Source organism: Perca flavescens, chromosome 2, assembly GCF_004354835.1.
Source record: "Perca flavescens isolate YP-PL-M2 chromosome 2, PFLA_1.0, whole genome shotgun sequence".
In the NCBI taxonomy this organism is placed as follows: Eukaryota; Metazoa; Chordata; class Actinopteri; order Perciformes; family Percidae; genus Perca; species Perca flavescens.
In genome coordinates, this window is record NC_041332.1 from 35,400,797 (window position 1) to 35,458,012 (window position 57,216).

A 57,216-nucleotide genomic window follows, 5' to 3' on the forward strand; every position below is an offset into this window, starting at 1 on the left:
TTGATTTAGGGAGCAGTGTACTGGGTTAAAAAACAACAACAAAAACACTAAGAGCCTGCAACCTGTACCTTGTCATGTGTTCCAGTTCATGTTTCGACACTAAAAAGCAGTACAGAAAAAAAGATATACAACAGCAAAATGATCAGGAACTACTGTACAATATGTGCAAGAAAAAAGAAAATATTCTGCACTCTCCGACCAGCCTCTGTCATACATACCATGGTTGATTACATGGTAGGGCTGGGCGATATGGACCAAAAGTCATATCCCGATATATTTTGGCTGAATATCGATATACGATATATATCCCGATATTTCTTTTCCACAAAGTGAGAGCAGTTCAGTCAAAGTCAAAGCCAAATATGACATGTCACAAGTAGTTTCATAGAAACCGACTATTTCAGTGAACAGTTGCAAAATCAAATGAATAAATAATAAACAGGTTATATATATCTATACAAAATATCTTCACACTTAGATTTTTGATAAATAATTATCAGTAATTTGGATATAATGACTAAGTGGGTAAAGGCAAATAATAGAACAGTTACAACAGTTTGATAAGTTCAGAAAATGACATCACTTTACTGTAATGCAGCCTTTAAAACCAGGAAAAGACACTTATGGTCATATCACGATATTACGATATCCAAAATCTAAGACGATATCTAGTCTCATATCACGATATCGATATAATATCGATATATCGCCCAGCCTTATTACATGGTCTATAATTGTTGTCTATAATTTTCTGGATTTTTTTTCTCATAGTTGAAGTGTACCTATGATGAAAATTACAGGCCTCTCTCATCTTTTTAAGTGGGAGAACTTGCACAATTGGTGGCTGACTAAATACTTTTTTGCCCCACTGTATGTGAGTAGATTATTAATAATTTATTGCACAGTGTTCTGTTCTGTCCTCTTTACCCTAATTCCTCCTCCCCCCGAGTGAGGAGTTGTAGAGTATGATGGCATGAGGGACAAAGGAGTTCTTGAGTCTGTTGGTCCTACACTTGGGAAGGAGCAGCCTTCCACTGAACAGGCTCCTCTGGTTGCTGATGACGGTGTGCAGGGGGTGGCTGGCATTGTCAGTAATGTTCAGCAGTTTTTCCAGTGTCCTCCTCTATGCCACCGTCACCGGTGAATCCAGCTTCATGCCGACCACAGAGCCGGCCCGCCTGATCACTTTATCCAGTCTGGTGGTGTCCTTCTTGGATATGCTGCCCCCCCCAGCACACCACAGTGTAGAAGAGGACAGTTTGCTGCAGATATTGAAAGACCGCAGTCTCCTCAGGAAGTACAACCTGCTTTGTGTCTTTCTGTACAGGTGGCTGTTGTGTGTTGTCCAGTCCAGTTTATTATCCAGCCACAGCCTGAGGTATTTGTAGGATTGCACAGCCTCCACCTCAGCTCCCTCCAGCTGGATTGGTCGCAATCTTGGTCTGGACCTCCCAAAGTCAATGACCAGCTCCTTCGTCTTAGAGGTGTTGAGCTGTAGGCAGTTAGTGTGACAATAGAGAGCAAAATCCCCCACCAGACTCCGATACTCCTCCTCTCTGTCACCCCTGATACACCCAACGATGGCTGTGTCATCGGCGTACTTCTGAATGTGACACAGCTCCGAGTTGTAACAGAAGTCCGAGGTGTACAGGGTGAAGAGAAGAGGAGCCAGCACTGTGCCCTGGGGGGCTCCAGTGCTGCTGACCACAGTGTCAAAGTTTAACATACAAGTTCAGATTTTTGATTATTCTACAAACTCTCACATTTTACACCATATTTACCTTCATAGGAATTCGACGGAGACGAAGAGCCTGGGGAGATGGGGTCCGGGACCGATATGATGGAACTGAAGCACCTGCATCACCTTCCTAAGAACTGGGGGCTCAGTCGGTGGCGATCCTGGAAGGAGATAAGTCCATGGCTGTGTACAAGTGAGAGTGGTTTCTTTGAAGGTTGTGGCAGGGTGCAATCATTTTGAAAGCTTCATGGTCTGTACCACCAATCCAAGAAAAACGCAAGGGAGCTTGAGAATGCTGCTGTAGAGCTCAACATGCAGATTCTAAAAATCGGCAAAGTCTTCACCATAAGGTGTGTGGCAAGCAGTTTCTGGACTGCTAAAGCTGTGGTGAAGGATTTTCCTGTGTTGGCACAGCACTTTAGAATGGCCAGCGAAGATGGCTCGTGTAACGGTGTGGAGAGGGGCCAAGTATGGTGGGCCGGTTTCCTCTCAGATTTGGCATTAATGAAAGATGGAAGGAGGGACTCTCCTTGAGACTACAGAGAAGGGACACATCTCTGGTGGATGCCAGCAGACGTGTTCACCAAACCATGGACGACTGTCTGCCATGAAAGAAGATGCAGGTAAAACGGAATCCAAGATTAACGCAGGCATAACAAGTGGTCAGTTCAAAGACGTTGTTCTCAGGGAAACGCAGCCTAAGATCAACAAGCCCCAGTTTTATCAGTCCATGCTTGATAATCTCAGAAAACGTCTTCCTGACAGTGAATTTATTGCCATGCTCAAGCCTTTAGATCAGCACTTCTGGCCTGCAGAGAGGTTAGACCTAATGCTATTTGGAGTGCTTGAAGTGGGGAAATTCGTAAAACTCTTCGGTGAATCCTCTACCGAGGCTATTGAGGAATTCCGAGATTGGAAGCTTCAAGGTTCTCAGGGGAAGACTCTTAACAAACTTATTGTTGCACGCCGCACTGTACTCCCGACCTCAGCGGAGTGTGAGAGGGGTTTCTCGGCTTGCAATGACACAGACGATAATACTAGGAACAGACTACGTGCCCTGAGCCTCTCTGCCTTGTTGTTCATAGACTTGGAGAGACATAGAGAGAATGGACCTCCTATTGAGAAATTTAACCCTGTGCAGTTTGTCCAGTCATGGATTAAGAGTGGACACCGGACATCAGCATCATGGATTCCTGGACGCAGGCCCCAGCCAGCTGAGAGCAGGGCAGTTTGGTCTGTTTTGTCTCCGTAAAGCCCAACACAGATGGATTTATTTCCATGGTTCAACACACGAGACAACTGAACACCCAGGTGTTGTTATCACTATGTGTACATTATAAGACTAGAACATAGTTTGGCATTGACATTAATTTCTGCCAGTTAGTGCATTTTGCCTGTATGTACAGTCATGTGAAAAAATTAGGACACCCATACTAAAAAGAGGAATAAAAATAATCATCTTTGCAAATTGTTCTTAATGCCTTAATTAAATAAATGAGGAAAAATCCAATCTTTACACCAATTTTGTTTGTGAATGAATAATGTATCGTAAATAAATAAATGTTCTTCCTTAAAATACAGGGGGCATAAGTAAGCACACTCCAATGTTAAATTCCCATAGAGGCAGGCAGATTTTGATTTTTAAAGTTATTTTATGGATCCAGGATACTATGCATTCTGATGAAGTTCCCTTGGCCTTTGGAATTAAAATAGCCCCACATCATCACATAGCCTTCACCATACCTAGAGATTGGCATGGGGTACTTTCCATAAGATCATCTCTCAATGCAAATTAAACCAGCTATTAGGCTAACAAATAAAACCATATGCCCCCTGTATTTTAAGGAAGAACATTTATTTATTTACGAAACATTATAAATTCACAAACAAAATTGGTGTCCTTAAAGGTTGGATTTTTCCTCATTTTTTCAATTAAGGCATTAAGATCAATTTCCAAAAGATGATTTTTTTATTCCTCTTTTTAGTCAACTTTAGGATGGGTGTCTATATGTCGGTTAGCAGCTCTCTTATTGGGTGAATTGTTCTGGATTTGAGCATCAGAAACCAAACTGAATTCCCTTACTCTTGCACTGTATTTGGGTGGCAGCAGAAGTCTCAGTGGCAGATAACTCATATATCAAAAAAAAAAAAAAAATGTTTTAGGTGAACTGGCTCTTTAAATGTATTGCCTATCTTACTGTAAAAATATTTGGTAACGTAAAGGAAGCTTCAGCACAAACAATGTTTTCCAGCAGTTTCAAAAACTCAAATAATTCAAGTCATAGGCTTTATTTTTACTCATGACACAAGCTGATAAATTACACATAAAGCCAGCTAAGAGGTGTTTAAAAGAAGACATGTATGCACGGATGTCTCTCCAAAGGCTAAACTCCCAGAAAATACACAAACGTATTGCCCTGCTGTGGCCCACTGTGTGTTAAAGAGGAGAGGGTTGGTGTGTAAGTGTAAATAAGGATGGCGTGACTCACTGAGTTTGGGGTGAATTTGGTCTATTAATTAATTCAGGAATTGCCTCATCAAAGTCTGAGAGAGGGACTTAGGCAACAGCATCCACACAGAGCAAAGCCACCAAACTTTCTGCCAGTTAGTGCATTTTCCCTGTGTTAAGTTAAAGACTACGAGTGCCGACAGCGGCGAAGGCCCTATTGAAACTGAAGGAATTATTCTATTATTCTATTATTATTTTCCCGTCAAATGAATTGGCTTTTTGAGGGGCTTAATATATTCAAAAACTCACCAAATTTGGCAGTCGCATCAAGTCTGGTGAAAATTTACGTATTTTAAGGGTTTCGGGAATAGGCGCACAAAAATGGCTCGCTAGCGCCCCCTAGAAAGTTAAGAAAATTGAGCCCCTGCAGTGCGTTTAACGTAGACTTAGACGTAGACGTAGAGCCATACCCTAAAGCCAACAGGAAGTCCGCCATTTTGAATTAAATGTTCGAAATTGGTGCAATTTTGGCCATTTCCACATGTCGTACTTTAACGAACTCCTCCTAGAGATTTCATCCGATCAACTTCAAACTCGGTCTGTGCCATCTTAAGATGTTAAAGATGAAAAGTTGTTAAAAGAAAAACTTTTCGTCATAGGGCGTGACCGTGGCGAGGCAGCCATTTTGTGAGTTTTGCCGCCGAAACAGGAAGTGGGTGTAACTCGAGTGTACGTTGTCCGATTACCTCGAAACTTTGCAGGATTCATAAGAGTCCAACCCTGAGGACAAATAAAGGCCGATATTTACTTAAAGTCATAGCGCCCCCTGGTGGCAACAGGAAGTAGGCCTAAAAGTCAAGGTGCTATACTTTAACAAACTCCTCCAAGAGATTTCATCCGATGGACTTCAAACCATCCCAACACCTTAACGATGAAAAGTTTTTAAAAGAAAAACTTTTCGTCAGACGGTGTGGGCGTGGCGTGGCGGCCATTTTGAGTGTTTAGCGATGAACAAAGAAGTTGTTGTAACTTCAGTGTACGTTGTCGTATCTGCCCGAAATTTCTCACGATGGACAAGGGTCCAGGCCTGAGGACACCTACAGGCCAAAATTGACTTTTGGTCATAGCGCCCCCCCCTGGCCACAAGAAATGCGCCTTATATGACAAACATCATCCGATTTACATGAAACTTAGAATGTGTAACATGTGATATTGAGCCGCCTCCTATAATATGACCATGCCCACTTACTCAGGCCACGCCCCCTTTCATAACATTTGAACCGTTTAAGGTAGAGTCTCGTGTGATGTGTCATTGAACTCAGCAGAGACTTCGTTTTTAATTGGTCATGGTTTGACCCGCCCCCTATGCTTAAGCCCCGCCCCCTTTAATAAATGCTGACGCATCTAAGGTAGTCTTGTGTGAGGTATCATTGAACTCAGCAGAGACTTCCTTCTTCATTGGTGATGGTTTGACCCGCCCCCTATGCATTAGCCACGCCCCTTTTCACAGCTAATGAACCGTATGACGTAGAGTCATTGGTGACTATTTATGGCGTCTGTTCAAATGTACGGTCGCAAGGAGCGGAGTCCGCCAGTAACCCTGACGCTCGCCAAGGCGCGAGGGCCCGTCCATCGCTGCTCGCAGCTTTAATTCATTTTGAAATTGAGAATAACACTCAGACTAAATTGTGTAGTCTATTTATTTGTATTGTGAAATTGAAATGAAATATGGACTATTACAATCAATAATATGTTGAAATTAATTAAAAGGAATCCATTTCTGTAAAAAAAAAATATCTGTCTGTTGTGTGCGTGTGTCAAGTTATAGCCTAGGCCTACTGTGCGCATATACTGCGCAAAAGCGCCACTCGCGCCTAGCTAGGTTATTTAATTGTATAGCCTTGTTAGGCTATGTGCGGGGTGTGGCAACTTTTTTTTATGAGATAGAGAAGACCCACTTAAAGACAAAAAGATAATTCGAACACTGAGTTACGGCTAGGTTTGTTACGTACGCTAATAATGTTTCTTTTCATTACGGTTGCCCGTTCAGAAGTCAGAGACGATGTAAGTTTGTACTCTTTCTATTTAGCTATTGTTCCAGCAGATGAATCTATTCCTGAGTTGTTTCAGTCTGCAGTGAGTCCTGAATGTTAACCGTTTGACCCTGTGATGTGAAGCTGATCTAGTTTATCTGGATTTTGCGAGCTTGCTAACTTTCCACTACATTGCACATTTTATTTCAGTACTAGTGCAGTGCCCGTTTGGGCCATTACTTTGCCTGTGGTATTGCTACTTGTAGAATTCATCAAAACCAAATTGTACCCCAAAATCACTTACAGAAGGACCCCAAACCACTTAAAGGGGTGATAGAATGCAAAACCGATTTTACCATGTCATAGTTGAATAACGACAGTTTGGTGGGTAAATAGGACATAGCCTACATAGAAGCTCAAAATCCCATTGACACCCCTTTACTAAGAAAATCTCATATTTTGAAACTGCCGCTGAAAACGGGCGAATCTCAACAAAGCTGGAAGTTGACGTCAACCTCCCAGGACCTGTACCTTTGTCACGCCCATGGGTGTATTAAGAGAACGGTCACGCCCCAACATTTACATAGGCTACACAACTGACCTGAGATCAGAAATCTAGGTCACGCAGATCTCTGCTATTCCATTACAAAATTCCCTTCTGAAACTTTGGGAGGTTGATGGGTGTGGGTCTATATTGCTATGTGAAACTGTTCTATTGATTTTTCTTTTCTTAAAGACACCTTGTTGCATCAACATCTGTTGTAACACCCTTTATATGTCTGCAGAAAACTTAAAATAAAATAGTTACTGCAGTACAAATTCAAAATACTGGAGAGAGTCGTCTCCCCCGCCCCCTCCTGCCTAGACTCGAAGTTCACGTTGGTTGCCAGGCTGAGACCGGAGCATCCACAACAATGTTAGACAGCGGAGTAACTAACGTTAGATCCTGGCTATATTGACAGCCATAAAAGCCCGTGCTCACGCAGAGCTCTGTACCCAACTGACAGCCCACTTTTTCGGCTTAGAATTATAGTAGGAACCGCTAAAAACCCGACAACCTCGCCGTCCTCTCCACACGCCAGGATAGGAACTGCTAAAAATACCACTACCTTGCTATCCTATTCCACCCGACTGAACACACTTCATTGGCTTAGAATTGCGGCAACAATTGCTAAACACACTGCAAACTCACGGTCCTCTCTTCCCGATTCAAAGCCTCCCTCTCTTGGCTTAAAATAACACACCATTGTACACGTTGTAAACAGCTGTTTACTCCGGTAACGTTAGCAGGGTTAGCATGGCGTCGTTAGCCAGGACCAGTCAGGATCACTTTACTGGCTGTGTCTCAATTGTTTATGCGAGTAACCAACTCGGGTACTCTAGCTATATAATTCAGTGTGAGTACACAAATGTTTAAATTACATAAAATGCCCGTCCCTAGTAGCTGTGATAAATTAGCCCGAAGCTAGTGCTTACCTGTTCAGTAGTGACGGATGGATGGAGACAGTAAAGCTGTCCCGTTATGAGCACTAATAAGCACATATCTGCGTTCATCAACCACCAGAACCGGACCGTGTGTGTGTGTGTGTGTGTGCGAGAGAGAGAGAGAGAGAGAGAGAGAGAGAGAGACTGCTGTGTTGAGGTGTTGTTTTGTGTCGGATCGTTAACAAATTTAACATTTCAGCAGAGGTGTTCATTTTTTACTTATTCGTGCCCGTAGCAAGACACCTGTCAAGTTTGAAATCCATTGGACTAACAGTTCAAGAGATATGTGCTTAACACCCACACACACCAACAGAAAGATGTTCCTGCAATTTATAGATAGATTTGTTAATAAGTGATTAATAACCCACTGTTATAGCAGATAACAGTTGTTATAACAGCTGTGACATTAATGTACCTTTTGGGGTTTATTTCTAATTCAACACCCCTTTCGGCAGGTACAGGTTCCTGAGGCTGCCATTCAGAATCAATTCAGCTCAAGATGAATTCTAAAGGTGCGTCGACGAGATGTATGAAGGCCTCCCAGGTGTAGCCACCATCGTCGACGACATCCTTGTTTTCAGCAAGACAAAGCTTGAACACGACAACAACCTCAGGGCCATGCTCAACCTCAGGGTATTGATATTGTGTGTGTTTGTTTAAGGCAATTTTCTCTTAAGAAGGGGGATGTAACATCCTGAATGTATGTCCCTAAAGGGACACCGTAGCCCCCGGGCAATATCCCTGTACTCTCACAAGAGTGTGTGATCGAAGATGGTGGAATAAACAACACGTTAGTAATGTCCGTTCCAGTTAATAATATAAGCTAGTTTAGCCAGTGTGCAAACCAGTAAATATTACATCTATCACCACCTATAGACGGGCCAAATCAACCAATCAGATCAACAAAGCATATGACGTACTAACTAACCTGACTCCACCAGATGGATTGCTTCGCATTTGCTCGGCAGTGCCTTTTTTTGCTCTTCTTTCAATGAAGGAATACTTTCTAATTCGGATAAAACTTGCGCGATAGCTACGTTCATCTCATCCCTGTAAGCCGCCGTGTTGTTTAGACTGAACAGTCGCTTCTCGTTGCGTCACACCTAAACCCACCTCAAAACCAACGCAGATTGGTCGATCGTTTGGCGAACGGCTCCACATTTTCTCTATCTCAAGATGCCAGACTGATCTGCGAGTGGAAAACGAGCTTGCGAGGTCAGGACGGTATCTCAAGGCTACAACAATACCACATCATTCATAAATTACCCTTTAAAGCTAAATTATTGTATAGTAGCCTATATAAGGTACCATAAATGGGCACTAAGCCATATTAAATGTTGGCATTGACTTACATGAATTTAAAACATTTATTTTTAAATATCAATTAGGACTTTTAAAAAATGTGTAGCTGCTGTCAACTCTTGGAAACATAAACCTTTTAATTTTTGAAGGTTTTTTCCAGAATAAAATGTCTTAACCTGTATCCAACATATTATCAGCAAATATAAATCCCCACTGATGATAGGCTTACTAGGTAAGTTAGTCACTAAGATAGCTATCCACAGATACAGTATAAACTAAGGATTCACTGTGCACATTGTGTACATATGTGCAACATTTAAAGATGATTTATAAAATCATGCCCACAATTATTATTTTAATAGCTTAGTATTCTATGCACTAAAACGTATAAAGGGTTTAAGCTGCCCTACACTTTATTGTAGGCCCAGTTTAATATGCAACTTTATTTTATACAATATATGTAGTAGGGACTCCCTGATTGATCTCTTTTTCAGTTAAGGGGTCCTTGGTTTAAAAAACGTTGAAGACCCCTGCCTTAGGCTGCTGCAGTCTGTCTTGCAGGTGCATCTAATGACATGTTCACATTAATTTTGCAGATCACTCAATTTGTTAACCATTAGATGCATGAGTGATTGGAATCTACACTCTTCCATAAGTGGAAAAAAAATATAACCGTTTGTGTTTTATAGAATAAAGGTATGCCATTTTCTTAATTTTGGTTTAGAATAATAGTTTGTATTCTTTTTTGGAATTGGTCCACATAATAAGGATTTCACATTTCAAATATGTTTATTTATCACCTTTTTTAACAGATTTTGAACATCAATAGGATACTAGGCTACCTAACATGTTAGATGTCATTAGAAGCAAGCTAGAATCATAGCAAGAGTCTGTCTCTCCGTGTTTATGCACATCAAGCTACTCAGTTATGTAAACAACAACCAATACACATATCCGCTTGTTAAGATGTGACGTTTCAATGTTCTGATAATGCGGTTTCTGGGTCCAAGGTCCAAAACTACTGCGTTGAGACTCGTCTTTTCAACATGCCGCAGTGCTGTGTCCCTTGTTGTTTAAATAGATTGGAGTCCAGCTAACGTTAAACCACAGAAACTAGGAATCCTGAAATACCTGAATACCTCATTTATTTATTTAACAATAAATACTGAAATAAATCCTGTTCAATTCAAATTACAATTCCATAACTACATCCATTACATCAATTCAATTCAATAACTACCATCTATTACATCAGTTCAATAACTACAGCACATCTGTTGCATCAATGCAATTCAAATGAAGTCCACCCTATTTGTCCCTGTTGTACTCTGAGTTGACACTACACATTCTGGTCATCGCTGTCTTGGACTGACATATATTCTGGTGGGGTGTGCAGGTTCTGGAGACCAATGTCCTCGTTCTGGGACGAATCGCTGTGAAAAATGTCATCATCAGAGCTGCTGACGTTGATCTGAATATTTTCAAGATTCGCGGCATCCCTCCTAGCAAAAAAAAAAGCACAACACGGCCATCAAGAGAAGGTGAGCATAATAGATTTGATTTATATCCTCCACTCTGCTACTAGCCTCCTATTAATCATTTGTATCAGATTGAAAAAAAATTCCGCAAATGTACTGGGTTAAAAAACAACAACAAAAACACTGAGACCATGTAGACCTGTACCTTGTCATGTGTTCCAGTTCTTGTGTTGACACTCTGTAAATGAGTGCTGCGCCGAAGCAGTTTACCAGGACGTTGATAGCCGTGTTGCAGGGGTCTCTGAAAGGCAGAAACAACATCAGACTATGAAAGCAGAGGATATATGCTGCTTTACATTAATTAGGGCCCGAGCGCTGAGCGCCAACAGTGGCAAAGGCCCTATTGGAACTTAAGGAATTATTATTCTTTTTTTCCCGGCAAATGAATTGGCTTTTTGAGGGGCTTAACATATTCAAAAACTCACCAAAATTGGCAGTCGACAAATTGAGCCCCTGCAGTGTGTTTAACGTAGACTCATGAAACTTGGTACACATAAAGCATGTCAAGATGTACAAAAAACGTCATTAGAGCCATACCCTAAACTCAACAGGAAGTCCGCCATTTTGATTTTGAAGTTCGAAATTTTTTTTTGGCCATTTCCACATGTCGTACTTTAACGAACTCCTCCTAGAGATTTCATCCGATCATCTTCAGATTTGGTGTGTACCATCATAAGACGTTAATGATGAAAAGTTTTTAAAAGAAAAACTTTTCGTCATAGGGCAGGGCCGTGGCGGGGCGGCCAGTTTTGTGCGTTTCAACATCAAAACAGGAAGTGGGTGTAACTTGCGTGTACATTTTCCAACTGGCTCGGAACTGTTCAGGATTCATAAGACTCTAACTCTGAGGACATTTGCCCAAGGGGGTAAGCTTCGCTTCAGAACTTGAACCTCCTATGGCGCCATTTTGATGCTACAAAGCGATCACCTCCCGTTAGCATCCCATTGACTGCCATTCATTTTGACGTCACTTTGACAGCGAATAACTTTACATCTGAAGCGTTTAAAGACTCTATTTTACTATTTGTCCATTGTTTATTTCTAAAGAAACACGACAATGTATAAAAGGCTCCATTACCTTGTACCTCACGTTATGGCTCCGTAGCAGACGTTTTGTAAAAATAGGCTAACGATTGTGTCATAACCAAACAACTTACTGTTGCATAGTAGAGGAATTACCGTACAGTACAGGAGAAGCTTGCAGGCAGTTTGGACTTACATTAGCTGTTTAAGTTTAGTTACTGATGTTAACTAGCATTTTAGTTAGCAATAATTAGCCTGTGCCTATGTTATCTCCTTACAAATACCTACGCTCTCCGTCTCTGCAAGTTTGGGAATGACTGAGATTTCTCTTGTAACGCTCAGCGCTCACCGGAAAAGAGCTTCTAATATCCTTCACTGGTCTCCGTCTAGAGCAACGGGATCTGTTGGTCCAATTTATATATCAATATGTCAATGCATTTACCTGACAAAATTGACTCAAAGTCATAGCGCCCCCTAGTGGCAACAGGAAGTAGGCCCAAAACTATACGTGCTATACTTTAACGAACTCCTCCTAGAGATTATATCCGATGGACTTCAAACTTGGTCTGTATCATCCCAACACCTTAAAGATGAAAAGTTATTAAAAGAAAAACTTTTCATCAAACAGTGTGGGCATGGTGTGGCGGCCATTTTGAGTGTTTAGTGATGAGCAAAGAAGTTGTTGTAACTTGAGTGTACGTTGTCATATATTTTCCCGAAATTTCTTACAATTGACAAGGGTCCAGGCCTGAGGACACCTACAGGCCAAAATTGAATTTTGGTCATAGCGCCCCCCGCTGGCAACAGGAAATGCGCCGTATATGACAAACATCATCCAATTTACATGAAACTTATAATGTGTGGTCTACATATGATACTGAGCCACCCCCTAAATTTTAACCACGCCCACTTACTTAGGCCACGGGTCATACCATTTGAACCGTTTAAGGTAGACCCTTGTGTGAGGTGTCATTGAACTCAGCAGAGAGTTCCTTATTCATTGGTGATGGTTTGGCCTGCCCCCCTATGCTTAAACCACGCCCCATTTCATAACTGGTGACCTGATTAAGGTAGAGTCTTATGTGAGGTATCAATGAACTCAGCAGAGTCTTCCTTATTCATTGTTGATGGTTTGGCCCGCCCCCCTAAGCTTAAGCCATGCCCCTTTCATAACTGGTGACCCGTTTTAAAGTAGAGTTTTGTGTGAGGTATCATTTAACTCAGCAGGGAGTTCCCTTTTCATTGGTGACGATTTGCGGTGTCTGAGTGCCACGCAAATGCACGGTAGCAAGGAGCGGCGTCCGCCAGTGACCCCGATGCGCACATAGGCGTGAGGGCCCGTCCAACGCTGCTTGCAGCTTTAATTCTTTTGTTTCTTTCAACTCTTGGGACTTCTAAAATGTTGTGTAGCTGACTGGACAAACAGACATAACATACTGTATGTGAGCTTGCTAACATATGACCATAAAGAAAAAAGAAGGTGATAAGAACAGGTCGACAAATCTGACACACGATCAAAATGCTGATTCATAATTATTTCAAATGTGAAGATTTTAAATTACATTATCATAACAATTACACAATATAGCTTGAATTACAAAACATGCTAATAATGTCAGATTTAATGACCAAACATTAGTTACAATGGCAAACAAAGAAGCACCTATATTTACAAAGGATTGGCTATTGAAGGGACTCTACTGGAAATACTTAAGAGACACAGTGGGCTGGGACTGCCTCCAAGTGGCTTTCACAGGCTGTTCCCCAATATGTGAAATATCTATTGCCGCTTTCCGACCGGAGGGATTTTTGCAGTTCCTAGAACATAAAATTCCTAGAACCTTTTTTTTCTCATGTTCCGACTGGACCAATTTGGGGATTTTTAAGTTCCTCTGGCCGCAGTTCCTGTAACTCTTTCAGCTCCTACTTCAGGGCAGGGTCTTTTCGCCGTTCCCTTTTTAGCATAGGGACCTAGGTCAACAAGGGTCGGGTTTCAGGTACATAGACAGACCAACAACGGGACACATGTCCATCATAAGATTAAAGGGAAACTGTGTTAACTGTCTTTTCAGAGTTAAACTCCACAAGCGTGCCCTGTGGGCTTGATAACCTCGCTGGCCGGCCGTAACACACACACACACACACACACACACACACACACACACACACACACACACACACACACACACACACACACACACACACACACACACACACACACACACACACACGTCCACAGCGTAGCAGGCAGAGGCGGGGAAAGAGAGATACCTGTTTCTCTTCGGGAGACTTGTTTAAATTATGACAAATATGCTATATACATTAGATTTAGTATTTAGTTCATACTTTTTTTGGTGTATTTGTTTTCTGATTTTAACGCTATAAAGACCGTTGCCGTGCTTGCATTACTCCCTTACCCCTCCTATAGTCCCTATGACCACTTGGCCAGTGCGAATGCAAATGGAAAAACGTTTTTGGGGGAGAGTAGATCTGCTTAGAAGTGGCATTTTCCTATAACTACGTTCCTATAAATACTTGGTCGGAAAGCGGCTTATGTTTTTTCACGGCCACATGCACTAACATTTACGCGCTGCTGAAATGGCTATCTAAACAAAGAACAGAGTAGTAATCCATTTATTACATTTTGTATCAATTTCTTAACTGCTGATTAAACTTACAGGAGCCATTCTACAACCACCAGAGTGGAGGCTTCCTTTGCAGGTAAACCAACCGCCGCCAACACAAAAAGAGTGGTCACTGCTCCTGTAGCTGGGAGCCCTGCTCCTGTGCTGGCCACTGCTGCCGTCACACTGCAGATCAAACACAGATACTGTACTCATTAAACTGTACCATGTCTTTTTTGTAAGTCACTCCCTTTTTCAAAGGCCTCGTATGTATACTTTTAACCAATATTAATAAAAGCATTAGCTATGATGATGATGATGCTATAATTTCCTTAAGAACAGAGAGTGACTTACGCAACGGTAAATAGGTGGGCCAAGTCCAGTTGAATTTTGTTGAGTTGGGCAATGAAAACTGCTGCGACCACTTCATAAATGGTAGTTCCGTTCATGTTGAGGTTGGACCCAATGGGAAGTATGAAACGAAGGATTCTTCTGTCGATCTTCAGTCGCTCCTCACAACATCTGAAAATGACTTGACTTGTGGCAGAGCTTGAAGAAACACAATGCATCCTCTGTTAGTGCACTACTCATGTAAAAATAGTTTGAATGTAAATCTCTCAAAAATGTTACTGATCAATTAACCAATAAGCAGAGTGGATGAAGTCACAGCTCTCTGTGATACTACCAGTGCTGTAGTCAAGACCACCTTGGTCAAGTCCAAGACCAGGACTAATCTAGAACAAGTCAAGTCCGATTCTGAAGAGGTTTGAGTCCGAGTCAAGACGGAGTCCACATGAGAGACCATAAAGACCGAGACAAAGAAAAAAGAATCTTCTTCAAGACCACTTACTTACCTGTTTATAATGTATTTGATGCAAGAGAAAATATATCTTCTATTATAGGATGATAATTTTGCATTGTTTGGAATGATCAAAAAGGTGGTGCAGAGTAACACCACTTTAGGAACAAATTAGACCATATCTTTCACTTTAAGTAGACCTATTTTACTTAAGTCACAAAGCGGAAAAACAACTTTACATTTAATGAATGTATGATGTTGATTGTTTTTGTTATGGTGTAAAAATAACATTTTGGACTGCCAATGGAAAATGTAACAAATAACCAGCAACACAGGTGTCACTAAAACAATTGATTGATTCTTGAATTTATCACTTGTCCTGAAGAATTCATAGTGTAGAAAATACTTGCTGACATTGTGCCTGTGGCCGAAATGAAAAGTATTGATGCGTCTGCGCGCGCGTCCTGCGGCATATACCAGGCGACCAATGTCAATGCCCGTTCTAGATGGATATTGAATTCAACCATACCCATTTTCTAAACAAGCGCGCTTAATCAATAGTTTTGTTTGAAGGAGGAAGTTACTTTAGGAAAAAGCAAATATTGCTGGACTTGGTTGAGACCAACTAGAATATTTGGCAAGATACGGTATTTTGCAAGACCAATGGCCAAGTCCGAGACAAGTCTGAGTGCAAATACCAACGAGTCCAAGACAAGTCCAAGACAATAGAAAAACATCTTGAGTCTCGGACTTGAGTACTACAGCACTGGATACTACTGTGTTACATCATCTTACCTGGATGAGGTGACCAGTGCAGTGATTAAGGCAGGAAAAACCCCCCTGATAACAGCAAAGGGGCTACATCTTGTAAAGACGAAATAGATCAGTGGTAAAACTATTGCTGCATGGATTAAAAGTCTGAAACACAAAATGAGTGCACAATCAGTACTGATATATTAAATACTAACAATAGCATTGCATTCACAATGCAGCTGCTAGGAAGGAGACATAAAGTGAGAAAGAAAGAAAGAAAGAAATGACACAAAACAGAAAGTTGAATTCATAAGCAACAAAATGCACCCTCACTTCATTACACCCAGGGGTTTCACTGTTACAGTCTTATTTGGTCATATGACCAGTAGCTCTTTGTTGCTAATATTAGCTAATGTTAGCAAACTTTAGCTAGATATTGCTCATCTTTCTTTCATATCATCTTGCTGGGTTTCTGTTATCTACATGCCTCGCGGGGTCAGTCATTTATTATTTATGTATAGAACAATCATTTTGACACTGAGTCTTGTTCTTCTTACATTTACTGTATGTTTGGCATAAATGGTGCGGATTCTTCTTTTTTTCCTACAAACTTATTTTATACAATTTCTACGACTTTCATAGGCTTTTAGGTCAGTCAAGTGGTAGTCTTAATCCACAAGGTTGCACTTCCGTCTGCCAGATTTCACTCATTAAGGCTAGATGTCCGTTACCTTACTCTTTCTTTGTGTTGGCATTTTAAACTCTTTTTAAACTTTAAAATGGATTTGTGAGGACTATGGTTAACTGCTCCTCAGATCTCTGCAGGGTAAATCCAGACAGCTAGCTAGACTATCTGTCCAATCTGAGTTTTCTGTTGCACGACTAAAACTCCTGTGTGGACCAGCCAGACCCTCCTCCGCAGCGCTTTGAAGGAAGGTCTGGCAATGCGGGACTAGTCAAGTGACTACTTGACTGACCTAATGGCTCTTTTACACTTTTAGTGAGTTAAAGTAACAGACCTGTTTTATATATCATTTAATGCAAATTGAACAACTGCTGCTGTGGCCCAAAGTAACAATTTTGGGGTAATGCTATGACACAGTGTAAAAGTAGCAAAAATAGGGAAAACTGATAAAGCCAACATAATCCATTATAGGGCAATAGCCTAGCTAAGTAAACTTTGCTAACATTAGCTAACATCAATAAAACTAGGAGCTTATGTTGGCCCAGTTTTATATATATATATTGTTGGTGTGTTATTTCAGTGCTAAAACAGTAAAGATGAACATACCCAATCAAAACTGTTAAAACAAACCCTCCCAGCTTGAAGATAGTTTCCCAGCTGTAAATCTCCACAACATTGCTTGCAATCATGAACAGCACTCCTACTGGCAAGTAGCTGGAAAGAAAAAAATGAAAGAAATACTGAATACAAATGGAGACAGCTGTCTGAATACCATTCATATATTAGTTTAAAACAGCTATGTTTCTCTCATTTCCAAAAAATGGAAACATCAAAATTATAATGAAATAAAATGTTGGGCGACAAAACCTGAAAATTGATCTGAAACTCCTTTAGAACACAAATGAACAGACGTGAGAGTGAAAGACGCTGCTATGTTTTAACAGATTTTCTTTAACGTACTGTATCACTAAATGTTTTCAATGTGGAGAAAGACAATAAAATGTTGTTTGACCTTACCACAAAATCAAGTTGATTATACATTTTGTTGCCTCGTTGATGACAGTAACGATCTCAACAAGGATTTTCCCCTTTTCTCCCATATTGTTGAGGATCACGCCAAAAACCAAAGACCAGACAATCAGACCCAATGTGTTGACTCCGTTAACATAGTGGCCCCCCACTTCTGTCACATTCTGTAACAAGACCAGAAACTCATTAAGAAAAATGGTCTCAGAGCAACTTCATGTATAAAAGATAATCACTGCAAATGTAAATAGTGACAAGGGGAAAATATTTACTGTCATCATGCTACTATTGTAATCATAGTCTTCAACTTCAAAGTCCGTCCTATCAGTCTTGAACTATGAAAAAAGAAATAATTAGTATTCACATCAGAAGTATTACATGGAAACAGAGGAAATGAGGCAAATGCCTTAATGAAAAACATACCCGTTGGAAGCAGGCCTGAATCAGGTTGTTTGGGACCATGTTCCTATAAACAATAAATAAAAGTCTATCACTAGTGGTAGACTTGGAAATGTCAACAAATCACTCAAGAATTGCAGCTTTATTAAGGCATAATTACACATTGGCTGGATGTTTGCGTAGAACACCTGAAATACCAAATGATGTCTGCTGAAGCATAACATGTGAATGTGAATTATCTTGTTAGATGTTCCAGCACTTTCTGAAATTGCTTGACTGACCTAAAGACCTTGCTAAACTGATACACAGAGAAACCAGAAATGATGTCAGAGTATACTCTTTCTTCTTACCTTATAAGATCCATCAGGACATCGACAGTGGAGAAGGCCCGATCTTCTATTTCTTCTTCTTGTTCTTTTTTAACAGCATATTCAGCTCCTGGCTTGATCAACACTACCAGTGTTATCCCTATGGCACATAATCCATGGTTGAGCATGAGAAGCACTGTATCTGCTATAGCTCTTTCATACAGTACACAGGAGGCTGTTTCATAGAGGCAGAGGAGGTTGCTCCTCTTCTATTTTTGAGAGGCAGGAGGGAGATCAAAATATAAAAAAAAAAAAGAGTCATTTCTTGAACTACATTTTTGGGCATTGTTGGCCAAAACCTTAGTTTATGGCTTTTGCGTTTGTGTTATAGCTTTTGTGTTTGTTTTGTAGCTTTTGCATTTGTGTTGTAGATTTTGCATTTGTGTTGTAGATTTTGCATTTGTGTTGTGGCTTTTGCGTTGTGTTGAACCGTCTCGGCCACCGTACCACGCAGAGCTTTCGCCTTATGGTGCGTTCTTTTGGTCCACCGAAGTCGATCTACGAGTCGTTTTCCGGAGTTACGAACCGGAAGTTGCAAAAAGAACGCCACCAAGGTCGTATATACGACTCGTCAAGTCGTCTGAACTCAGAGGACCCCGAGTTCACTTTCAAAGATGGCTACGTCGTGCATTACACGTAGTAAACATTGTGGTTTTCTACAATTTTAAGCACTTTTGTCTTTGTTGTAATCAAATGAAGAAGTCGTACACATAGCACTGTATACTGCTACATATAGGCATGTCGCTACAGTCTTATTATTAAATACCGACTAATTAGTTACTTTGTAGCTTGTGCAGCTGAAATTGGCTAGAGACGCTCGGTTGCTATATGACAACAACGGCTTAAGCCGAGTCTTGAGCAGAAAGCAGAGCAGTAGCCTAACGTTAGCGTTAATCAAAATGTAATTTTCATGTATCAAACTGTGAAATATATTTGTGTAATATGTCAATAACTGGGTGAATAGAATCCTAAATGTTACTAAAAATGTTACAAAAATCCATCTTTTCTCCGACTCGTAGCATTGTGTGACAAAAAGAACGCAACAACCCACAGTTACTCGTTTTCCGACATGGATGTGACGTCACACTCGAGCTACTAGTCGCGACTACAAGACAAAAAGAACGCTACTACGAGGTGGCCTGAAGTTTATACACCGTTGGTGTGTGCGTCGATCTCTTTAAGAGAATAGCAGGGCCGGCTTGTGTGCATGGGGAGTGACGGTGAACGAGTGCCGACTCTAGAGGCATAGTGTCTCAGTTATCTATATAAATCAGCCTTAAGTTAGAGCGAGAATGTCAGGTGTGTTAAGTGAGTGACGGCCGTGAGTATGTGGAGCAGGTAATGCTGCTGTGTGAGGGGAAAGCGAGAAGAAAAACAAATAGCAAAGACGATGTAAAGTGAGTTAATAGTAAACCCTTGTGTTGTCCTCCCGGGTCAAAACTGAAAATCAACACTTTTTTTCACATTTTTTGGACAAATTTTTCGATACTTTTTTAAACATTTTTGACGTTTTTTTTTTTTTTCAAATGTTGTTGTTGCTTTTTAAAACATTTCCTTGTTTGACGCTTTATTCTGCTGTTTTTGAGGCTTTCAATGCCTTTAGTCGTTTTTTTCAGTGTTTTTGGCGCTTTTGTCACTTTTATGTCAACACTCTTTGATGTTTTAAAAAAGATTCTAACAGAAAAATTCTGCTGCGTTGAACAATCCATGTTATTTTTGGGCAATTCTGTTGAAAGAAACCCACATTTATGATATAGAAAAATTTTAAAAGGGGTCAGACTTGATCCAAGGACAACAGGAGGGTTAATAATAAAACCACAAGCTTCTTAAGACACAGTGCCCTCACCAATACTGCCGCTTCCTGACCCCAGTCTTAGAACCCGAAACAGGAAAAGGAAACACTCTTCTTATCGATGACATGACATGCAGAGTCTCACCCTGTCGGCGCTTGTGCATGGAGCAGATGAGTACCTACGATTGGAATCGTTAAATATTGCCGTTTTTTGACAGTTTTGACAGTGCTTCCACACTGCCGACACGTTTGCTGCATTTATAAAGCGCGCACACTTTCACTCCAAACTGGTTGCTATTTGATCGCGTCATCAAAAACGTAATTGTTCTGTAAAATGGATCCGTTCTTTTTGCTTATTCGGCCCAACATTCGTTATATCTATGTAACATTTGTTGGGTGAGCTCCCCAGTCCCCACTAGGCAGAAGACTTTTTTGGGGGCTCTCGTTTGTTGCAGAAAACATATCTTGTGGCTCACTCTCCTGTAACTAATACTTCATCTTTGTTATTGGTTCATGAAGTTTGATAACGTCACTGCCCACCCCCTACCTGAGCAGCAGTGCAATTAGCCACAAAGTGAAAACACCTGTGAGGGTTTGGTAGTCCCCCTGCAGCTTTTTGTAACCACAAATTAACTCAACATTACTTGGGTTATGTGATAATAGACCTTGCTCAAAGCAGACATTTTGACTAATCAAAAATAAGTGCAACGAATAATAATAATAATGAACTCATAGTAGATTTCACTTTGTCATTGTCCAAGTTTTGACTCTATTGTATATTGTGCATGCTGGCTCACTGCTATGACAAACTGTCTGCTGGGAGAAAGGTTAAATATGCATAAAACATGGAAAAAAACACATTCTTGAAGATGATCATGCAAGAAATTAGTAAATGTGTTACCTGGTTGAAAAAAAACTGCACTTACAATGGTGACAATGGCTAGTGAGGGAATTTTAAATGCTCAAGTTAAAAAAGAAGGAAACATTAAAATGCCATAGGTGTTCATCATTAAAAAGGGCATATTTCCTAATAAAACCAATGACCAATATTTCTCTTACCTACAATCGCAGCTATCAGAGTAGTGCACAAAATGTATGCTGTAGAACGTAGAATGATTTTCCTGGAAGAGTGAACGCCTAGACAAGAAACACCTAGGAAAAACAACAACATGAGCTACAATCTGCAGACTACAGTATGGAGGGTCAAGGTAATATATTAGTCTTACATAAGGGTAGTTAATGGAGAGTGAGGGGAACACAGTTACATCTCAGTAATAACAAGTGATTTCAGGTGGGTTGTTTGAGACCTCTGTGAGAAGACATACAGTATGTCATTGCTAAATTGTGAGACATTGGTGTCAGACGTGTAAAATACTGTGTTCTTCAGAGACTTACTGCCTGTTTGAAATGGAAACCTTGGCTTTAGTAAATGCATATATAGTAATAACATACAGTATCTATCGATTGGCTTGTCATCCTAATAAGCCATAGTTGGTCTTAACTGAGTGTATACATACATATCACATAGGGATGGGGGGGGATGCATGTGATTCCTCTCACCCCACCCCCCCCCAAAAAAAATGAAATGAAGAATCCCCCTAAAAGTGATCAATGCTATACCATAGACCATATATTAAATAGAAGTATTTTAAACTAAGTAAAGTGCTGTAACGTGAACAGTCTACAGTGTGACTGAACAGTAAAATCCGAGCAGCAGTTGCTGGTTGTTTTTAACCGCTACAGAGCTCCGGGACGCCGACTACATAGTGAGGTATATTGTCATCTTATTGTATCTGCATATTCTATATGATTTGTATTTAAGCTTTGGGTAACAAAGAAACCCAGATGAACTTTACTCTACTTTCAGACGACACCTCTCTTGAAAACATCTGTGGTGCATTATCAATGGCCCATCCAAAATAAGGCCAGTTGGCTTGTAGCCATTGGTCAAAGTATTGTTTCCTCCCCCATCTATGTTACACACATTATAGAATATATACCATGTTAAAACAAAGAAAGTCAGAGGACCACTGGAGAATTGGGAAAACAGGTCCTCTCCGAGCTCTGCAGGGCTTGTCAAATGACGCTGATTTCTTCAATGTAAATAAACCTTTATAATCAAGAAACAGTGTCGGCGGATTCCTCTCCACACAGCAACGCACCATCGCTACCGATTACACCACAAAAGCACTACCAGCGGCAGTTGTTTAGCCGCCAATAGGTGACTGTGAGCCGGCTACAGAGGCCGTGGTAGTGGAGTTAAGTCAGAAAAAGGTGGAGCCTCAAGCTTACCCCTGAAAACATACACCTTTCATCCTGAGATGTGTCAACTTAAAATGGACATGTTCTTCTGTAATGACAGGTAACATGGTAAAAGCATTATTTACAGCATCCAACAACAACATATCCAGGAGTTGTAGCTGCAGGTCTAAGAAGAGGATCAGAAGATCAGATGATAAAATCACTATTCACCAAAGATTCACCAGAACCTCATTTTTCTGGATGCTCCAGTTACTCTAGATAATCCACAGAGCAAACAGTTTTCGTTGGAACCACTTTCTAACAAAGAAATAGTCCCTGCTAAGGAATAGAATGTGTCATAACAGGTGTCTTTGTGCCAATTAAGGACAAGAAGAAGAGGAAGACCACAAGCCATTGTTGTCAGGTCTCAAAACATAAAAGAAGGCTTTGCAAATGTTTTAAGAGGCGGAAATACATTATTCATGATTGTTAGACAAGACTATGTAAATGTGTTTGCTCTTTTTAGTTTAGAGTCAGTTTTTCAGAAAGATATAGTTTTAGTTTTTTTTTCTTCCAATACACTCAATACAAGTGTTAACAACAAGTAGCTGTGGAAGTGACATTAATAAGTCAGTTTGTTGACTTGATGAAGATGATTCTTGAAGATTCAAGAATAAATCTTGAATCGTCTATTACTTGCTACCTTTTAGCATTTACCATTATCCTGTAATTGTGACTTGTGGCCACAGTGGCTCCATGGTGTTCATCAAAAGTTACAAAGACTCACCTGAAGGTTGAACGCTCTATATAGGTTTAATAAGTTTAAACTTGTCAAACCACTAGTATGTTCTGTATAATCAAATGTAACAGTTAACAGTGTGAGCATTACTCCTGCGGCTTACCCATTATTATATTTGTAATAATGCGAGGAACGGCAACCACCTTAAGCATCCGCATGAGCATTTCTCCTGGAAAGCCGATGTGGAGCTGGTCGAGTGTGTCCCTGTCGGCATAGGCATTGAGAGTCAAGCCCAGGGCTACGCCTATGAGACAATAAGAAATCTAAATAGAGGTAAAACAAAGCCCAAACCTTTTCACAAAAAGGGATTTTCTATTCAGTCAACCATAAATCATAGGTGGAAATCCATAAAGCACATCAAGTTGTTAAGCAAATACACATTGTCCAATAAAACCCTATGTCGTATTTAGGCTAAAATGTGACTGTATTGTTTTTTTGCGTATCCCTATGTGCTTTAAACACATTTAGACTGATTGGTCATTTTTAAGATAAAATTCTAAACACCTAATGGAATGTGCACTGGTGTCAGCTGGATTCTGAACAGATATTTACTGTAGGTGCTATTCTAACACTCATTTTATGCATCTGATAAATCTTTATTGATTCAATAAAAAAACAATGATCAAAGTTGAATTGCTACAATGGCAACTAGCAACATTTTGAGCAAATATATACATGATGTAGGCATGATGTGCCATGCTTGCTTTTTAAATCCAAATTCATAATTACTTGTAAGCAAATAAATAATTCTAATCACTAGCCTACTAATAATGCCCCCTGTTTTATCTTTTCTAACAGGAACCAACAGCATTGAGTTTATAATGTTACAGTCAGGCAGAATGCATTTACTAGAAAGTCAGATTTAAAGTGTGTTTAACCTGCTGAGACCAGATTAGAATGTGTTTGTAGGCCTATGTCCCAACATTTAAGACCATTTTTGGTAACAGTTGCTATCAAACTCAAGTATGCGCCTATGTGATAAAATATGAAGAAAATGCCAGGGCACAACTTCTGATGGGTCACAGAAGTTGGTGTATGTTGGTGTACCGTTCAAACAAAGATCAAATCACTACAAGAGTGTATGGCTGCAGCATGGAGCCTCCTGTCTCATGCCCTCCCGCCTGGTGCCATGCCCGAGCTTCTACTTTTCAGAATAAAAGCTTGCGGGCGGCTGGATAGCACAGTTGGTGGAGCAGGCACCCATATATGGAGGTTTACTCATGTCATTCCCCGTATCTCTCCCCTTTCATTTCTTCAGCTGTCCTGTCATTGAAGGCCTAAAAATGCCCAAAAAATAATCTTTAAAAAAATAAATAAATAAAAGCCTGCATTTGGTCTGCTATGTCTTCGTACTTTGGTAGAAGGATGCCGTGGTTTCCCTGGCAACATGATAATGTAACTGACTTGTGATTTTTTTTTTCAGTGTAATTTAAACCTTCAATTAAGATTTATTTTTTGTTTTTTTTAAGATTTTTTTTCTGCCTTTAATTGATAGGACAGCTAGGTGAGAAAGGGGAGATAGAGGGGGAAGACATGCAAGAAATCATCACAGGTTGGACTCAAACCCTGGACCTCTGCGTCGAGACATAAACCTCTCAGTATATGTGCGCCTGCTCTACCCACTGAACCAACCTTCAATTAAGATTTAATTCCACTTTCACTCACTTGAAATATTTTTTGCCAATACAGTCATCATATAAAAGCCAAATAGGTTACATACAATACACAATACAATGTCTGAGAGCAAAAACCAACATAAAACATAAAATATTCATACATATAGAGAACCTATATAAATAAAAATACACAAACCGTTTCTGATTCCTAGTCAGATAATAAATTAACAATAAGTAAATGTAGAAAAGTAAGTAAATGAGAAAATTGTTTTAACAGGATACACAATCACACTATAATGTGTACATTAATTTCACAACAATATTAACTAAAGGATGAATAACTGATATCGTGTTAAGGCGGCTCATCAAATACATTCTTACAACAGTCTATAAATGTGTTTCTTTTTTTATGATTTATCAAATAAAGTGATTTAAGAAGTGACTTAAATTCAACTAAAAAAAGACAAATACTCAAGTTAGGTCTAATCATGAGGTCTAATGACGTAGTAAGCTTTAGTCAGGCTGACGTTAACTAGCTATACGTTATATATTTCTTTCCAACTAACGTTAGTTAACTTAAACTTGTAGTCATCACTTACCCAGGACAACAGCTGCTTGAAATGTATTCTGCAGAAGGTAAGCCCATGCTTTTTTTATGAAACCCCTGCAGCGTGTGGTGCCAGCATGGGTTTCCTCCTCAGTAATGTCGTTATCCATTTTCAGTTAGCTAGTAAGCAAACTGACATTAGCTATCTAATATTGATGACTAAAATATATTAACCAGAACAGTTTAGACAGCTTAGTACTCTGTCTTTGTTTTGCTCTTTTGTTTTGATTTAACCGATTCTGAAGATAGAACTCTGACAAATATCATGACAATCACAAACTCTGAAAGTAAACAGGTCAGTCTCCCTGGTCTATCTATCTATCTATCTATCTATCTATATATTGATTGAACAATATTTGTTTCAGCTCTACATGTTATTACTGTCATAATGAATTGTGCATGCGCGGAAAGAGGTGCAGACTTCTTATATTAATTGAACTGCAAATATTTTTATACAAAAGTCTGCAGGTAACAATTCAAAATTTTAAATGTAATGGTATAATGCAGTAAGGGAAGGTGGCTTTCGCATCTGACTACACTTAACAACAAAGTCAGGTTCATTTGATCAGTATGAACAGAGCACAACCGTATCTTTTTCCCAAGGAGCATGTTTTGCTCCTCAGTTGAAAAATGTAGGAGTGACTTACATAAAGTAACTCCTATTACTGCTGTGGCTCATTTGTACAATAATACAATAGAATAGAATACAAACCATTACGAAGTGTAATGGTTTCTATTTTGAAATATTGATAAATAAATTGTCCGTGCTGTAGAGTAACAGACTGGCCCTACAGTTTGTCATGCATGTGAACCGCAGATTGTTGCAAATGTAACCATCATAGTGTGAAATAAAGTTTAACTGATGTTTTATGCGAATGGGCCTCAGAGAGGCGGAGCGAGACGACGTCTCTGCATATTCAGGGAGTCAGGGCAATGCCGCTAAAGCACTCAAAACTTTGAGTTTCATGTGTAGTCTACTCCCATATGGCTCGCATCAGGTGTTAAAATGAAGTGTACCAAAACACGGGGAGAAAGTATTTAAGGCGACATACGAGACGTTTTTATTTTTACAGGCTATTCAATTCAATTTTATTTATAGTATCAAATCATAACAAGAGTTATCTCGAGAAACTTTACAGAAAGAGTAGGTCTAGACCACACTCTATAATTCCCCAACAATTCCAACAATTACAGTAATTCCCTCAAGAGCAAGCAGTGCGACAGTGGCGAGGAAAAACTGAAACTGTTAAATTAACTCATGAGTACCATTAACTCGGATCAGTTGAGTCCTACTACAATTCAATCTAAAATGATAACAGCGCCACACACAAACCTGATGATTATCACCGAAACCAGGCTGAACCCCCTCATCCCGGACGCTGCTGTGCAGCTAGCAGGCCGAGCTAGCAACTGGCAGGATTGAGACAAGGTAGACAGTACAAACTTTGAATTTAAACGGTTTCTTCACAATGTCTGAGTTGAAAACGCATCTTGTTGTCATGTAAGGGCCCTGTTCATGTCGCAAAGAAATTAAAATTTTTGTGTCTGTTAAGAGCAGGTTAAGAAGCACAAAGGCACTTTTTATAAGATGCCCCCACAACTGACATTTTAGCTAGCTCTGGCCATTAGCTGCAGCAACTCCAGTTTGCTAGCAACGATTTTGGTCGTTTTTTTTTCCTATCGACAGTACTCCGAGACATCTTGATCAAGATTCAGGTAAAAAATTGGCCAAAGTTCTCCTTTAACTGTTAGCTAACTTTTGTTTTTGAGTGCCATACTGTATGCTCTATCTGCCAACAAGTTAGTTGTTACATGAGTCAGGTCATTTAGATACAAGAGTAAAAGTTCAATACTTCTATCAGAAATAGTGAGGTAGCCAGTTGACTACCTCAACATTGTATTTAAGTGCAATTGTTAGTTTATGAATTTCAAAAAAGTGGAATGAACTGTTCAAATTATATGACAGATGATGAATAGAAAAAGTAATGTCATTAAAAATCTTATTATGATCATGTAAATTAATTCAATATTATACATGCCTAGGCCTACTTTAAAAGTACTAGTCAAGTTCACGAAGTTCACAAGGGGCAAGGCTGTTGCCTAGCAATTGAATTCCATTACAAGTTAAACTTTTTTAATGTCAGATGTTGAATTCTTGGAAATATGCTTTTCAGTAACAAATTCATGTGTACAACAGGACACGTTATTAATCATAAACGGCCTCTTGGCTGACTCTGACTGCATAGATTAGCGCTTTATCTTCCTTACAAGTAACTTTTTTTTTTAACCTGTTCAACTTTTTCAATAAAGTTTTCAGAAAAAAGGAAAGGGCGGGACTTCAAAGTACGCAATTTCCGCTAGTTTTAACACCGCGCCACCGGAGAGAAGCTGATAAACAACCGCGTCTCGATATCACTATTCCTTTGTTCGTCTTCAGCGTTAGCTAAAAACTTAGCCACGACCATGGCTGATAAGATGAGTATGTCTCTGGACGACATTATCAAGCTCAATAAGAAAGGAGGAAGCGGCCGCCAAGGAGGATCGTCCAGGAACGGTGGAAGTTCAGGTCGGGCCGGTGGATCGTCGAGGCCGATGCGGAGTCGACAGAATAACTTCAACCGTGAGAGAAACAACAGAACCACACCGTATACCAGGGTATGAGAGAGAAGCCCTCGCAGTTGAGCGAAAATTGAAATGAAAGTAACGTGGCGAGGTGTTTTAATAATGTGTCCATAATGCTTCCGAAGCATGTTAGCGTTACATGCTAATGGACTTCCCCCTAACGACGTGTGGTAAGCAGCTAACGGTTAACTAGCTACAGAAGCTAGGGATCCTGAATTACCTGAAAGAAAATTGCCATGCCCCGCCTGTTTTACTTGATGTCTACGTTACTTTGTATACATTGTGTTTTGTCTGCTCTTAACTTCAGCTGTGTTTAGAACAACACGGTAACGTTAATTAAGTCCGCGTCGTTAAAACAAAGATTCTCTAAAACGTGCTGCTTTGTGTCTGAAGCCGTTCTGTGAAAAGTTGTCAGTGTCCTGAAATGTGCAATACCCAGCATTTCAAATGATTTAATAATGATTTACAATGGAAGAAACCGTAGGAAAAACTTGAATCTCCAAAAGAGTGAAATTGCTGTTAATAGAAATGATTGACTTTTCTAAGGACTTGACTAGTTTTCCTCCACTTTTTTTGATGGGACTATTTCTCTCTAAGAACTGGATAATGCCCCTGGCCGGAATCTCAATACTTTTTATGGACAAATTACTAAACTGATTATATAAGGTCATTGACTTCTTTTAAAACACCTCAATGACCACACACACACACACGCCGGTCAGCTTTATCAGACCTACATTTTTTTTTTCCATTGCCAACGACTACTTCTGTTATTGTTGTGCATGTGACCAATAAAGAACCTTGAATCTACTGGACTTGCGTGGTTCCTCCCTGGCATCAACTCAGTAATAGCCTTTATAGCCTACATGTGTGACCTATTTAGTGTTTAACTAAGAATCACCCTGTTCATCACTCACCTGTATTTTATTGTGGTCAAGAAGGGCTGGGCAAAATTGTCTTAAATTTTGGATATTATGGTATCACTCAAGTGTTTTTTTTTTCCTGGGTTTAAAGGCTGCATTACAGTTTAGTGATGTAATTTTCTGAACTGCTTAGCATCAATTAACTGTTGTATTTTCTTTAAACCAACTAAGTCTTTGTATCCACATTATTTAGTTATCAAAACTCTGTGTAAATATTTGAAAGCACCAATATTCAACCTTACTATCTATCTATCTTTTTCTTTCTCCATATTGCCCAGCTCGACAGTCAAGTAATATTTCTCATCACCAGTGCACTTTTTGATTATTGTTTTTGAGAGACATTAAACCTGGGGACATTGTTTTCTTTTGTTGCTCTTCACAGCCCAGAGAGTTGCCAGACAAATGGCAGCATGACATGTTTGAGGAGCACGCTGGTGGACGCAGAGGTCAAAGTGCAGGAGCAGAAAGAAGTGTAGAAAGTAGTAGTGGCAAGCTGCTGGTTTCCAATCTGGACTTTGGTGTCTCTGACTCAGATATCAAGGTATATTACTAAACCCCATTAATCCACTTTGCTAGTCTCAACCTGTTGTGAACATGAATGACTGATTTTTATTTATTTTTTACTTTGCTCCCCAGGAGTTGTTTGCAGAGTTTGGGACATTACAGAAAGCATCTGTGCACTACGACCGGTCTGGTCGCAGTAAAGGGACTGCGGATGTTCACTTTGAGACTAAGGCGGAAGCACTCAAAGCCATGAAGCATTACAACGGTGTCCCACTTGATGGTGAGGATTTGGTTCTCATGCTACGTTTGCTTGTTAGAAGTACCTAAAAAAAAAATGCTCATGCGTTTTCTTGTTTTCTTTTTTAGGCCGACCCATGAAAATCCAGCAAGTGACTTCAGATGTCGACACAGAGAGTAGACCGTCTACACAAAGGTAAGGCTGCGTTCACACTGCCTGCGTCGGCGGTCTGGCAAAAATGCAAGTCTCTCCGTTCATTTTGAATGGCGGTATTCTGTTTAGGCTGTGGCGGGGGTTGCTGCAGGGGGAAACACTTAAAAAAAAAAAAAAAGAAAGAAACTCAGCGGGCCAGGAGCAAAAAGTTGAGAGCAAAAAAACTCAACTTTTGGAGAAACGCATCCCCAAGTCGAGCTGCGGGGGCCAATCATGTAACTGGCGATCAGGCTTTTAAGGGTGTTTTGAACTATGGTTTACAGGAAACATCGCTGCCACAAAGTTTTAAAACACTACAAGAGTAAAAAATGAAATGCAAGCTCTGAACTGCTCAGTTTGTCTGATAGCTGAATGTTTCCTGCAACAACAAAGCACTCGCTATGTCATGCGGTCGGAAACGTCAATCTATAAACAATCTAACGCGAAACAGTAATTGTGAAATATATCCCCTACTTGTGCTTTGGGGGTGGGGGGGGGTTAAGAACATAACTGTCCGTCACACAAATGGGCCGTTATATTGACACCCCTCTCCCCACAGCAACACCCTGTGGCAAATCGCCGGACCGCTTATTTAGTGTGTGAATGCCCATAAGGCGTGTGAAAATGGCATAGCACTGTGATCGCAGTTCGAGAAGAGAGGTCATTGTGAACTATTGGGGAACCAGGCAACATTTATAAAACAAGCTTGCTTTACTAACAGTCCCATCATTCATGTATCAGTATTTGGAGCTTATTATAATCTAAAATGTCTGCTCTTTTTGCAGTTCAACCAGAGGGTTTGACCGCAGCAGGCTTGGACAGCCCAAGGTTGAAAGGAATGAATGGAGTAAAGGGGGAGACCGGGGCGAAAGGAGGCAAGGTGGCAGCAGGGGAGGTTTCAGGGGTCGGGGAAGAGGAGGTGGAAACAGACCCCAACTTTCTGCAGAGGAGCTGGATGCCCAGTTGGATGCTTACAATGCCAAAGTATGTACTTGGGTTGCATGAAACTATCTTTTTCCTATATTTTGACCATACGTTTGACACTCATTGCTAATTCAATCATGTTTCTCCTGTAACTCTCAGATGGACACCAGTTAGAAGAAAGGATGCTGCTCCTGTTTTTTTTTTTTTTTTTTTTTTTTTTTGGTCGATCGGATATGATGGATTGGACCTTATTACACTTTTTGTTGTGTTTTTAAACCATTTTATTGAGATATTCTGTTTTTAATATTTCTCAATATTTTTGTAGCCATGTTTTCTGATGCAACTTTGTTTTGAACATTTATTTCCTTGGCCAACCAGCTCCTGTGCTCTTTTCTAAATGAATGGACAATTGCTATAAATCTGCATCAAAGCTTTTATTTTTTTCTCCCTTAAATCATATCAACGTGATTCAATGGTTTGACAAACTGTTTAATTTAATGTGAAAATGTTAATGTACATCAGTTCTATCATTTGGTACTGTATACTTGGCATATGGACATATTTCAAGGGTTTTGTACATAAATAATTATACTGAATAGTCTTTGTTGTTTGCTTATTTAGAGAGTTCTCTTCCCTAGAAAATGTGCAGTTGCTCTTTACTGTGACAATATCTGGCTTTATTTTTTATTTTTTTTAAATGAATGAAAACAATGTGACCAAATGAAAAACAATTTGTCAATTTGTTGTTTCAGTAAGAATTATTTCTTAAAATCTAAGCGGTCAAACTTCAGCAACACTTGTAGTATATAGAACAACTTTTATTGTATATTAATATATCAGTCAGGTCAGCTTGAGCTATTCGGAGTGTAAAAGGGTAATATCAGTCACACAGGGTCATCAACCTAACATTTGCTTGCATAAGCTGGCTCAAGCCATTTACACATGTAATACCTAACAGGATATGTACTGCAGATAACCATAATTTAGATTGTCCTAGTAAAAAAGAACATTTCAGATACCCCACAATGCTGTTCTTCCTATCCAGAATGAACGTTGTAGATATCTGGGATATAATTCTTACAGGGGAAAACTCCCAATTTCAGACTACAATCCAATTTTTACAAAGTTTTATTTCAGATGGCTGATATGGAAAACATTCCAGATTTATAATGTAATTTTGAATAACAAAACATTTATACTGGTAAAAATGTCATTACAGATATCCACAATTGGTTATAATTGACAACTAAAATGCAATTTCACATATCCACAAATGTATTCTGGATGTCTAAACTTAAAATTGTAACTAATAACTATTAGATTGTAGGTATCTGAAATTTCTAGTAAGATCTGTCTGTGGCAGATTCACTTTTATTTGTAAAAGGACTGTAGCAGGTTTATTTTTATTTGTAGCTGGAGGATTATTACGTTTAAAATTCTCCCTTGTTAAACGGATGCCTGGACATTATATTAGGTATCGTTATTAACTCACAAACGTGTACCCCATTTAGGTCAATAAAAAGAGAAGCCAGAACTATTACAGTATTCAGAGTAAAGGTAAAATCATCAAATTGTGTTTGTAAACTGCATGAAATAAATAAACGTTTGGTGGAGCGCGGCACCGCACTGCACTGCACTTACGTGCAGCGTGCGCGGGCCTGTTTGCCGGAACCTTGTTGCGCGCGGCGCACGGGGCGGCGCCGTTCCCTTGTTCGCCATACTTGCACTGGCGCGACGAACGCACTAAACGCTACTGTAAAGGCACCTGAAACCACTACTGCATTAAATATAAAGGTAAGTCCCTCAGTTTCAAGGGCAGCCAATAACACATTTAAAAAAAAAAAAAAAATCTGAACTGGTGTACATCGCTGAAACCGTTTTGATTTCCTCCTGCTTTCCATCAACTGATGGTAACTTGTCAGGCTAATGTTAGCCGCAGGCTCTGGTTAGCTTGGCTGAATTGTTCCCAGCGAACCAGCTAGCCAGCCACTAGTCTCTCTTTCTTCAGTCCCACCCTTTATTAGAGGGTCGACGCGAAGAAAGGTTGAGGCCCTATTGTTAAGTATAACTCAATTAGCTATCACAATCTGGCTAGGTAACTTTTATGAAGCTAGACTAGCAGTGTGCTGCCTCTACCCGGGTGTGCTGTCAAAAGAGGTAACGGTTTTCTGAGAAGATGCCAGTCTACAGTTGTAGCGTTAGCTAACGTTAGCTAGCTAACTTACCACAGTCATGACATGTAAGGTACCGTGTTATCGCTATGGTAGCTGCGGCTAGCCTCTTGACAGCAATCTTGACTTAACATACTTGTGGACGTTTCTAATTCAGTAGCGTTGGCAAAAGGCCATACTTGTGTTATCACTTCTTTCCGGGAAATATTGTTTAATTCATTTAAAGTGATTTGTAACATGGGTGTGCCAGTAAAAACCTAAATAAGACGTTTATCACAATGGGGAAAACCCATTTCTTTTGTTTACATCTTTTCCATATAATTCTTTATTACTTGAACTTTATTCTTTGTGCCAGGCCAGCAGGGACTGAAAGGGATTGTATATGTTGTGCCGCTGCCCTGCAGTTTGCTATTGTTAATACTTAAATAAATTTACTCCATGCCAAACAGAAGAGGTAAACTTTAGTGAGGCAGTGAGTCAAGCAGACTCCAGCCTCCTGTGCATTTCCTCAGTATATGTGGATTTGAAGGTACTACTAGCTTTGTCTTGTTTAGGGAGCAGTTGGGTGGGGTGGGCCTGTCACATTGGATTCCAGTCCAATCCTGACATTTCTTAATGTTGATATTTTGCATGACGGCGCTTGATGAGGCCTCTTATATTAGTTTTGGCCAACTCCTTAATTCTTGTCCTTGAAGCCATTTGAACTGTAGAAACAAAGCACACATGATCAAGCTCAATAGGATGATCAAGAAATCATACTTCCTTTTCAAGTGGTATCTCAAAAACAAATAAATCACAAGCATCTCTTATTAAGACCAACCTTCTGCCACTGCAGTCATGTATATGAAGACTTTCCACCTAAATAGAAGAGAAAGGGACCTTCTTGATTTCCCACCATAGTTAGATAGTTACAATGCCAGGAATTACATAATGCATTCACTCTGAAGCCCCCTCCCCCACCAGCACCTCTCCTGTCATTACAAAAACCCTTAATCCCGATTTTGTCTCTTGCCGATATCAAATTCAGTTATGCAAAACAGTGGAGTGCATTTTGAGATCAAAGGAAAGTTCAATAAAAATAGTGGACTCTTTTGCTGCAGTGTTTTTGTTTTATGATCCATCCTACTGGGTCTACACAGTCACATCCATACAAGTTGAATGATATTTCAATTCACATTCCTATTATCTTAAAGGTACCAGAGAACTTGCCTCAACTCGACCCTATTAATAATATAAGAAGGGATATTTGATCATAGAAAACCGTTCAAAACAAAAATGGTGAACGTGATAGACAGATTGTTCATCCAATCAGCTGCCAGGTATTTTTTTTTTTTTTTTTAAGTGCCCACCCTTTTCCAAACAGTGGGGCTGGATCCGAATATTTGAATGTTTGTTCGATGGGTAGGTATTCAATTTTCAATTTTGGGATTCTAATATTTGAGGCATATCAATGAGGCATATTTTCAGTTGTGATTGAACTGTATTTGTTGAGTTACTATATAGGCCAACTTTGATCTTGACATATAGGCTAAGCATTCTGTAGCAAATACCAATAAACCCACTATTAATTATCTTAATGCAGTGTGACTACTTCAGCATGGAAATAATGCACCTCAAATACAAACGTGAGCGAGGGCGTTCAGCAATCGCTATTATATCGAATCAACATCCACGTGCAATTTAGCTCGCAGGTGAAGAATAATAACAACAAAAATCAAAAAGTTAACTTAATTTAAATTTGCAAGACCTATAGACTAATACAAGACATATAGACTAATACAAGACCTATAGACTAATACAAGACCTATACACTAATACAGGACCTATAGACTAATACAAGACCTATAGACTAATACAGGACCTATAGACTAATACAAGACCTATAGACTAATACAGGATTTATAGATTAATACAGGACCTATAGACTAATACAAGACATATAGACTAATACAAGACATGTAGACTAATACAGGACCTATAGACTAATACAAGACCTATAGACTTAAGATAAGTGACTTAAAGTAAACAACCAACACTAAGGTGGTGTAGGGAAATATGTAATTTTAAGGAAGGGACACAAATCATAGTGATTAAAATGTCTACACTGCATTGCTTAACAAAGGATTCAAGGCCTGTGTAGTTCTGCAGATGGGATGGCCTTAATGTGAAAGTCAAGTCTCTTGGCATGAACAAAGCTCTTCTTGCTTTTGTTACTCAGTATATTTCAGCAGAGGGATTTTTTCCAACACCGACCTCCTTAGCAAGCGATGACCCTGCCATAGGGAAATGAAAAATGAACTAGAATGGCAGTCGGAGAGCTCAGACCTCCGCCAAGGCCAATGGTGCATTCACATGCTCCTCAGATGGTCCCTTTTCTGAGTTGGGAAGTCGTTTTTCCGACTCTGGTGTGTTCAAGTGCTTTTAGTTGTACTCTGGAAACAACATGGACGCTACAGAGAAGATGTGTTGTGATTAAGATGTGTTGTGATTGATTGCTCAGTGCGTTTAAGCAACATGTTGGTAGCTGTTTCCAGTATTTGCATGACAACAAAGAGCAAAGGAAGGAGATCAGGTGAGCCATGAAATATGATCGGAATAATTTTTTCCGATTATTCCGACACCACATGAATGCAGCGTAAATGCCCTATGTCGCAATGTTAACGAAAGTGCAAAGTAATTTGTGTATCTGCCCCATGATTTGGATCTGCTCCAAAATTGAATGGAGTCATTCATGACTCTCAAATGTGTTGCGACAATATCACACAGCAGCCAGAGTTAGGTCAGCAGCATCAGGAGTGTGAGGAGAAATGCTGCTGCAGCCACCTTAACAGCATAACCTCTCAGGTGCACACCAGAGCAGCTACAGATCCAATAGGCTTAACACTTTCCATCAGCATTCCTCACTTACATTATTGTTGTGGTCATCTGTTTGTCCAGTGATTTACAACCTCTTCCCCAAGAGGCAAGTGTTTATTAGGAATACAAGAAGAGTTCTCTGCACGCTATGCGTTTGAAAGTCTTTGTTTTTCTTTCTTTTGTTTTTCTTAACCCTACCTGCTTTATTTGTCTCCCTTGTCTCCAGACATGGCTGAGGATGATGTGACTCCGGAGCAGCTAGCAGCTATTGCTGCAGAAAATGAAGAGCCAGAGCCGGTGAACTACAAGCCGCCAGCCCAAAAGTCGGTAAAAGAGATCCATGAGATGGATAAGGATGATGAGAGCCTACGCAAATATAAGGAAACCCTGCTTGGCAATGGGGCCTCTGAGGCTGGTAAGTGTGTGTGTTAGGGGTGGGATCGGGCCAAATTTTTCTGCCCGAGCCCGGCCCGCGTCCAACAGAGCCGTGACCGAGCCCGGCCCGAGCCCGACCGGCATCAAGAGATTTCTGTCCGAGCCCGGCCCGACACCGTTAAAATCTCATTTTTCCTCATACTAATGACACATGTAGGCTACGTGTGTTTGTGTGGAAAGCTTTTATTAAGCAACTGTAAGGAAGGCAGTCAGAAATGTCAACAGATGAGCGTGCACACGGGGCAACAAGCGCACGTTAACACAGGCGCACACAAGAGGCCCAGTCATATAATTGAAATAAAATTACCATATGCTTAGACAACTGTGGAAATACTTCGACACAGTAAACTTTCCTTCATTTTTGGTGGTTTTAAAATCTCCTGAGGCCAACTTCTTTTTAGCGCTCAATGCGCTGCGGCATGCAGTCTGCCTGATATGCACGTGTTTCTGTTAGGTTAATATTTAAAATGTATTTTAATCACAAAAACGAACATTTGCATCAAGTGAAACAGGCCCATTACATAATAAGCCGTTTAAAATTTTAAATGTCCAATGCCTTTGGCTACCGCGCTGATGTGACCGTCCGAGCCCGGCCCGAACCCATCCATCATTTCTAAATATCCGTCCGAACCCGGCCCGGCCCGTCGGGTACCGTCGGGACCCGTCGGGCTCGGGTCGGGTATCCCAGCCTTAGTTTGTGTGTGTGTGTGTGTGTGTGTGTTTGTGTGTGGTGATTAATGAGGAGTCCAGTGAGGTGTTCGTTTTAGAGGTTGGATGCACCTTTGATCTTAGCATGGAGGAAGCTTTTTTGACTAAGGTCATTAAATACCAACCACTCCTAAACACCATCTCAGAGTTAGGCTATAGGTGCCAACTATTTGTTTTTATAATTGGCAGCTTAAGACACACGCACAGGCTTCTCACAAAAGTGCTTCATTAGCTTGGATGCCAAAAAAGAGGGCTAAACGGCTAGGCTCATAGGCAGCCGCATATATGTCGAAGACGCTGTTACTTATACACATTAAAACGGAGGGAAATGCGTCATATTATGAAGACCTGTTGTATGCCAATGGCCCTTGATTTTGTATATATATTTTACTGCATCAATAATATTTATGTCCCTGTAAAGTATTCCCTTCAAGTGGACTTAAATGAGTGAGTGTGCGTGAAATCAAGAGAAAATCAAGAATATCATTATTTATTTATTTTTCTTCAATATCGGTGCTACAACGATACTTTTAAAACGGTGCTGGTGCCTGAACCGATACTTAAAGGGATGATAGAATACAAAACCAAATTTACCTGGTCATAGTTGAATAATGACAGTTTGGTGGGTAACTAGGACATACATAGAACCTCAAAATCCCATTGACACCTCTTTCCTCTGCAAATCTCACAATTTGAAACTGCCTCTGAAAATGGGCAAATCTCAACGAGCCACCGAGTTGACGTCAACTGAGATTTGGCTCTTTGTCACGCCCCAACATTTACATAGGCTACCAGTGTTTCCTCAATGTTGATAGCATAGTGGCGGTTTGCCATGGTAAAATTTCCAGCGCCACGGTATCAGAAATAAGGCAGACGCACAACAGGGTTTCCGCTATGTACACCACGCACCACCCTTCCTTTGGCTGTTTATGAAAAGTAATAAAGTCGTAGAGACGTCTGCTCTACTGAACTCAAGCAAACTGTCATTCGCTCTCTCTCCCCCTAGGGTGAGCAGAGTAACTGGACAGGACGTCATCACTCGCGAAATCATGGCAACCAAATAAACAGGGCGAGTACTAGCTAGCTAGCTACTTCACTCAATAAGTGATAAACAGCGACGAAAGCCGCGACATGAAATCCGCATTCACGCGGGTCCCATGAAATTTGACAGCTATAGTTTATTGGAAAATAGTGTTGGGCACAATGACTTTGATGAATTTACTGTTTATCAGACCCCAGATGAGACAAGAAGCTAACATTAGCTAACGCTGCTGTGACGGCCTCTCTGCCTCCCGTTGCAGGAGAACGCTGCATTCCTCCGACACGCTGTATTAACGTTACTGTTTTAAAACCTTTTTCCAGGTTAGTGGGGGTGCATACCGCTCGAAACCAACATGAAAACCGTAGCTAGCTAGTAATGTCTAGCTAGCTCAGCGTTTAGTTTTGTTGTTAAACTGTGTGTAAAATGAGCGGTGACGTTAAATCACCCTACGGTACCGTCTATTTGCTGGATGGTTTCAAGGTAACGGTCGGCAGCTAACATTAGCAGATAAGCCTGTACACTGACGTCCAATAACACCCAATTCAAATTCAAACTGTAAATATATTACAGTTATGCTGGCAGCCGGCCGCGGAGCCACGGTAATGCAGTAATCCACAAAGGGTGACTTTGCCCTGGGTATGGAGCCCGGCAGGATGCCGCTTTCTCGTCAGACTGTGTGGAGCTCCTAAAGTCCGACACGTCTTACCAAATTTGCAATTAGCCATCAATCTTTCATAAAACTGCCCATATTTGAGCTTTATATAGTTGATTTCTTACATAAAAAAGTCTCAGAAAGGAATTTGGTAATGAAACATTGCAGTGTCTGAAATATGAGACCTATTGTCTCGTCTCCAATGTGTGTTTAATGTGCTCAACCAATCAGCGCGCAGCTCATCTAAATATTCATGAGCATACCATATTTGGAAGAAAAGCTCTTGTTACAAATATGGCCAAAACACAGGGATGCGTAAGAGCCAATAAAATATCAACCAGGCCATTTTCAGCTCAACCAATGTTACATACCCCATTAGGAGACCTTAAAGGGGTGATAGAATGATTATATAGAGTATTTCACACTGTTCCTTAGGGTCTATTATATATATCTAGTATATTCTGGAGTGTTAAAGATTAAAAGAAAAAATAACAAGAACCTAAAACCGTGATACGAACCGAACCATGGGTTTTGTGAACCGTACCACCCCTACTGCAATGTTTCATTACCAAATTCACTTCTGAGACTTTTTTATGTGAGAAATCAACCATATAAAGCTCCAATATGGGCCATTTTACAAAAATTGATGGCTAATTGCAAATATGGTAAGACTGTGTGTTGGACTTCAGCGGCGGTGCTGCTGCCTCGCCGCCCGGCCTGCCTTCCTTAACGGACCCCGGCCTGCTGTGAGCTCCGTTACGGCTGGCAGCCCTGACAGAGCTCCAGGGCCTGTAACTCCCCTCTTCCTGCTAGCTAAATGGCCCGTTGTGTGAGAGCGAGAGCGCGGTCAGCGAGCTTGTTACACCAGCAATCTCGTACCACATGTTACACACATGTCACGCCACTTAGCTACAGCAACATCTAATTAAATGTTTTTTAAAGCTAACAACGGTGTCCAATTTCAAATTAATGAATATTTGTGAACTGTAAGGGTTTCGTTAGCTGCAACTGTCCCTTCAATCCTATGTGTACAGATTGCGGCTAGTTAGCTTCATTTTTGGTCGTAGTTCGAGTATATTTACAGTTTGAATTTCGTCACGCCACATATACAACATCTAGCTAAATGTCTTATAAAGTTAACAACGGTGTCCGATTTCAAGTTAATGAATATTTCTGAATTCCAGAGGAATTCTAAGAGGAGGCTAGCTAGCTCTCATTGATAGAGCTCTATCAATGAGACTCGTGGACAAGCGGCGTTTATTTCCCCAATCATTTGTTTAAATAACTCAACACATTATAATTACACACATTTAAAAGATTAACTGAAACCTGTGGTAAGAGATTGCTGGTGTAACAAGCTCGCTGACCGCGCTCTGACTCCCACACACCGGGCATTTAGCTAGCAGGAAGAGTGGAGGTGCAGGCCCTGGAGCTCTGTCAGGGCAGGGGCATTTAGTTGTCCATTAGCCCAAGAGACGGTGACTTTGCACGGGTATGGAGTGCTGTGGGCTGCCAGTCGTGACGGAGCTCCAAGTACCTCACAGCAGGCCGGGGTCTGTGAAGGAAGGCAGGCTGGGCGGCGAGGCAGCAACACAGGCAGCACCGGCGCTGAACTCCGACACACAGTCGGACAAAATTTGCAATTAGCCATCCATTTTCGTAAAGCGGCCCATATTTGAGCTTTACATAGTTGATTTCTCGCATAAAAAAGTTTCAGAAGTGAATTTTGTAATGGAATAGCAGAGATCTGCGTGACCTAGCTAGATTCAGAAGACTACCTGATCTCAGGTCAGTTGTGTAGCCTATGTAAATGTTGGGGCGTGACCGTTCTCTTAATACACCCATGGGCTGACAAAGGTTTTTGGGAGGTTGATGTCAACTTCCAGCTTTGTTGAGATTCGCCCGTTTTCAGCGGCAGTTTCAAAATATGAGATTTTCATAGTAAAGGGGTGTCAATGGGACTTTGAGCTTCTATTTATGTCCTATTTACCCACCGAACTGTCTTTATTCAACTATGACAGAGTAAAATCAGTTATACCCTATATAATCATTCTATCACCCCTTTAAAAAAAGAAAATTCACAAAATGGTTTGTGACATTAAAGAATGGCCTGTTTATTGGTAAGGCGATAGATCAAATTTAAATGATTTATATAAAATGTGATAACAATAAAATAACAATAACTTATTTCACCAGTCAATTGCTGTTAAATGACAAAAATGTTACCTACTGCCAAGTGTAGTGTTAACTAGCATCACATACATTGCTTTTGTTACCTGTAACGTCCGTTCCGGAGCAGCGCAGACATTTATGAGGCACCGAAATCAACGTGTTTTTTGGTACGGTAGATACTGGTCGTTTAAGGAATTTACCAGATTTCCTTACCCAACCTTATTTCTAAATCACATGAGGTCCCCTGCTAACACTAGTCCCGTACGTGTATGGCTAAAGACTTGGCACTTTGTTAGTTTAGCTAGTTATCATAAAAAGTGGTGTTTCTTCTTCCAGAATACCATCTTCTGCTAAATGTAAATAGTTCATACACTGCATGAAGAGAGCATGTTAACCAAACAATAGCCAAGATATTCTTAATTAACAGAACTAACAATAATAATAGAAAATTGCACTCTTTCAAAATGCAACTATGATCTAAATATTAATAATCGTTCAGCCCTAAATCAGAGTTGTAGCTAAAGTTTGAGATTTAAAGTAGTTCAAGTGTTTCTGTCAGCATCTGTGTTTTGACAAAATAGCTTTACAGTTGTCTTAGAAAAACAGGCAAGCAAAGTTTGATATCATAACATAAGATTTGATGTGGGTCATGTCAGAGATTTTATTTCAATTTAGATGGAGATTGACAGAGGGCTACGGTGCAATATTGGTTGTCTGTCCAAATTTCCACATCATACAACTGTAAGTTAAATCAGACAACCAGAGGGAGTTGTTTGTATTCAACATTCATACATTCATGGCAATCTGTTACCTAGTGTTTTCCACTATGTTAAGCCCCAGATAAATCAGTATGCTGTCTCTTGGTAAAGATCATTCTGAGAATACAGTTAAGTCTTAATAAATGCTGAGGGTGTCCTAACTACAGCAGAGCAGTCCTGATTTCACTTCCCCTGAGCCTGCTCACAGACAGCTGCTGGTTACAGGACAGCATCATGTGCAAGTCTCTTGTTTGGAGCCTGGTCTAAGTTGTGTGCAGACAAGTGTTGTCACAACAAATACCACTGTTTGGTTTCTTACTTGACGTCCTTACAATTTCTCTGGTTGATTGAACCATCTGTTTCTTTGATCCAATCTCAGATCCCGGTGTTAATAATGTCCAAGTGATCCGAATGTCTCTGATCTGTGAAACCGCCCCAAACCCACTGGTCCTGGACCTGCAAGGTGAGTCCATGTTTGGGCTGGTTTATGAAGCAGAAATGGAGATTACTTACTTGTTAAGTGTTTGGCATAAGTGAAAACAGGATGGAACTTATCAGCAATGTGGGTTCAAAAATTCAAAAATTCGTTGTCAATTTCAGCACTTTGTAACTTGGTTTTTGAAAGTGCTATACAAATAAAGATATTATAAATTGAAGGGGTCATAAGCAGCTCTTGTTGATCCAAACTTTAATAGTTTGGATAATCTACAGTATGTTACTCCAGCACATTGTCCACACATCATCTTAACACTAATGTTTTCCGTTTCTAGTAATTATGTTTGTCCCAGTCAAATATTGCACCACTATTGACTCCAGCACTGACTCTGACCTATTTTGATTTTCATCCAACATTACTGTATTTACAGATCCGTCTGTGAAGGTTTGAATCTGTGCTGAGCATGCTGTAAATGAATATGGACTCACTGATTGCCTACAGAGGTAGAGAGGCATAGATGAGGTACATAGATTGGATTTTTTTTGTTTCTGTTTGGCTGATGGCTGTAAAAATGGACTTATGATAGTCCCAGTGGCAATTTAGCAGGTAAGTCCCTGTCTGTGGAGCTGCTTGTTCCCCAGCTGACCTAGATTTGAATCCATCCACAACATTCTGTCCTGTGCCGACCTTTTCCTGCATCAAACATGATTCTCCTACTTTCTCAGCTAAAAATTATTACTGCCCACCCTGCAAATAGGATCAAAACAATATAGACTTTGTCTGTGATCTTAGCCTAAAGTCACAGGTAGCCAGTGATGCTGATATTCAGCTCTTTAAATTGGACCATATTTATATCCAAAAAAACTTATTCTATAATCAAAAATGAACTCTTGTTAAAGTAGAAAATACCCTGAAATATTCCTAAATATTTATACCCTAATGGGATGCTAAATATTTTTAAGATTTTGAAACAGGAGTTTGTATTAACAGCATAATGCAGTAAATAAAAATTGACAGGGAAAATAGGAGCAGATCAGAAAAAAAGCAGGCTTAAATATGCCCAAATATATATATTTATATATGTATTAGAAAGGAAGGCATGTCTCTAATATAAGCCTGCTTCAAATAAACCTTGCGCTCTGCTGCACGTACATTTATTTTAAATAGCTTGTTCTAAAACTGTTGTGTAGGCCTACCTAACGTAACGAAAAAGTGGACTGTTAATTAATATAGAAGGACGCTTGATTTTATATTCAAAGTTAGTATGCAAGGGGGGAAAAAAGCCATTTTTCCATCCAAGTATTTTTAAGCGACTAATCTTAATTAGAAAAGCTGGAAGACACAAAAGGGACAAAACTTCCATTTGATCCAGGTATTTTTATCCTTTTGTCCGTAAAGAGTTTATGCAGCAAAGAGGCAATGAAAACACATTTGTAGAATAAATAATGATTTAGCAAATATTCAGGGGTGTGATTTTTTTCTTTTGTTCTCCATATTCATCTGGACTTGTGGGCGAAGAGTACCAATTTAGTTCCGCTTCTCAATACCCATCCCTAATTTTGGCACCATTCAGTATAATGCAATTCATTACAACTCCTCCACTAACTGTAGCTTTCACAATGTCCATAGGGTTGAATAAATCCTTAGACACAGTATTAAAAAAAAAAATCAACATCACAAGCTTCACATAAGAATGATCTCTTCAACTAAAGTTCTCAAATAAAACAGAAGTTAATCGTTAATAGTTTTGACCACTGATTTGGCCCTCTTATTAGCACAGTCAGAAGTTGCAGTAGCACCAGAGGCTGACACACACTTCATGGAGGCAATTAAGATACTTTGAAACAACTTTAACTTATTAAACTAATAACTCAGTCATAGCTGCACTTGATACTTTCTGGGAATAGCATTATTTAGGTCTGTCATTTGTGCAGTGCCTGTTCAGAACGTGCCTGTTGGGATCAGGCCAATTGTTTTGCCTGTGGTATTGCTGCTTTTAGCTTTCCCGATAGCCACTTATCCAAATAATTTTACACTCAACACTGCGTTTCCTTTGGTCCTGAGCAATGCAACGTTCACACTGCAAAAGTGGCTCAAATCAGATTTTCGTTTTGCTCATATTTGCCTCGGATGTGTTTTTATTTCTCCATAGGAGTATAAACAACACAGTAGTAAGATGTCCATTATTATCTATGTTCATCACAAATTAATTCATAAATCCACTTAGAAATCATAGAATAAAAGACACTCCTTTATAACTGCAGAACTTGCATAAGAAGTTATTTCAGTATTGAAGTAATCCAGTGATACACTGCAAACTGGAACTGCTAATAGCTAGTTCGGCATACTCTTAATAATGTTTTAAGTATAGGCTAAAAAAACAACTCCCCAGACAGTGTCAAACACTCAGACCATCACTGATTTCTGTCATATATTGTTGATTAATGATTGGTGATGGTGATGAAATTCTCTCTTTGTACTCTTGGTGATGGTGGAGTTTTTTGTTGCTAATGGCTGACAATTCATTAGCCAAAGGTATAAGAAACTTAGAATTGTATTGGCCCACCAAGAGCATTTGATGGTGACTTGACCCTTAACAAAAAAAAATCATAAAAAACTCACTTAATACACTTGAAAACATTGAATAACAGGTCAACCTCAGATTCTTTATAGCGTGTAGCTGTTTGAAAATGTATAAATGTATTTAGAAAATATTGATGCCTGTGCATTTTTCCTTTTGGTTTGTAACAGGAGACCTGGAGGCCTTTAAGAAGCAGTCGTTTGTTCTGAAGGAGGGCGTTGAATACAAAATAAAGATCAGCTTTAAGGTAAGAGCTGCACTAGATACAGCAATAGTCTGTCTCCATGGATTATGACTGTATCTGTCCTCGGTATTCACTGACATGAAAATGTGATTTTCCCAACACATCTGAGTTGATTCAATTTGACACTGATTGAAAATCTCCAATAGTTGTGAACACACAACTTCCAGAAATAATTGTGGAAGATATTCCACTTGTTGGCAAAATAGAAGTTTAATGTTAGAAGCACAAGACTAATGTGACGATATCTCTAACAGTAAACTGAAGCTGAGTCTGGTGTGAGCTCTGAGGCAAATGGCAAAAAGACGGAGGGAGTTTAAGACCTGTAAATGAAATTTAAGCTGTATCATATTACATAGCAAAGATCCCAGGACATATTCAGTCCCATGTCATAATATTGATTCAGTATATTCATGGTATTGAAATTAAATGATGTGTATCTGGAGCAGGACAGTAGCAGTAAAAAGAGGAGCAGTCATGTTATCTTCCGATATATCTCAATGAAAACACCTCTGCATTTTTCCCAATTCTTTGACATTTTATAAAGTTTCAGGGACACCTTGCCTCCAGTCCTATAATTTCTAACCCTTTTTTTAATTTCTAATAATATTAGCCAAGCAGAACACATCTGTTGTAGGGGTGCATGATATATCGACTCAATATATTGCGAAATCACATTGCGCAATATTATATCAGTGTCGCGATAAGTATGCAATATTTAGTTTATTTTGTGGAGCGGTGTGTCCCATCAGTTGGCCTTGTTGTGTTTGATTTAGAGCTTGAAACGCTGTAATGATCATTATTTAATTGGCTACCACTTGCACATGTTAGTACACGTCAGCGCACGGGTCCACTACGTGACAAACCCTATGGAGCGTACCACGGGTGGGCATATTTGGACAGAGTGACAGTGTAAGTGAAGAAATAGATAGACAACAAGACGGAAATAATCAGAGAAGAGATAGAAAATTTGTGTCCTGTTCTCTTTTTTTATATATTTTATACTGTCCAACCAGTAGAACATGTCCTGTTCTGTAGACATGGTCCGTCTTTATTTATTTATTTATTTATTTATTTATTCATGTTGGACCAGTCCAATGTGACAGTCAGTTGAAGTTAACCTTGTGTTGTATTTTTTATGAATCTATTTTGATGTGTTTTCCCGTAACTTTTGTAATTTTACATATGTTTAAAAATATTGCAATATTCACAATCGATATTGCAATATCACATTTTGTCAATATCGTGCAACCCTAATCTGTTGTCTTTAACAACGTTTGTGTCTCATCAGGTGAACAGGGAGATTGTTTCGGGTCTGAAGTATGTGCAGCAGACATTCAGGAAAGGAATTAAGAGTGAGTGAACAATTTCATGTCGACCTGTTTGAAAATGTCCCCAAACACACCAGTTCTTCCTTTAAACACTCAGAGAGAGAGAGAGAGAGAGAGAGAGAGAGAGAGAGAGAGAGAGAGAGATGCAAAGGCATTCCTCAAAACTTAAGGCAAGGAATTTAAACATCAAACTATATGCTAGGTAACTAGGACTACAGTTAAAATTAGCCTGCTGGCTATCCCCAGAGTCACATTAGCTACAAAAGAGAGCGACATGCACTCGCTTGTGGGCACTCCTGGGCGTGCCCATAGACAGTATATAATGGACCAATAGACCCCGTTGCTCTGGACGGAGACCAGTGAAGGCTATTAGAAGCACTTTTCCGGTGATCTCTTGCTTTACTGCGCAGCCTCCAACTGACAGAGACAACGTAAATGTGACGTGAGCAACGTGTCTGAAAGTTGTAAGTCTTCTGGTAGCTGTGCCAAGAGAAATCTCAATCATTTCCAATCTTACAGAGACGGAGAGTGTAGGTATATGTAAGGAGATAACATAAGCACAGGCAAATTATTGCTAACTAACATGCTAGTTAACATTAGTAATTAAACCTAAACAGCTAATGTAAGTCGAAACTGCCTGCAAGCTTCTCCTGTACTATACGGTAATTCCTCTACAGTGCGACAGTAAGTCACTTGGTTATGACACAATCGTTTGCTTATTTTTACAAAAACGTCTGCTACGGAGCCATAACGTGAGGTACAAGGTAATGGAGCCTTTTATACATTGTCGTGTTTCTTTAGAAATAAACAATGGACAAATGGAGTCTTTAAACGCTTCAGATGTGAAGTTATTCGCAGTCAAGTGACGTAAAAAAAAAAAATGGCGGTCAGTGTAATGCTAACAAGAAGTGATCGCTTCGTAGCAACAAAATGGCGCCATCGGAGGTTCGCGTTCTGAAGCGAAGCTTACCCCCTTGGGCGTGCCTAGCCTAATCCTGGTTGCTTGGCAACAGTAAACAGAAATTCTCCGGTGCTCCCTTCAAGCACGTCTTAAAAGTCACTTCAGAGGTATATTGTTAAGTCACAAGAACGATGTTTTGGGATTTAAAAGTATATATTTCTCGATAAAAGTAACAAAATATATGAGATAAAATCCCAAATATATCAGATATATACAGAAATACGATGTCCTGAAGCGTTTTCCGCCATCTTGAATTATTTTCTTCAACTCGAGCCACTGACCTACGTCACGCTGCCCCTTCACTCCAATTGGCTGTCGCTTTGTCGCATCGCTCAGGATTTGCATAAAATAGACTTCTTGTCTATTTTGGCCCCGCCTTGCTCGTGGCAACAGCGAGCTCGTCGCTTGTAGCTGGCAAACGGCCACTCCCGTTGAAAATGAATGGCAGCCTGTCGCTTTGTCTCTGTCTCTTGTAGCTAATGTGACTGGGGGGTAACACAGGCACATTTACAGAAATGTTGCTTAATGTGCATTGACCTCATAAATAAATCATGAATTTGGCGGGGCTGTTATTTTCCGCCACTATCCTCGGGCCGGGCCCTTCATCAAGCATTTGTGTTTTTTTTTTTTAAATCATTACTTTATTAGCCTAATTGGGTGGGGAAAAAGCTATGCCATAATCAGAAATATTATCTATATAGGCTATATTATAGGCCAAAGTATGTATAGTAAGTAAGTGTCATGTGCGGAGTCTCCTCTCGCACGCATCACACCGGGCCTGCTGGGCTTTAGTGCAACATGGAGCTTGAGGATGTAAAGAAAAAAAGAAAAACAGGAGAATTACCTTTTGAGCAAGAGGAAAGTCTGAGGTATGGAACCATTTTAAACAAGTCGTGGGCCGTGACAACATATGTGTTGGCTTGGTCGAGTGCGTTAAGTGCGGCACGCTGCTCGCCTATGACAGCAAATAAAACGGGGACGTGGAGGATGAACAGACAGGCTCGCCATGACAGAAAAGATGATAGTCAGCCTTCAACGTTCTCCCAGAGACATGCGTTGAGTTTTTTTTAATTTCATTTTTTTTTTTTACTTTTTCCATTCTGAATAAACAAACAGCACAGTTTACATGCTTCGTCCTTGTTGCATTATTCATTAAGATCATTTTAAACAGATTTCTGCAGTTCAAAGAACTCTGAATCGTAGTTGAGAACGTCAGTTATAACGGCCCACGGATTAAAAAAGTGTCTGGTTGAAATCGGGCTCGGGCTCATAATTCCAGTTCATTTGTCGGGCCGGGCTCGGACACAACGTGCACGGGCTCGGGTAGGGTTGGGCTTGATTTTTTTTTTGGGCCCCATCTAAGCTCTACATACTACTATACTGTGACTTTTTATCAACATACTAGACTATGACAACTTTATGACTTTTTTCGACATACTATACTATAGCTTTTTATGACACACTATGACTACTTTGACTTTTTATCATCAGGTTAGCTGCTAGCTGCTATCATCCACGGCATCACTAGTTTATGAATGAAACATGGTGGAGAAACGTAAAAGTGCTGATAACTGCTCTGTATCAAAAAAGAAAGTAAGGCTCTATCTCGAGAGTTACCTCAACTTTGGTTTCGGGGCTCAGCTTTTCTTAGACATAAGTACCCCCAAGGAAAAAAGGTTGGGAACCAGTGGTTTAAAAGACAAAATACAAAAAGTCAAAAAATTAAGATATGTATATATAAGGATACTGTATAATCAACCAAATACAGTCTCTCTTTCTGACCATAATCTCCATTCTCATCTGTTAACAGTTGATAAATCGGATTACATGGTGGGGAGCTACGGGCCTCGTCCCACTGAATATGATTTCCTGACCACGATTGAGGAGGCTCCTAAAGGCATGATGGCCCGCGGCACCTACGTCATCAAATCCAGGTTTACTGACGATGACAAGCACGACCACCTGTGCTGGGAGTGGAACCTCAACATCAAGAAAGACTGGAAAGACTAAAAGAGGCCTTTTGTGTTCGGGGGCAAAGGGACCAAAATCCTCCAGCCCTGTTGGTTCCTCAGCCGCACCCCCCCCATCTCCACCCTGTGTCCACCATTTCTGCCTTCTTTGTTTTGACTTTGTTGTGCATTTCATGCCTTAGTTAATGCCTTGCTGTCTTAACACCCTGTCATTCTTCCCACCTCTCTGTCAGCATCCGTAGCAGCCCCCCCTCCCCCCCCACATTCACCTCATTCATCCGTCCATACAGCACCTCCCTATCTGCCCAACAATTCATTGATTGCACACGACTTCTGTTCACCAACCTGCCATCCTCACTCCAAACCCCCCACTTATCTGTGCCATATAGCACCTTTCTTCCTCACACCTAGCCCTGTTTTTCTTTTGTCCCGGATTTTTGCTGCTTGAAGAGATTAAGCCCGCCTTCCACCTCTCCAGAATGGTGTCTTCCTCTCTCAGTATGAAGTACATGTGGAAAAGCAACTGTACAATCAACTTTTGTTTGCCTTTTTTATATAATTGTATCAATGGTTGTATCAATGGTTATGTAATGTGACTGTATTCACATCACTGTTAATCATAGCAGGCCCCACCCTCCCTCCCCCCCCACAGCTTTCCTTTGCTTGCTGTCTTTTGATATAATTACCAATACCTGCCTTGTAAAAACAATTCATTCAGATGCTCTACTGAGCCTCTCTCCCTTCCCCAGGGTCCAAAATTAACTAATGGTGCTAATTTTGAACCCTTCCTTCCCTACATGTATTCACCCACTCCCTTTCAAATGGGGACTTGGGCCAAAGTGAACAATGGAATAACAAGTATAAGGGTAACAAAAAAAAAGCTGCCTTATGTGTAGACTAATGTCTAAACCTATTGTCTATTTAGCATACCTGTTGAGCACAAGCAGTGCTTGCCGTCTGTAGTGCTTACTCTCACTACCAACCGATAACCAATATGTAGCCCTGTTGTAGCAGAGACTGTTTATACAGTTAGCAGGCTCTGCAAAATAAACTTGTAATTGGAGCAGACTGAATGTTAAGAACTGGAGAAAAGATACCAAACCCAGTGAAAAATCAGTATCAATGATTCTAGACATCAATGTTCCTTTTAGCCACGAGGCCTTAGCACCAACTATGATCATGCAGAGAAAAACAAATGTTTCTAATTGAGCCTTTTTATTTGTTGTTCCCCTTTGCCTTAATGTACATCATTCCCCCTTCAAAGCCCACCCCCCCTCGCTCGTTCAGATTGCTTTATAACTCGTAGCGTGCAGTCAGGAAATCCCAGGTGTGGAGGAGAGAGTACCAGAGAAAGCACAGGAGGAGGCTGAGCCAGGCACCGTCTGCTGCTGCGGGAGACCTCGATGGTGTCTGGTCCCACAGACAGACGCTGGTAGTAAAGAGAGAAAACTGACCAACAGTGACCCTGTCAGAAAGAAGAAAGCAGTGAAAGGAAGGGTCAGGCGACACTACCAAAAGATAAACACATGCTTGATATTTAATGAGAGAGGAGGATTTGATTTTGAAACACAACTGACCAGAAACATTTAATTGAAATCAACTCGTACTGTAACAGAACATATGGATGTAAAACTTTTTGTTTCTTCTGATAATGTTAACTATGTATTCCTGCTCCATACATTCCTTCACATTGTACAGTTTCTATGAAAACGCTGGCATCCTGGTGGGGTTGTATATTCTTTCATCATTTGTGATTGCTCTTATCGGCCAATAAAGATTTTGCTCAACTTGGCCTCCAACACAGTCTCATGTTTTAATGTGTGTTATGTGTGCTAATAAAAGGGATATTGCAAAGTTCATCAAGTTATCAGTTTACTCAATGAGTACTATTCTGCCTGTGAAAACTGTTTTGATTTCTGTTGAAGTCTGAGAAAATGATTCAGGGTTGTCTCAGCTTGATCTAAACATAACAGAAAGCCTGTGTTCTGGAGTCATATTGGATGTCGAAAAATCAGTACAGTAGGCCGAATAAAAAAGTCTAGTAGTAGTATAGTATAGTATGTCGAAGAACAAGTCTTATATATGTCGATAAAGTCATAGTATAGTGTGTTGAAAATAGTCTTTTTAATTTCAATATCTGATGAAACAGATTTACTTCCATAATAGTATATGTCGAAAAAAGTCAAAACATTAAAATGTAGTATGTTGAAAAAAATGTCATAGTATAGTATGTCGCAAAAGTGATAAAAAGCAATAGTAGTGTGTCGAAATTTTTTAATAAAAAAGCCATAGTATAGTATGTCAAAAAAAGTGATACATGGCCATAGTATAGTATGTCGCAAAAAGCCATAGTATGGTATGTCGAAAACAATTATAAAAAGCCATAGTATAGTATGTCGAAATTATTTAATAAAAAAGCCATAGTATAGTATGTCAAAAAAAGTGATAAGTCGAAAACAATTAGAAAAAGCCATAGTATAGTATGTCGAAAAAAATGAAAAAAGCCATACTATAGTATGGTGAAAAGAACAAATAGTATAGTTTGTCAAAAAAGTGATAAAAAGCTATAATATAGTATGTTCAAAAAAGCCATAATATAGTATGTCGACATTTTTTAATAAAAAAGTCATAGTATAGTATGTAGAAAAAAGCCATAGTATAGTATGTCAAAAGAAGTGATAAAAAGCCCTAGTATAGTATGTCGAAATTTTTTAATAAAAAAGCCATAGTATTGTATGTCGAAATTTTTTAATAAAAAAGCCATAGTATAGTATGTCAAAAACAATTATGAAAAGCCATAGTATAGTATGTCAAAAAAGCCATAGTATAATATGTCGACAACAATTATAAAAAGCCATAGTATAGTATGTCGACATTTTTTAATGAAAAAGTCATAGTATAGTATGTCGAAAGAAGCCATTGTACATGATGTAGAAAAAAATTATAAAAAGCCATAGTATAGTATGTCGAAAAAAGCCATAATATAGTATGTCAAAAAAAGCCATAGTATAGTATGTCGAAAACCGTTATAAAAAGCCATAGTATAGTATGTCGAAAAAAAAAAATCATAAAAATGCCACAGTATAGTATGTCAAAAAAAGCCATAGTATACTATGGCTTTTTCGACATACTATACTGTGGCAATTTTATGAATTTTTTTTGTATGTAGAAAAAAGCCATAGTATAGTATGTCGCAAAAAGCCATAGTATGGCATGTCGAAAAAAATGATAAAAAGCCAAAATATAGTATGTTGACATTTTTTTTTATAAAAAAGAAATAGCATAGTGTCAAAAAAAAATTATAAAAAGCCATAGTATAGTATGTCGACATTTTTTAATAAAAAAGCCATTGTATAGTATGCCGAAAAAAATGATAAAAAAGCCATACTATAGTATGTCGAAAAAAGCCATAATATAGTATGAAGAAAAAGCCATAATATAGTATGTCGAAAAAAATGATAAAAAGCCATAGTATAGTATGTCGACATTTTTTTATAAAAAATTCATAGTATAGTATGTCGAAAAAAGCCATAGTATAGAATGGTGAAAAAAACACTAGTACAGTATGTCGAAAAAAAAAGAGAAAAAAAGCCATAGTACAGTAAGGTGAAAAACTAAATATAGTTTGTCGAAAAAGTGATAAAAAACCATAATATAGTATGTCGAAAAAAGCCATAGTATAGTATGTAGAAAAATGCCATAGTGTAGTATGTCGAAAAGGTGATAAAAAGCCATAGAATAGTGTGTTGAAAAAAATTGATAAAAAAAGCCATAGTGTAGTATATCGAAAAAAGTGATAAAAAGCCATAGTAAAGTATGTAGAAAAAAGCCATAGTATAGTATGTAGAAAAAAGCCATTGTATAGTATGTCGAAAAAATTATAAAAAGCCATAGTATAGTATATCGAAAAAAGTGATAAAAAGCCATAGTAAAGTATGTAGAAAAAAGCCATAGTATAGTATGTAGAAAAAAGCCATTGTATAGTATGTCGAAAAAATTATAAAAAGCCATAATACAGTATGTCGAAAAAAGCCATAATATAGTGTGTCGAAAAAAGCCATAGTATAGTATGTCAACATTGTTTAATAAAAAAGTCATAGTATAGTATGTTGAAAAAAGCCATAGTACAGAATGGTGAAAAAAGCCAATGTATAGTATGTCGAAAAAAAAAATTATATAGTATGGTGAAAAAAGCCATTGTATAATATGTTGAAAAAAATAAAAAGTCATAGTATAGTATGTCGAAAAAAGCCATAATATAGTATGTAGAAAAAAGCCATTGTATAGTATAACAACATTTAATAAAAAAGTCATGAAAAGGTAATAAAAAGCCACAATATAGTATGTCAAAAAGGAAATTATAAAAAAAGCCATAGTATAGTATGTTGAAAAAAGCCATAGTATAGAATGGTTAAAAAAGCCAATGTATACAGTAGTATGTCGAAAAATGTGATAAAAAGTCATAGTATAGTATGTCGACATTGTTTTTATAAAAAAAAGTCATAGTATAGTATGTCAAAAAAAAAAATAGTATAGAATGGTGAAAAGAACACTAGTATAGTATGTCGGAAAAAAAAGAAAAAAGCCATAGTATAGTATGGTGAAAAAAACAAATAGTATAGTATGTCGAAAAAAGTGATAAAGATATAATATAGTATGTTCAAAAAAGCCATAGTATAGTATGTCGAAAAAAATGATAAAAAGCCATAGTATAGTATGTCGACATTTTTTAATAAAAAAGCCATACCATAGTATGTCGAAAAAAGCCATAGTATAGTATGTCAAAAAAGCCATAGTATAGTATGTCGAAATGTAAAAAAAAAAAAAAAAAGCTATAATATAGTATGTTCAAAAAAGCCTGCTATGGTATAGTATGGTGAAAAAAACAAATAGTATAGTTTGTCGATAAAGTGATAAAAAGCCATAGTACAGCATGTTGAAAAAAGACATAATATAGTATGTAGAAAAAGCCATTGTATAGTATGTCAAAAAAAATAAAAAGCCATAGTATAGTATGTCGAAAAAAGTGATAAAAAGCTATAATATAGTATGTTCAAAAAAGCCATAATACAGTATGTTGAAAAAAGCCATAATATAGTATGTCGAAAAAAGCCATAGTATAGTATGTCGACATTTTTTAATAAAAAAGTCATAGTATAGTATGTCGAAAAAACCCATTGTATAATATGTCGAAAAAAATAATAAAAAGTCATAGTATGTTGAAAAAAGCCATAATATAGTATGTAGAAAAAAAGCCATTGTATAGTATGTCAACATTTTTTAATAAAAAAAGTCATGAAAAAGGTAATAAAAAGCCACAATATAGTATGTCAAAAAAAAATTATAAAAAAAGCCATAGTATAGTATGTTGAAAAAAGCCATAGTATAGAATGGTTAAAAAAGCCAATGTATATTATGTCGAAAAAGTGATAAAAAACACATAATATAGTATGTCGAAAAAAGCCATAGTATAGTATGTCGAAAAATGCCATAGTGTAGTATGTTGAAAAAAGTGATAAAAAGCCATAGTAAAGTATGTAGAAAAAAAAGACATAGTATAGTATGTAGAAAAAAGACATAGTATAGTATGTCGAAAAAAATGATAAAAAGCCATAGTATGTCGACATTTTTTTATAAAAAATTCATAGTATGTCGAAAAAAAACCATAGTATAGAATGGTGAAAAAAACAGTAGTATAGTAAAAGTGATAAAAAAAAGTGATAAAACCATAATATAGTAAAAAAAAAAAAAAAAAAGAGAAAAAAGCCATAGTACAGTAAGGTGAAAAAAACAAATAATATAGTTTGTTGAAAAAGTGATAAAAATCCATAGTAGCCTACAGTATGTCGAAAAAAGTTATAAAAAAGCCATACTATACTATGGCAAAAAAGCCATAGTATAGTATGTCGAAAAAAATGATAAAAAGCCATGATATAGTATGTCGACATGTATTAATAAAAAAGTCATAGTATAGTAGGTCGAAAAAGTGATAAAAACCATAATATAGTATGTCGAAAAAAGCCATAGTATGTAGAAAAATGCCATAGTGTAGTATGTCGAAAAGGTGATAAAAAGCCAAAGTATAGTATGTCGAAAAAAATTGATAAAAAAAGCCATAGTATAGTATGTTGAAAAAGTGATAAAAAACCAGTAGGTAGAAAAAAGCCATAGTATAGTATGTCAACATTTTTTAATAAAAAAGTCATAGTATGTCGAAAAAAGCCATTGTATAATATGTTGAAAAAAATAATAAAAAGCCATAGTATAGTATGTCGAAAAAAGCCATAATATAGTATGTAGAAAAAAGCCATAGTATAGTATTTCAACATTTAATAAAAAAGTCATAGTATAGTATGTCGAAAAAAGTGATAAAAAACCATATTATAGTATGTCAAAAAAAGCCATAGTATAGTATGTAGAAAAATGCCATAGTATAGTATGTAGAAAAAAGCCATAGTATAGTATCAGTGGGGGAAATAAGTATTTGACCCCTTGCGGATTTTGCAGGTTTGCCCACTTACAAAGAATGCAAAAATCTACAATTTTAATCATATGTACATTCTAACAGTGAAAGACAGAATCCCAAAGAAAATTCCAGAAAATCACATCATATGAATTTATTAAAATTGATAACCATCTGATGAGGAAAAACAAGTATTTGACCCCCTGGACAAACAGCAAGTATTCTGGCTCCTACAAGCCAGTTAGTCTTTCTTTAAGACACAGTCCCAATCCGAACCAATTATCTACATCAAATATACCTGCCTCACCTCGTTACCTGTATAAAAGACACCTGTGAACACCCAAACAACCAGCATCCAACATCACTACCATGGGCAAGACCAAAGAGCTTTCTACGGACATCAGGGACAAGATTGTTGATCTGCACAAGGCTGGGATGGGCTACAAGAGAATCGGAAAGCAACTTGGAGAGAAAAGATAGACTGTCGGTGCAGTTATCAGGAAATGGAAGAAGCACCACACCACCGCCAACCTCCCTCGGTCTGGGCCTCCACACAAGATCTTGCCTCGTGGGGTGTCCCTGATCATGCGAACGGTGAGGAATCATCTCAAAACCACAAGGGGGGAACTGATGAATCAACTGAAGGCAGCTGGGACCACAGTTACAAAAGAAACGGTTGGTAACACACTACGCCGTCATGGATTGAAATCCTGCAGCGCACGCAAGGTCCCCCTGCTCAAGAAGAAACATGTACAGGCCCGCATGAAGTTCGCCATTCACCACCTGGACGACTCAGAAGAGGCCTGGAAGAAGGTGATGTGGTCAGATGAGACCAAAATAGAACTTTTTGGCCTCAACTCAACTCGTCGTGTTTGGAGGGCAAAGAACACCGAGTACAAACCAAAGAACACCATCCCCACCGTCAAGCACGGTGGTGGCAACATCATGCTTTGGGGGTGCTTTTCAGCCAAGGGGACGGGACAACTCCATCGTATTGAGGGGAGGATGGACGGGGCCATGTATCGTGGAATTCTGGACCGACATCTCCTTCCCTCAGTGAGAGAGCTGAAGATGGGTCGAGGATGGGTGTTTCAGCACGACAACGACCCTAAGCACACCGCCAAAGCAACAAAAGAGTGGCTGAAGAAGAAGCACATCAAGGTTCTGGAGTGGCCTAGCCAGTCTCCAGACCTGAATCCGATTGAAAATCTTTGGAGGGAGCTTAAAATTCGAGTTGCCAGGCGACAGCCTCGAACCTGAATGATTTGGAGGCTGTCTGCAGGGAGGGAGGGCCAACATCCCTGCCGAAATGTGCACAAACCTTGTCACCAACTATAAAAACCGTTTGACATCTGTGCTGGCCAATAATGGCTTTTCTACAAAATATTAACATGGTGTTTGTCCAGGGGGTCAAATACTTGTTTTTCCTCATCAGATGGTTATCAATTTTAATAAATTCATATGATGTGATTTTCTGGAATTTTCTTTGGGATTCTGTCTTTCACTGTTAGAATGTACATATGATTAAAATTGTAGATTTTTGCATTCTTTGTAAGTGGGCAAACCTGCAAAATCAGCAAGGGGTCAAATACTTATTTCCCCCACTGTACTTTAATATGGCTTTTTTCGACATACTACACTATGGCTTTTTTTGACATACTGTACTATGACTTTTTATTAAAAATGTCGACATACTATATTATGGCTTTTTTTGAAATACTATATTATGGCTTTTTATCACCTTTTTCAACATACTATG

General features: G+C 39.2%; 3 protein-coding genes across 6 annotated transcripts; 2 read left to right on the forward strand and 1 right to left on the reverse strand.

Moving 5' to 3' along the window:
* Positions 1-10,061: 10,061 nt before the first annotated feature.
* LOC114570921 (excitatory amino acid transporter 3-like) lies at positions 10,062-25,473 on the reverse strand. Of its 4 annotated transcripts, none has more exons than XM_028601555.1 (13): positions 25,270-25,473; positions 23,158-23,298; positions 21,074-21,166; positions 18,205-18,322; positions 17,879-17,921; positions 17,728-17,790; positions 17,447-17,622; positions 17,036-17,143; positions 15,787-15,909; positions 14,547-14,741; positions 14,247-14,378; positions 10,691-10,786; positions 10,062-10,509 (listed from the first exon to the last, which is right to left on the reverse strand). In XM_028601555.1, exons 1-13 carry the CDS (start codon positions 25,385-25,387, stop codon positions 10,347-10,349), a joined length of 1,569 nt encoding a protein of 522 aa, XP_028457356.1. In that variant the 5' UTR covers positions 25,388-25,473; the 3' UTR covers positions 10,062-10,346. The 4 variants fall into 4 exon arrangements, with proteins under 4 accessions (XP_028457356.1, XP_028457366.1, XP_028457376.1 ...); XM_028601565.1 differs by having other exon boundaries at positions 23,158-23,258; positions 25,270-25,391; XM_028601575.1 differs by lacking the exon at positions 23,158-23,298.
* A 2,132-nt stretch (positions 25,474-27,605) lies between these two features.
* LOC114569738 (THO complex subunit 4) lies at positions 27,606-31,276 on the forward strand. The gene is made up of 6 exons (XM_028599790.1): positions 27,606-27,932; positions 29,205-29,363; positions 29,459-29,606; positions 29,693-29,759; positions 30,542-30,740; positions 30,840-31,276. Exons 1-6 carry the CDS (start codon positions 27,741-27,743, stop codon positions 30,852-30,854), a joined length of 780 nt encoding a protein of 259 aa, XP_028455591.1. The 5' UTR covers positions 27,606-27,740; the 3' UTR covers positions 30,855-31,276.
* Positions 31,277-32,358: 1,082 nt separating this feature from the next.
* Positions 32,359-50,793, forward strand: LOC114574108 (rho GDP-dissociation inhibitor 1). Its single transcript, XM_028606435.1, has 6 exons — positions 32,359-32,474; positions 35,934-36,122; positions 41,854-41,937; positions 44,662-44,738; positions 46,024-46,087; positions 48,835-50,793. The coding sequence occupies exons 2-6, from the start codon at positions 35,936-35,938 to the stop codon at positions 49,032-49,034; spliced, it is 612 nt and encodes a 203-aa protein (XP_028462236.1). The 5' UTR covers positions 32,359-32,474; positions 35,934-35,935; the 3' UTR covers positions 49,035-50,793.
* The last annotated feature ends 6,423 nt before the right edge of the window (positions 50,794-57,216 follow it).

Bases quoted from the DNA above. Each gene is read 5' to 3' on its own strand.
- LOC114570921 (XM_028601555.1), bottom strand. From the start codon at position 25,387: ATGGATAACGACATTACTGAGGAGGAAACCCATGCTGGCACCACACGC. The intron at 21,167-23,157 runs GTAAGCCGCAGG...TGTTTTTCCTAG, and splicing joins TATTACAAATATAATAATGG to GTGTTTCTTGTCTAGGCGTT. The intron at 14,742-15,786 runs GTAAGATGATGT...TGTTTCTTCAAG, and splicing joins GCACTGGTCACCTCATCCAG to CTCTGCCACAAGTCAAGTCA.
- LOC114569738 (XM_028599790.1), top strand. From the start codon at position 27,741: ATGGCTGATAAGATGAGTATGTCTCTGGACGACATTATCAAGCTCAAT. The intron at 29,364-29,458 runs GTATATTACTAA...TTTGCTCCCCAG, and splicing joins TCTCTGACTCAGATATCAAG to GAGTTGTTTGCAGAGTTTGG. The intron at 29,607-29,692 runs GTGAGGATTTGG...TTTCTTTTTTAG, and splicing joins CAACGGTGTCCCACTTGATG to GCCGACCCATGAAAATCCAG.
- LOC114574108 (XM_028606435.1), top strand. From the start codon at position 35,936: ATGGCTGAGGATGATGTGACTCCGGAGCAGCTAGCAGCTATTGCTGCA. The intron at 44,739-46,023 runs GTAAGAGCTGCA...GTGTCTCATCAG, and splicing joins AAATAAAGATCAGCTTTAAG to GTGAACAGGGAGATTGTTTC. The intron at 46,088-48,834 runs GTGAGTGAACAA...ATCTGTTAACAG, and splicing joins ATTCAGGAAAGGAATTAAGA to TTGATAAATCGGATTACATG.